The sequence below is a fragment of the Mytilus galloprovincialis genome, chromosome 11 (assembly GCF_965363235.1).
Source record: "Mytilus galloprovincialis chromosome 11, xbMytGall1.hap1.1, whole genome shotgun sequence".
NCBI lineage: Eukaryota > Metazoa > Mollusca > Bivalvia > Mytilida > Mytilidae > Mytilus > Mytilus galloprovincialis.
This window is the reverse complement of record NC_134848.1, coordinates 85970289-86042377: the sequence shown is the minus strand read 5'-3', so window position 1 is coordinate 86042377 and position 72089 is coordinate 85970289. Positions and strand designations below refer to the sequence as shown.

Here is a 72089-nt window from a genome sequence, read left to right as displayed (position 1 = left end):
TCAATGATGAGACTTATGTAGACGAAACCTGCGTCAGGTAAACTAAATTATAATCCAAGTACCTGATAACTATTTAAAGCACTGGGTCGATGCCACTGCTGGTAGACGTTTCGTCCCCGAGGGTTTCACCAGCCCAGTAATCAACATTTCGGTGTTGACATGAATATCAATAAAGTGGGCATTTTTATAAGTTTTCTGCTTACAAAACTTTTAATTTTTCGAAAAATTAAGGATTTTTTATCCCAGGCATAGATTACCGAAGCCGTATTTGGCACAACTTTTTGGAGTTTTTGAATCCTAAACATGCTAAATGCTCTTCAATTTTGTACCTGTTTTGCTTGATAAATAATTTGATATGAGTGTCAATGATGAGTTTTTGCTTTTCAAAATGTATGAGATAAGTTCAGTACGATTAATAGTATCTAACTAAAGATGATTATTCAACCGATTCTTACAAAATTTACAAAACTAAATAAGACCTTTTGTATATATAATGATGTTGATAATTGATCTAACTTTTTCTTTAAAAAAAACAACGTTAAAGGCGGTGGATCATTTGTCCTGATGATTGTATGCGTTTTATGCACTGTTCTCACAAACAGCTTTACCTTTAGTTCAATATTGTAAGTGATAAGTCTCGACACTCTTATTGATAAAGTTAGAGACAACAACCCGACCAAAGACCAGAGAACAACCAAAGGTCACCAATTGTCTTCAATACAGGGAGAAAATCCAGCGCTAGGACGCGTGCTTTAGCTGGACCCTAAACATAATGTGTACTAGTTCAGTGATATTGGACGTCATACTTAAAAACTCCGACATATGTAACAGAAACTGACGTTAAAAATCATACAAGTTTAATGAAGGCCAGAAGCTCCTTATTGTGACAGGCGCAAAAGCGCGGCGGGATTTAATTGTTGTTTTGAGATTTCTACCCTCCCCTATACCTGTAGCCAATGCATTAAAAAAAAGAACACGCACAGTTAAACTAAGTTTAAAAGATGATGTCAGAAAAAATAACAAAAGTAACTCCACAAAATGGCACTGGTTCATAAATTGACAAAAGACAAAGAACTACTAGCAGTTAATGGTATGCTAAATCTTAACCTCAATTAAACTGATTGAAAGATTATATCTTTATTATATGAAAAATCAAGCATACTCCCACCCGTTAGAGTTTAGTATTATACCATCATGAAATGTATCAGAATAAAATAACCCGTATAATGTCATCAACCGATTTTAGAATATGAACATTCATTTGATTTATTATTTTTTTATTAATCCAGCGGATATAAGAATAATTGATCACTTTAAAGGAAAAAAATCCTAAATAAGTGGCAGCAATCAAATAAATATATTGACCACTTAGAAACTTTGCACATGGTTAGTTATGATGCTAATGAACACTTAGAACCTGAAGCCATTCTCATCCTTTATGGTCGGCATTTTGAAATAGCCGCCCAGCAGTCAAGTGTCTCATTCAAATACATTGGTAGAAATGATCCCTTTAAAGTAAAGGAATGACACTTTCTACAGAATAGATCATGTGAATAATGAACATTGTGTGGTCTTGTTTAAGAAGTTTCTGTACCCAAGTGAATGCTTTCTTTGGAAAAGCTGTTTGGTTAGGCTGATTCAGTTTGCACCTAAATTCAGGATGGTTTATATTCTTAGTCATAATGTTGGCAGCCGTTTTAAATTTGGTAGCCATTTTAGACTTTTTAAAGATAGGTCTATTTCTAAATGTGTTAATAATTTTCACTAGTAGTCTTTCTTATTAGAGGGTTTCACCATCAAAGATGTATTAATAATTGATGCTTTTCAACTTTTGTATTTATTTGAAATGTTTTAACTTTTTAGCTTACCTGGCCCAAAAGCCAAATGAACATATCTCATAACTTGGCGTCCGGCGTCAGTCGTCCTCACTTTTAAAAAATATCTTCCGCTGTAATCACTAAGCGCAATGTTACTAAGCTTTGCCATAAATTTTCTTTTATGGTGTCTTATTTTAAGAAGAATATGTCTGATGGCTCCGACTGCCTTTAGATATATAATGGCTAACATAGGTAAAAATAGAACAATAGTATATAATACAAGTTTTGCCTAATAGTTTGAAAACCATTATTAATTGAAGCAACCATGTTGCGATTGTTGAGCTCTCACTATTGTTTATTTAAGTAAACACTATCAGACAAAATCTTATAGCAGTTACTGTCCTTTAATGATGATTTTCAATATTTTTTCCTATCATATTGAAAACTGTAACAGATAGATGTATAGAAATTTTCATTCGACTCGTTATTAGAGTTGTTGCCCCTTTAAGGATATGTTTCACATTATTTTTGCATTTTCGTGTTTACTTTTCATAAAAACTTTAATGAAAACTTTAGTCAGGAAAATGTATCAGTAGGAAATGATCAACAAATATGTTAACACGAAAGAAATTGTTAGTTTACTCTTAAGGTGTCATACCACCTTATCATGGTAAATCACGTCATAGCCGTTTGTATACGAAAACAGGTCGAACAAAAATTCCCTTTAAATTGACAGTTGCAGGTTATTAAATAATCCTATATTTCATTGCAGTAAAACATTTTTAGGGTATAAACATATGTCTTGGGTATTTCAAATCAGAATTATGCTTATATTTGTGGTTTCTATAGAACATTTTCGAAACTTGAAGTTACATTGTTACTAACGCTTATACACGGGTTAAATAAGAGGGAAATTTGATTGGTTTGCTTCCAGTGATGGTCATTGTCTCATATGCAATGAAAAGTCATTTGACGTTTTTTCTATGGTACTGGACAGGATTAAGCTTTCCTCATGCCAAGTATTTCATTACTCGAAACAAAGATAAACTCAGTTTTTTTGTGATATTACTTTAGTCTGCCAAAAAATTTTAAAAGTGCAAATTTAACAATGACTAGTACAGGAAAAGCAATGGCGGTATTACACATTTAAAAGAGTTGTTACGATTTAAGGATAATGTTTAACAAAAACTAAGTGGCCATTGTTGAAGATGAAGGTGAGAAACACAGGCTTATAAGAGCCTTTAGTTTCATTTGAGCGACTCTAATGATACTGTTTTAGACGAAACATGCTGTTACACAAAATTGAAATTCTGGTTAAAAAAAATGAATAATTTTTTTTATCATAATTTTTTCATTCAAATGGGTTTACTTTCGCTGTCATAGTTTTTTTTTATTCTGTTTTTTTTTTCTAAAGCTATCAGTGCTGTGTAAATTCTGTCGGGTTACAACATTAGTCTTGATAATTTGTACTTTCATCAAAGTTTTCTTTTTTATCAGCAACGAATAGCATTACCATCATTGTTTTTGTAAATTAAAGTTGTAAAAGAATTGAAATTTCCTAACTACCAAATGTAGATTACTTATTGACTTGAATTACGTTGAACTATCTATTTGAATATAAAATAGCTCTAGAGCTATTTTATATTCAAATAGACAGTTCAACGAAATTCTATACTGATTTGTGTCAGGAATTACTAGCACTTTTGATTACTTCACCATATTTATAATACTATCATAAAATATATTTCTTCAGTTAATTTTCTTACTTTTCCTCTACATTCTAAATTCGCTCCTTTTTTAATGTATCGTTTCACATCAATTAATTGTCCATCCTCAGCAGCTGCAAGTAGTTTCTGTAAGTAGAGTTTAGCATTTTCATTACTGTATTGAACACGACACTGCATGATAAATGTAGTAAACTAAATATAAAATTTACAGCAGTTGAACATTTTATACAGTTTTTGAACTTTAGTTGACTAATAGTTATCAAAGGTACCAGGATTATAATTTTCTACGCCAGACGCGCGTTTCGTCTACATAAGACTCATCAGTGACGCTAAGATCAAGATGATTGTAAAACTAAACAAAGTTAAGGAGCATTAAGGACCTAAAATTCCAAAAAAATGCCAAATACTAAGAGATGATTAAAATGAATTCGTTTTATGTTTTCAATCTATTAAAAGCAACTTGAGAACAATGCTATTAGCCCTCAACACTAATATAGCGATAATCATTTTACAATGATTTTTTGTACATTAAAGAAACAGGTTATGAAAAAAGTAAATTCACAAAAATACTGAACTTAGTGGAAAATCAATTCGGAAAGTCCGTAATCACATGGCAAAATCTAATAACAAAACCTATCAAAAACGAATGGACAAGAACTGTCATATGACTTGGTACATGTACAGGCATTTTCAAATGTATAAATGGTGGATTAAACCTGGTTCCATATCGCTAAACCCTCACTTTAATGACAGTCTCGTCAAATTCCGTTATATTTACATTGATGCATAAAATAATTAGACACAATAAATAAAATAGTAAAAATATGAGTACATCAGTCATCATCGTATAATACCGAATGAAATTTCAAATATTCTAATTAACTTGATTTCTTTTCTTGCCACCTTCAGAAAATAACCTAAATATGTTTCGTTCTGTGCAGGAATCGACAACAAAACAGTCACATAACAACTGAATTTTTAAGGAGTAAAATCTTACCTTGTTCCATTTTTTTTTCTGTAAACAGAAAAGAAAAAAACTTTTACAAACACAAATTCATGTTTATTTACGTTCCCATTAATTTAATCTTACATTTACAGATTCGAATGTTGAAATGTGGCTAAGTGTTTTTTGTTGTAATGGTAAATATATTGTACGAGGGGAGTGGTCGTTTCAATTATTTCCGTTATTTATTTAATTGTGTCTTTATTTTTTAGATTTCCATTTTTGGCAGGATGTTGGGTTTTTTTAAGGGTTATTTCTCTTTGGTATCTTTATAATTAGAAAATTGCCCCTAGACTTTATTTTGCTAATTACTTCCAATATTGTAAAATAAATACAAAACAAACAAAAAAAACCTTCAAAATGCAAATATCAGAGAGAAGATGTGGTATGATTGCCAATGAGACAACTATCCATAAAAGATCAAAATAACACAGACATTAACAACCTTATGTTACCTTACGGCCTTCAACAATAAGCAAAGTCCATACCGCATAGTCAGCTATAAAAGGCCCCGATAAGACAATGTAAAACAATTCAAACGAGAAAACTAAATTATTTGTAACACATAAACAAACGACAACCACTGAATTACAGGCTACTGACTTCGACATTTATTGAAAATCATTTACAAATTAAAGCACTTCGACATTTATTGAAAACCATTTACAAATTAAAGCACTTCGACATTTATTGAACCATTCGAAATGTGTTTTTCAATTGACTACATCATGTACACGAAACTTCAAAAGTTGTTTATAAACTAATACAAATTCTATCTAATAAAAGGAAATTATTATGTCCTTTTAACATTTGTGCCCCTTTAATAGCAGACTTGTTTTTGTACTGTTACGAATCACAGTTTATGACTAAACTCAGTAAAGATCCGTACTCCAAAGAAATTACTTTAAATAAATCAAGTGTATTCGGTAAAAACTGCTCTTCCCTGGATTTAGATATTTCGGTTATAAACAGGAATCTACACCCTAAAATGTACGACAAAAGAGACGATTTTTCGTTCACTATTGTTAATTTTCCATTTTTAGATGGTGATGTTCCTTTGGCACCATCTTACGGTGTTTATATTTCACAACTTGTGAGGGCCCTCATGGGGTTTTTGATTATGTGATTACTTGGCCGTTTTTTTAATGATTATTTGATTATTAAGCCAAATATTTCATGATTATTTGATTACCTAGGACTGTATTTTTAGTTTATGATTATTTGATTACTAAAGATAAGCAAATATTTAATGATTATGTGATTATATTGGCAAAAAATGGTGATTATGTGATTACTAGGACCCCCCAATTAGGGGCCTCACTTGTTCGCTATGCCCGTGTCTGTTGTGACATTTTTGATTTTAACGAACGCAACCTATGTATTACTGGTAAATTATTAAACCAAGTAAAAAATGAAAAAAAAAATGAGTGTGATGTAATAAATGATTACATACATTCAGGGATGAATATTCATGAAACTAGAAAATATGAAATAGTTAAATGTAACACAAGATACAAAAAGAATGAATTTGTATATAAATCGCCTCACATTGAGTCATGTATGAATAATAACAGCAATTATAATACAGAATATTTATTTGATATAATTCAAGATATTAGAATTCAGAAATGTAAATATAAATACAAGTCCAAAACAGTATATTCATATCTATTATTTATTGTCATATTCATCAGACTTAAAGTTCTGATATCACACATTTTGTACAATCTATTTATAGAACATTACATGTTCAAATGCTTGATTACACATAGGACATTCTCTTTATATTGTTTAATTAAAGATGTCCATTTGTCAATAACTATGTCTCACTTATCAGCTACGCAAAGGGATTTTCTGTTGATAACTAATTTGTTGAAAATACATTCCAATTCTAAAAATAGAATAATCTCGACGATTGCTAAGTACATTCCAGGTGATATTATTATCTTTCACTATTCACATAATACATCCAGTTTCTTTCAAATTAAATCCACGTATGTCATATTCTATAAACACAGCTACAAGCAGTTCGATTCCACGATATTCGATCACTGTTTTTATTCATGCCAAGCCTTTATCAGTGTCAAGGTCGTTAGGCAGCTGAAAAAAGAAAACAAGACGTGCTATTTATTGAACCAAGAAAATATGTTTCCAAAAAATGTATTATTAAAATGCATCACTAATCAAAAGAATGAAATGAATATATCATACCTAAAGGAATATAAGCAGACAATTTTATATTGCTTAATATTACTTGTCAAATTTAGTACATGTTTACACAAAAGATACTGCTCATTTTATATAGAAGATATTAATTCATGTTCTAAAATACATGTATGTATAGAACAAATACTTTATATAGATTTGAGTTTATTTGATATATATATATGCATCTGTATTGTCATACAGGAATTTATTAGCTTGAATATGTTAACATGCCAGTATTTTAAACACATACCAATTTTAATAAGAAAATTATGACAAAAAAAATACATATTTGCTCCTTAAATTGTCAGGGTCTTGGTGCAAAAGAGAAAAGACAAAGATTATATATGTGGATAAAGTATCAAAAATGTAACATATTATTTGTACAGGAAAGTCATTTTACAGACAAATTGAAAGTAAATTTAGAATATGAATTTAAAGGTCAACAATATCACAGCTTTGGAACCTCACAATCAAAAGGAGTCTCAATCTTCATAAATAATGAGATAGATTGTAAATTTATAGATAAATTTCAAGATGAAGAAGGCAGGTTAATCCTTTTAAATATTGAAATTGAAGACAGTATATATACCTTGGTAAATATTTATGCACCAAACATACCCAAAAAAAGAAATGTCTTCTTTAAAAAAGTTAAAGATGTTATAACTAAAAATAGCTTAGGAATGGTCATTATAGGAGGAGACATGAATGACACCTTAACTAATATAGACAACAAGCATAATATGTCAAAAAAGTCCTTTAAAGAAAAAAAAGCTGTACCCAGCTTAAAATCTTTAATAAAATCGCATAAGTTAAGTGATATATGGCGAGAAATACATGGTAAAAAAATACAATTTACTTGGAGAAGGAAAAATAACATCAATGAAGCATCAAGAATTGATTTCTTTTTAACCTGTCCTGAAATACGAACTCAAAAAGAACCAACAGACATAAGACCAGCCATTATAACCCATACAGATCATCAAGCAATATCTCTTATGATAAACTGTAGATCACAACAAAAAGGAAAAGGATATTTTAAAATAAATAATAGTGTTTTAGAAAATAATGAGTATCAAAACATAATTAAAAAACTTATAAAACAGTATGAATGTAAAGTATTACTTACCAACGACGTTGGGCTTCAATGGGATCTCTTTAAAACAGAGGTGCGAGACTATACTATAGCATTCTGTAAAAGGAAAGCACAAAACAATGTAAAAGAAATAAACATTTTAGAAAATAAACTTAAAAAATTAAATGAATGTATAAATTTGAAGTGCCAAGAAGATGTTATTGCCTATTTCAATGATGAAATCAATAAATTAGAAAACAAACTTAGTAATTTATATGAAGCGAAAACTAAAGGGGCACAAATTAGATCTAGAATTAAGTGGGTGGAAGAAGGGGAAAAAAATACAAAATTCTTTTTAGGATTAGAAAAATCTAGGCAAACAAAAAAAACAATAACAGCCCTTAAAGATAAAGATGGGGAGATACACAGAGATCCTACAAAAATATTGCAACTTGAAAGAGAATTTTATCAAGATATATACAAAAGTTCAAACCCTAACATAACTTATATTAAAGATTACATTATGAATACAGAAATTGATCATAAATTAACCAATAAAGAAAGTGAAAGTATGGAAGGTCTATTAAGTATCCAGGAATGCACAGAATCTCTATTTAAAATGAAACTCAATAAAGCCCCAGGCATTGATGGTTTAAGTGTAGAGTTTTACAAGATATTTTGGGAAGATCTGAAAGAATTTGCTGTTAATACATTCAATTTTTCATATGAAAAAGGGGAGTTAACTAATTTACAAAAAATAGGAGTTATTTCCCTTCTACATAAAAAAAAAATGACCCACTATCTTTAGATAACTATAGGCCAATAACATTATTAAATGTAGATACAAAGATTGTAGCTCAGTCATTAGCACAAAGAATTAGTAAAATATTACCACAAATTATTCATGGGGATCAAAATGGGTATGTAAAAAATAGATATATTGGATATAACATTAGACAAATTCAAGATATCATTGATTTTGCAGAAAAATTCAACATAGAGGGAGCTCTTCTTTTCTTAGATTTCTCTAAAGCTTTTGATTCTTTAGAGTGGGATTTCATGTTTTTAGCTTTAAAAAAATTTGGATTTAAAAGTTCAATGTTGAAATGGATTAAAGTTCTATATACTGATATTAAAAGCTCAGTTATAAACAATGGTTGGATTTCAAAACCTATAAGCATTTTTCGTGGGATTAGGCAAGGGTGCCCATGCAGTGCGATAATTTTTGTAATTGCTGTTGAAATTTTAGCATGTAGGATCAGACAAGATCATGACCTCAAAGGCTTTGAAATTAAACTTGATGGCAAAACTCACACATTAAAAATTAGTCAACTAGCAGATGATACCACTCTTTTTCTTAGAACAAAACAAGACATTTCAAAAGCACTTAATATGATTGAAACATTTGGAACATTGTCAGGTTTGAAATTAAACAGAGCTAAAACTGAGGGTGTTTGGCTTGGGAAGCAAAAAAACTGCAAAGATAAACATGAAAATATTAACTGGACAAATATACCTGTAAAAAGCCTAGGTATATATTTTGGTCATAATAAAAAAGAGTGTCAAAGATTAAATGCAGAAAAACTTTTAGAAAAATCAGCAAAAATTATTCTTAATTGGAAAAAGAGAAACTTAACCATGATAGGAAGGATAACAGTTACTAAATCATTAATTATTCCTAATATTACATTTTTAGCATCTGTCTCAACCATAGATAAAGAGTATTTAAACCAGTTTAAAAAAATGATATATGAATTTTTATGGAATAACAAAACAGAAAAAGTTAAACGCTCCGTACTAAGTTACGACAAATTAAATGGGGGATTAAAAATGATTAATTTAGAGAAATACATAGAAACAATAAAAATAGGTTGGATTAAAAGATTAAATGCAGAGCAATTCTTAAACTGGACGGTAATACCAAAATTTTATTTAAACAAATTTGGAAATAATCTTCTTATATTGCAAATGAATCTGGATAGTATAAATTCAATACCAGATATAAAAAAGATACCAGAGTTTTATCTTGATATAATCAAAGTTTGGATCAAGAACAAAAATAATAATAATAAATACCCAAAAATCTACAGACTAATCCGCCAACAAGTTATTTGGGGAAATCAGTGGATAAAATTTCAAGAAAAAACATTATTATTCCAAAACTGGATAGATAGCAACATAATATACATAAATGATATCATAGATGAATCTGGAAATATAACAGAAAGATTTATTAGACAAAAGCTTAATAAAAAGACAAACTGGATTACTGAATTTTTAAAATTAAAAAAAGCTATACCAAAAGAATGGGTTAAAATATTAGCTGAAAAATGTTCAAGAACAACTAATGTACTAACAGATAATGTTGTGTATATTTATGACAAAGATAACTTTAAACAAAATATAAATAAATTAGAAACAAGTAAAATTTACAAAATACTATTAGAACAAGATAAAGAAATACCAGTTGGCTTTTACAAATGGAAGAGACTACTAAATTTTGAAAACATAGAAAATAAAGCTCAAAACATACTTAAATTTGTTCATAATTATTTGAAAGAAAATAAATTAAAAATGTTCAGATGGAAACTATTACATTTTATTCTTCCAAACAAAGTTTTATTAAAACAATGGAAAATATGCCAAAACTCAAACTGTAATCACTGTAATATTACAGAAGATTATGAACACTTTTTTATTACATGCCATTTTCTTGATAAATTTTGGAAAGACATATTTAATCTGTTAGAAAAAGTTAAACTTGGAAAACACATTTTAACACTAAAAAATTTGATTTGGGGTTACAAAATAAATGATATAGAATATTATGATATTAATTTTTTTCTTACAGTTATTATATTTTCAATTCACAAAATACACTATTTGTCAGAGTTTAGAACAAAGAAGATAAATGTATTTTCTGTTTTTAAAACTGAGTTTAGAAATAGGCTCGTTCTACAAAACAATTTTTTTAACCATGAAAGAAAAGGAATATTAGGAAAATTATTTAAGTGTATTTGAATTGTTTGAACTGATAACATGGTTGGTAAAGTTATCATTGTGTATTAATTAATTTATTATCTAATTTTGTATTTATTTATGATGCTTGATAGACATTAATTACAATATTTATATTATAATCTGGTACGAGGCATTATACATTACAAAAAAAAAACCAAAAAACAGCATAGTTGTTCTTTGATTACCGTACGACTATTATTCTTTCAAATTATAGCTGTCTTACCTGATATGATAATGATGTAGATCAAAGATAATTACAATCTTTTTCGATATTGATTGAAAAACCCGTTATCCGGAAACACATGGAAACTGATAGAAGTCATCCCAAACTCGGATGAACTATGAAAATTTTCCGAAAATAAGACTATATAATATAAATACTTTAATATAATTAGAATAGCATTATTTATCTATATTGATGTAATATTTATAATATTTTGTAAACGACTAACAATATGCAGTTTATCTACCTGAAGAATCCCTGAACTTCTGGTACTAATGAAACAGGGACCTTCACTGAGATAGCTGTGTCAGTGGAGTAATTGTTAACAGCGAGCAATACTGTTGTTGAATAAAAAAAAAAAAAAAATTATTAAACCAGGGATATCGTTACCATAAATTACTTAAAACCTTTACTAAATTTTTCCATAGATATAAAGATTTGGTTTTGAAGTTTGGTTGTACCTGCAGAAAACTTATTTGAGACGGGATAGCACATCCTCATTTTTACGGAAATGTTGTTAACCGTGCACGAAAATTTAGAAATGTTCCATGTAAACTTGTTACTTCTTTAAATAAACTTATACTAAAAGGTTAAATTTTCAAAACTGTTATAAGATCATTGAATATTGTTTTTATTGGTATAAATATTGATTTTGTTATCAGTAGATTAAATTGATTGATTGATTGTTGGTTGCTTTACGCCGCATTAGTACAAAAACTAAATATTACTAGTATGTTAAATACATATATATTTTCATGGATCTACAATCTTTCGATACCTGTAATATGGCATTGCACAAGGTCATGTTTTTTTTTCTCTGGCTGCTTATGACGTCTTTACACTTAATCCATTGTATGTAGGATGTGTACTTATTGATTGCTTAGTCTAAGAGGCATGATTTTTTTTTATTAATTGTTAGTGGCTTTGAACTAGCTGTCAGATAACTGCGAGTACTATCAGATCTGTTCATTGTGTCTTTTTGTGTCGGGATGAATAAGTACCCGGCCACGTCCACTTGTATTTGTGTCTATCTGATTAGTTAAGCCTTTTTCAAATGTGCCTGTCCTAAATCAGGAGCCTGTATTTCAGTGGTTGTCGTTTGTTTATGTGTTACATATTTGTTTTTCGTTAATTTTTTTACATAAATAAGGTCGTTATTTTTCTCGTTTGAATAGATTTTTATTGTCTTATCGGGGCCTTTTATAGCTGACTATGCGGTATAAGCTTTGCTCATTGTTGAAGGCCGGTCGGTGACCTATAGTTGTTAATGTTTGACGGAAAGACATCGACCTTATGCAACTCGACCTCAAACCGATACAAGTTTGCATACAAGTAGTTTGTTGCATTATAAAAGCAGATAACATGTCGCTCTCTATCAAAACTACGTTTTCTTCAAAAAAAATATTGCGGGGACATTTCTGGTCTGATTTTAATGTACTAGATACAAATAGAAGCAGAATTGTTTTTTATATTTATTTATTTGGGTAGATTTTTGTTGTAAAGCCTTTTCAATTTTTGGTAATATAACCAGTATTGTTTTTGTTCAGAAATTTCTTATGTATTTCAACGAAACACTATTATACATGTTCATATCATAAGAAAAAAAAGTAATGGACGACAAAACTATGACAAATTAAACTAGTATACTTTAGACGATTCTGCGTCTTTTAACTCCGTAATCGTAAAAATCCAAAATAATATGCCTTCGCAATTTTTTTTAGTGGGGTTTTGTATGAAATTTGTAACAAACAATATACGGGGAAACCATACAATGTTAATCTGATTAAATCGGGCCTTTAGCTAACGTATTCCAAACATATAGGACAAAACCAGTATATTATTTCTGATAAATTTAGTAAAAAATGCTGATAACCACTTTATCCGGTCCGACATAAACATTTCCAAATTATCTGGGAACCGTCACCTGCGTGTCGCGTGTCGTATGCTTTGATAGAAAATGTTCCTGAATTCTGTCCTTTTCTAAATAACACATTTCTCAGCCTTAGTATCAGTTTTGGATAACAGGAATACATTGTTTTGTATTTCCTAATAAGTTCTATATATTGAAATGTTTTTACGTTCACGATCTATTTTTACATTTTATACAAAGTGAAAGAACTATCTATTTTATTCAAGTAAAATTTATTTTCATTTCGTTCAGTGGCATAACACTTGTCTTAAAAAATAATTGTATACAATTCTTAAGCTTATCTAAAGTTTAACTTTAAGTTTAAACTACTAAAAGTATAAGCTGAAAAACTATTTCTGGTAGTCTTAAACGAAATTTGTGCTGAATTGCAAAACATTGCTACACACAGTGACACGAGCAAAAACAAAAATAAGTCATATGTTATTCATATCATTGTACCGGAGCGTTTTTGAAAATCTGAAATAAAACAACAGCACAAATATACAATATTGAACAAAGACCAAGACGTGCTCTAGTTGGATTTTTTGTACTATTTGCGTGCAATTTATCTGTTCTTATCTATTCAAAAATTTAGAAATGTTTTGCGTGTAATTTATGTTCAATAACATTTCTTTTTAGAAATTGAAAGAAAGAGGAAAACATTTGCATAAAACATGTGAACATGTATTTCGAAAACGAATAACTTTCAAATGAAAACCTTTTAAACCTCCTTTTTCATATCCCGACAATTTTAAAGTTAGTATTCGGTCAATTAAATTCCCGATCTATGTATCCCTGGGTCTTACAATTTTGAGTCCGTCCGTTCGTCTGCGTGATAAAGGTAACAATTTTGAAAGATGTAAACTGTGATGTCATATTAATAATTGATAAACCAAAATTTCATCTAAAAAAACGTTTATTTTGAAACGTTAACTACTATAATTTAAATAGATAGTATTTGAGGTTTTGATCTAACTCTCACAAATCACTAGTGATCTCTAATGGTGCAAAGCGCGACAACCAGTCATATAGAAAAATTCTCCTTGTTCAATTTGCCTTTAGTTTCATATCTTTTTAATGTTGTAGTAAATTTTTGGATATGGACTGGTTCAAAACCATAGGATGCGAAGAACTAGAAAAAGAAGCAGTTGCCTATTTTGAACAATACATAGGGTCAATACCAGAGGTTTTGACATCAAGCAATAATGAACTGAATCTGTCTTACAACAGCGATTCCGATATTGAAAATGCCGAATTTGATATTGAAAATGCATGTGACACAATTCAAGCTTGGGCCCGGGAATTTTATTCCACTTCCGTCATTCAAGATCAATCGGAAAATACATGTTCTAATAATCAAAATGATGAATTAGAGGATCCTTCCCGACTTCGAATAAATGCTCTATATGCTACCGAGTGTAATTGTACAAAAAAATGTTTTTCAAAGCTTTCCACATTCAGAGAAAAGGCCTATGATGTATCGTTATTTGTTTATAAATTTACAAAAGCATAGCGTGACATATACTTGCTTTAAAAATTAGAAAACTTAGAAATAACAGGCTGGGTTTTCAGAGGAGAAAGGGAGAACGGAAACGATTAATACCGATATTCTTTTCTTTTCAAGGAGTTGAGATATGCGATTTCACATCGAGAAATATTTATAACATTGGGAGGAGTGAATTTAAAAGTTTAAAACATTACTTAAATGCAAATGCCGTAACCCCTCGATCACATGGTCTTCGTGGAAGAAATTTAACAAGGACATTCATTTGAAGTGATTGAAAATACGATAACATTTATCAAGCGGTATGCTGATGAATTTGGTCTCCCTCTACCGGCTGCGCCACGGGCAACCGACAATATCCCTCATATTCACGACGGGTGCCGCATGTGGAGCAGGATCTGCTTACCCTTCCGGAGCACCTGAAATCACCCCTAGTTTTTTGTGGGCTTCCTGTTGTTTATTCTTTAGTTTTCTATGTTGTGTCATGTGTACTATCTGTCTTTTTGTCTTTTTCATTTTTAGCCATGCCGTTGTCATTTTTTTTAGATTTATGAGTTTGATTGGTATCTATCGTCCCTCTTTTACATATACTAGTCAAAGGTGGATTGAAAACTTGAGAATCATGTATTGCTTCATTGTAACAATCTTTTAAATTAAATTAAATATTGTATACAAATGTATGTTGTCATGTCTCTCTTTATTACGATAAAAGGGCCGATCCAAATTTGAATTAATGCACGATATCGTTTATTTCACGACGTTGTCGTGAGATCTAATATTAAATATATGTATCTGTCAAAACCTTGAAAGGCGAAACTTTAAAAAAAAAAAAAAAAAAAAGTTAGAGTACAACGGTTTTTGTACTCAAATTGTATGACTATCAGCAAAATAATTATGAACAAAACTCAAATTGAGATTTTTTGGCATAAGGTCGATTTCTATCAGACATGGCTCAAATTATGTTCAAATAGGAACAATGTAATAATGACTTGAAGACAGTAATTTGCTTAATCTGTCAGAATGAGAACAATTCTCATCTAAACCTTCTGGTTTGTATTAAATACATCAAACATCCAAATGAATTCCATGTGACCTATAAAAAGGTAATTTTAAAGCGAGACGGAGACCATGTTGATATTTAGTTCAATTTGATCAAATTAGTAGTTTACATGTACATCTGGAAAGTCCCCAAACGCGTCTTTGAAGATGTTTGAAATGTGTCATGTTGAATTGATGTTATTCGTGATATAGAAACAGGAAGACTGTTCACATTATACGTGTGCATAATCGAACTTACAAATACATATTGTTTAAAAGCTTATGACAAGACGATATCAACCTTTTGTTGGTTGGTAGAGAAATGTTAGAAACTCGTAAGTCCGTTAAATAAAGAAGAAATTAAGTCAATGATTGTTTCCGTATAAATTAAAAATTTGTCATGTAGAAAAACCGCAAGGTTACTGAAACATTAAGACTTTTGATTTTATTTTAACTTATTCAGTATGTGCAAAATATGGGATATTTTCTTGAAATAAGGATTGCTTCTTTCTGCCAAATAACGAGACAAAACTTATATGAAACTTACTTGGTATGCAAATCTAAAATAAAAATGATAGAATTTTTTGGTTTATACTCTGCCATAGCGTAGTATCTTTCGATATAAATTAAAAAAAATATCATAAAAATGAAAGGTCACCGCGCAATTTCTCAAGCTAAACTAAGGTTGTGACAAAATGACACATTTTGTATGGATTATACAGGAAAAACACCATTTTGAGATTAGAAACTTGTTATGATATTGTAATTATTATGTTTATTTATGTTGGCCTAATTTGTGTTGTATGGCCTGATAGTTGTTTACCAAATAATTTTATAACTGTGCAGTTTATGAATGATTGGAACTTTCTAGAATGATCCTGATAAAAGATGCGTAACTTAAACTTCTACGTTATTCCAGAAACTTCCGTTGTAACTTTCCAGGATTTTCCACAATGTTCCATTATAGAGTGTTCTAGAATTTTCCATGACAATACTATATATACAGACACTAAAGTTAAAACTCTCATAATTAAACTTGGACATAGACATTGATAGACATTAGTATTCACAGCATTTGGATTGACACTTTTATTCTACAAACAACATCATACTGGATTGTGACATTAGTAGTGAACGTAATATTCAAATTGGATTCCGAAAGATTTCCGGATACAGATAAAGATAACAGATTGGACTCATATTTTGACAGTTAAGTTAACAGTAATATTTGTGTAATACCTTTTGTAAACTTTTGTATATTAAATATTGTTAAATTTTACTATTGATTTGTGTCTTTTGTTGGCTACAATTTAAAGGCGATTTCTGGCCGTAACAGAAATTGGGGGCTCGTCCTGGGATCTTAAAAATATTTTATTCAAAATTTGTTTAGTATTTGTATTATAACTAGCCAACAAAATTCTACAAAATGGCATTTGATGCTGGTAAATTTTTGAAAACGCCAGACCTGGAGAGTTTTGATAATTTAAAGAAAGAGGAATTAGTGTTGCTTGCTAAACAACTGAAATTAGTTTTTAAAGTATCTATGAGAAAACAAGTTATAAAAAATTTGGTTATAGACAAATTAGTTGAATCAGAAATTTTAGGTGAAGAGGCTCTTGATCTTAAGGTCGAAAACGTTGACGCCTTTAAATTAAAGCAGCTTGAATTAGAACATAAACTTAAATTAAAAGAACTGGAAATGAAGGAGACAGAGAAAATAAAAGAACTTGAAATGAAGGAAAGGTTGGAAATGGATAAAAAAGAAAAAGAAGATGAATTTAAATTAAAAGAACTTGAATTAAAATTAAAAGAACTTGAAATGAGGGAAAGGCTAGAGATGGAAAAAATGAAAATTGAAATTGGCAAAGAGGAAAATAACACTAACGTCCAGTCGAAATCAGATTATTTTGATGCAGCAAAAAATATACGTTTGGTTCCGAAATTTTGTGAAAAAACAGTTGATAAATATTTTCCACAGTTTGAGAAAATTGCAAATAATTTGAAATGGCCGAAACCATATTGGACTACGATGCTGCAAAGTGTTTTTGAGGGTAAGGCCGCTGAAATTTATTCCGCACTTCCATCAGAAAAAAGTTCTGATTATGACACGGTAAAACAGGAAGTTTTGAAAGCTTATGAGCTAGTACCAGAAGCATATAGACAGAAATTTAGATCTTATAAAAAGTTTGATTCACAAACATATGTGGAATTTGCTCGGGAAAAAGAAGATCTATTTGATAAATGGCTTACGTCAAAGAAAACAGATAACAATTTTGATAACCTAAGACAATTGATGTTATTAGAAGAGTTCAAACAATGTGTTCATTTAGACTTAAAAACACATTTAGACGACAAAACTGTTGAGTCAATACATGATGTAGCTGTTATTTCAGATAATTATACTCTTTCACATAAAAGAAGTTTCAAGGGTCAAAATGTTAATACTTCCAGTGGAAATTACAAAAATCAAAGCACTGAGCATACTGATAGTAAGCCTGTTTCACAGAATAAGAGTCAGTCCAGTTATAATATGTCTAGTCCAAAATTTGATACTTTTGAGAAGAAGTCACTGACTTGTGCTTATTGTAAGAAGATTGGTCACCTGATGGCTGATTGTTTTAGACTCCAGAAGAAGAATGAACGAGATAATAAGCCAAAGACCAGTGCTTGTACGACACCTTATATTACCAGTACATTGGAATGTCCTGCGAGTCAGGCTTTTAAGTCCAGTTTTTGTGATTACATGGAGGAATATAAACCCTTTATGTCTGATGGGTTTATTTCTATTGTTGATGATACCACTCTTCAGCCTATTAAGATTTTACGGGACACTGGAGCTTCTCAGTCTTTATTGTTAGAAGGTGTGTTGCCTTTGTCCGAGAAGACTTCTGTTGGTGCCTCCGTTTTGTTACAAGGTGTAGAGTTGGGTTGTATAGATGTTCCTCTCCATCGTATTTATCTGAAGTCAGATTTGATAACTGGACCAGTTATTGTAGGTGTTCGTCCTAATCTCCCTGTAGAGGGTGTTACATTATTGCTAGGAAATGATCTAGCTAGGAACAAAGTGGTTGCTGAACCAATTGTTACCAGTGAACCAGTGGTGGATGTTAAATCACCTGAAGATGATGCTGAATTGTATCCAGCTTGTGTTGTTACTAGGGCGATGGCTAGAAAACAACAAGATGAGAATTTGCAAGAAGACCAGTTTGATTACATGGACCTTTCTGACACTTTTATAGCTGATATTGAAGATCCTGGTAACTCAGAAAAGGCTATTATAAAACCACCTAGTGTTAACAAAAATGTTATTATGCCATGGCCAGATGTAAACAGCCATTCATTAGACCGAAATAATTTACTCGAAGAACAACATAAAGACCCTGAGGTTCTTCAGCTCAGCCAGAGGGCTCAACCACAGGAGGAAGCAGACAAAGTGGCCGAATGCTATTACCATCAGGACAGTATTTTAATGAGGAAGTGGAGGCCTCCTGATGCTACCCCAGAGGAGGAATGGAGAGTGGTATACCAAGTGGTGGTGCCTAAAGTTTATAGGCAAGAAATTATTGGTCTTGCCCACGACACCCCCTTGGCTGGACACTTAGGTATAAGGAAGACTTGCCTTAAGATATTGCAGCATTTCTACTGGCCCAGACTTCGAAATGATGTCGCAGAATACTGCAAATCATGCCATATATGCCAGGTTGTTGGTAAACCTAACCAGAAAATACCACCAGCACCACTTCTGCCTATTCCAGCCTTTGACGAACCTTTCAGCAGAGTTCTAATTGACTGCGTTGGACCTTTACCAAAGACCAAAACTGGAAATGCGTATTTATTGACAATCATGTGTACATCCACTCGTTTTCCAGAAGCTATTCCGCTCAGAAATATTAAGACACCTACTATCGTCAAAGCTTTGATCAAATTTTTCACATTAGTAGGACTTCCTAAGTCTATACAGTCCGACCAGGGATCAAATTTCATGTCAGGTTTATTTCAGCAAGTCGTATACCAGTTAGGGATTGCTCAGTACAGATCAAGTGCTTATCATCCAGAATCTCAAGGTGCCTTAGAACGTTTTCATCAAACATTGAAGAACATGATTAGAACTTTTTGTCTTCAATTTGACAGAGACTGGGATGATGGAGTTCACTTTCTACTTTTTGCAGTCCGAGAGGCTGTTCAAGAATCCCTTGGATTTAGTCCCTTTGAGTTGGTATTTGGCCATACTGTAAGGGGACCGTTAAAATTGATTAAGGAAAAGTGGCTTACTGAACATACTGACTTGAATCTTTTAGACTATGTATCTAGATTTAAAGAAAAATTGTATACTGCTTGTCAAATTGCTCAGAAAAACTTAAAAAATGTACAGAACAAGATGAAAATTTGGTATGATAAAGATGCCAGGGATAGAGTTTTTGAGCCTGGTGATAAGGTACTTGTATTTTTGCCAGTCCCTGGACATCCTTTACAGGCTAAATATTGTGGTCCTTATACAATAGAGAGTAAAATTAATGATTTGAATTATATTGTAAAAACTCCAGGTCGGCGCAAACAAAATAGAGTGTGTCATATTAATATGTTAAAACCATATTTTGAGCGTACTAATGTTCTATGTGATAGTAAACCAGTTGCCACTTTAGGCATGGTTAAATTTGAGAACAATCATGACAAACCAGATGTAATTGAACCACCTTTTAGTTCTAAAACTATGGAAGAGACAGTTAGATTGAAAAATTCAGAAATTTTGTCAAATTTAGATTCAAAACTTGCACATCTGTCTTTTGATCGTAGAGAAGAAATAAAAGCTTTGGTATTTTCTTTAAAAATCTTTTTCCAGATGTGCCAAACAAAACTACTGCTGTTTGTCATGATGTTGATGTAGGAGATGCTTCTCCAATTAAGCAACATCCTTACAGGCTCAATCCACTCAAACTTGAAGTTATGAGAAAAGAAATTAAATATATGCTTGACAATGATATTATTGAGCCGAGTAACAGTGAATGGAGCTCTCCTTGTCTCCTGGTGCCAAAACCAGATAAAACTTTTCGTTTCGTGACTGATTTCAGAAAAGTAAATTCAGTCTCAAAATCTGATTCCTATCCGATTCCAAGGATAGACGATTGTATTGACAATATTGGTCAAGCAAAATTTGTGAGCAAATTTGATTTATTGAAAGGTTATTGGCAAGTTCCATTGACACAGAGAGCTCGTGAAATATCAGCTTTTGTTACACCAGATGGCTTATTTCAATATACTGTAATGCCATTTGGCATGAAAAGTGCTCCAGCTACATTTCAAAGAATGATCAATAATGTTATAAAAGATTTAGACTGTTGTTATGCTTATATTGATGATCTTATTGTATGTAGTGATAGCTGGGAACAGCATTTAACACATTTGTATGATACTTTTGATAGATTGTCATATTCAAATTTGACTGTTAATCTTGGTAAAAGTGAATTTTGTCAGGCCACTGTTGATTATTTAGGTCATACAGTTGGCCAAGGTCAAGTAAAACCTATTATGGCTAAAGTGGAAGCTATTTCCAAATTTCCACCTCCTACAAATAGAAAACAACTTATGAGATATTTAGGCATGATAGGATTTTACAGGAAATTCTGTTCAAATTTTGCTACTGTTGTTCAACCATTGACTCATCTTTTACGAAAAGATTCTAAATTTATCTGGAGTGAAAATTGTCAAAAAGCTTTTGAAAATAGCAAATCACTTTTAATTAATAGTCCAGTTCTGATTACTCCAGACTTTGAAAAACAATTTAAACTTGCCGTTGATGCAAGCGATGTAGGAATAGGAGCTGTTTTATATCAAGAGACGGATGATAATGTTGAAAAACCTATATCATATTTTTCTAAGAAATTAGATAAACATCAGAAAAATTATTCAACTATTGAAAAAGAGTGTTTTGCAATGTTGTCAGCACTTCAACATTTTGATGTATATTTGAATCCCACTGTATATCCTATTCTTGTTTATACTGATCATAATCCTCTCACCTTCATGCATAAAATGAGAAACAAGAATCAGAGGTTGACTAGGTGGAGTTTATTGTTACAGGAATATGATGTAATTGTAAAACATATTAAGGGTAAAGATAATGTAATAGCTGATGCTTTATCTAGAGCTTATTAAATCACTTTGTATATATTATGTATTTTTGTTCATATTGTTCATGATAAGTTTTTGTTACACTAAAACTTCTTTTAAGGGGGGAGGTGTTATGATATTGTAATTATTATGTTTATTTATGTTGGCCTAATTTGTGTTGTATGGCCTGATAGTTGTTTACCAAATAATTTTATAACTGTGCAGTTTATGAATGATTGGAACTTTCTAGAATGATCCTGATAAAAGATGCGTAACTTAAACTTCTACGTTATTCCAGAAACTTCCGTTGTAACTTTCCAGGATTTTCCACAATGTTCCATTATAGAGTGTTCTAGAATTTTCCATGACAATACTATATATACAGACACTAAAGTTAAAACTCTCATAATTAAACTTGGACATAGACATTGATAGACATTAGTATTCACAGCATTTGGATTGACACTTTTATTCTACAAACAACATCATACTGGATTGTGACATTAGTAGTGAACGTAATATTCAAATTGGATTCCGAAAGATTTCCGGATACAGATAAAGATAACAGATTGGACTCATATTTTGACAGTTAAGTTAACAGTAATATTTGTGTAATACCTTTTGTAAACTTTTGTATATTAAATATTGTTAAATTTTACTATTGATTTGTGTCTTTTGTTGGCTACAATTTAAAGGCGATTTCTGGCCGTAACAAACTAAACTTAATGATAGAATTGTGAAATAAATTACAAAAAAGATAGCTTTCAGACAATGCTTTGAGAATATCAAAAGAAAAGATAGGGGATGTTTTTATCCGACTAAAATACAAAATAAAAAATATGCAAATTCCATGTAGATTCCTTCAGAAAATGCATTGTTTTAGAGTTATCTCCCTTTTAAAAAACGCCAATTTGAAACATTTAAAACAACCAAAAATAGGAAACTTGTAAACATTTTAATATTGATCAGTTATATTCTGATGGATTGGTTTTTTTAAATGAAAATTCACATCAATTATCTGCATTCATGCATCAAAATTTGCTAACTTAATAGAAAATCTGGTTCTCTGTTTTTTACAATTTAAGAAGGCGAAATTGGTCTAGTTATCTGCCAAAATCAGCAAATTTGGAAACAGATTTGCAATTTAGTGGTTAGACTGTTTATTTGTAAAAAGAAAACTTGGTAATTCATTGTATTATTCAAAAAAAATTTAACAAATATCAACCTTTTTGGTTTTTAAATTATTTTTTTTTCAAATGAGCCACTAAAAAGGTGATAACTTTTAGTAAAAATAAAATCATACTGGGCTAAGAGGGATTTTTTTTAATTTTTACTTGTGGCTAGAAAACAAGTTCGGTGACACCATGTTTTCTTTTATTTTCTTAAAACATATTATGAAAGCTATCTTCTCACAATTTGTTTTATGCACTCTTATCACCGTGAAAGGAATAAAAATATTAAAGCATGGCAAGTAAGATTTATATATATAAAGATGAGGGGAGGGGAAAATATGTAAACGTTCTATTTCACAAAAACAGTATTTGCCTCCGGTGATTAGATTCTTTAATGTATTTATGTATAAGAGATAATAATAATAAAACGACAAACATAGAAATATTTCAATCTTGATTTTTACTTCAATAGGACGATACATGTACCTTGAAGAAAGCCATCACTCTTTCTTCTTTCTTTTCTTGTCAGATCATGAAGAGACTGGCCCTGAAATACAATCAAACAATTTTAATAGTTTATCTCACCAAGTAAGAAAATGTGATATTACTGTATAAACATTAATTTTCGTGTGTTTGAAATTTCGTGGTTTTTAAGTTCACAAAACAATTTTGTAAATGTCACTTTATTATTGACAATATTCAATGAAACTGATCTGAACAGTCGCTGTTTGGGAAAAATCAATAATTGCATTTCATAGTAACAGTGAGCACCATTCATGTGTTGTAACCTGCTAATTGACTTTTCCACACCTTTGATGGTTTATCCAAATACTATGATTGTGTAATAAATGTATTACCACTTTTTGCATTGCAGACGCATTCGACTGTTAAATGACATTGATTGACAGCTAGCTAGTTCTTGATCATTATTTATTACTGTACAAACAAAAGATCAGGATTACCATCTGACTTAACGGAAACCTTAGATTATCGATGTCTAATCAATTAAGTATATACTTCACTGAATGCATCTATGTTCAGAAATTATATAATATCAATGAGATTTTTTCTTATCCACGAAATAAACGTTCTTATATCCATCACGAAAACTTCTGCTTCTACATTACAATAACTTCTTTTTTATTTTTTCAAGAAATTTTACATTTTTCTTTGGCTTTTTAAAACAGAGCCTTTATTTATCAAATCTTCATTGTTTTCTTAGTTCATATAGGGAAATCTAACAAACTGACTATAATTATCTTCTATAAATGAGAAAAATGCAATATGAATAAAACAACCGATTATCAATGTTCCCACAACTTCTAATTGTTTGAACTGGTTTCATCTTTAGCGTTGACTATTTATCTTTGGAAAGCAATGACATAACTTTTATCAAAATAAGATAACAATTAATTTTAAGATTTATACAAGATACTTTACAACACGAATCAATTTTCGAACAGACGAACGAACAGCATTTATATATCCGACGATGTGATGCTGAGGGAGACCACATATGTCAACAATTCACCTCAGTCTGATCGGAAATATATATGTAGGACTCTAAAGTGCGATGGTACTCTAAAGTGCGATAGTCACGCTAAAATGCAATGGTATACGCCAAAGTACGATGGTGTATCACGCTAAAGTGCGATGGTTGTTTGTTCTCTAAAGTATGTTGGTGTATTACGCTAAAGTGCGATGGTTCAAAGGGTAAGATTCGAGAGGTAAAAATATCGAGGTTATAAAAAGTTTTGCAAAAGCTAGTATGCTAAGGTATAACATATGTGATAGGCTTTATAATTTTCCGGTAGGCTTAAATGATTGTTTCTAATTAAACAAGTTCGACCAAGTTATAAAAAAATGCTATGAAGGTACTAATTCATGTGTCGCAAAAAATGTTCGCCTAGCTTTCTCCTTTTTTCTTAGCGAGAACAAAAACATGTTTTATTTTCCTACTATGTACAGTAAAAACAAATGTTTAAGCAGAAAATTTATAATTCACACATAAAAACAAGTATGTCTATTTTGGACGTATCTTTTATCAAAATCGACAGCATTTTAACGAGGATCACAAAGTAAACTGCCACATAAGGATGCTTCAAATGTATCAGTTTGCTTTTAATAGAAGCAGGTTACTGTTTTGGATGTATTTAGTATATTTGTTGACTACATAATACAAGTCCTTCCAGCACTCGAAAAAAATAAACATTGCGCTACAGCCGACAAAGAACGGTTAATTTTACTTGTATTAAAGTAATGAACATTTACTGTATAATTTAATAAAAAAATTATCTTCCGGCATATTCATTTTTTGTTTGTATAAACGACTGTAAACGTCATAATCTAATACATTTCTTACGTCTATATTTTCGCAGACCATCGCACTTTAGCGTATACCATCGCAGTTTAGCGTAACCATCGCACTTAGGCGTTCTCATCGCACCTTAGAGTCCTACATATATATGATTTTAGGTAGGAATATGAACATATTTAATAAAATTGAGAATGGAAATGGGGAATGTGTCAAAGAGACAACAACCCAACCATAGAAAAAACACAACAGCCCAACCAGCAGAAGGTTACCATTAGGTCTTCAATGTAGCGAGAAATTTCCGCACCCGGAGGCGTCCTTCAGCTGGCTCCTTAACAAATATATACTAGTTCAGTGATAATCAACGCCATATTAATTTCCAAATTTTACACAAGAAACTAAAATTGCAATAATACAAGACTAACAAAGGCCAGAGGCTCCTGACTTGGGACAGGCGCAAAAATGCGGCGGGGTTAAACATGTTTGTGAAATTTCAATCCTCCCTCTTTACCTCTGGCCAATATATAAAAGTAAATGCATAACAATACGCACATTAAAACTCAGTTCAAGAGAAGTCCGAGTCTGATGTCAGAAGATGTAAACAAAGAAAAAAAATGACAATAATACATAAACAACAACAGACTACTAGCAGTTAACTGACATGCCAGCTCCAGACTTCAATTAAACTGACTGAAATATTATTGATATATCATATGAACATCAGGCACACTCCTTCCCGTTAGGGGTATACTATCATATCATCATAGCATATATGAGAACAACAACTAGTTTTGAATAAATGAGTTTAGTTCCGATGCAAAGACCCTATAAAAGAGGTACGAAAGATACCAATGGGAAGTCAAACTCATAAATCTAAAACAAACTGACAGCGCCATGGCTAAAAATGAAAAAAAAACAGAAAAACAAAGTACACATGACACAACATAGAAAACTAAAGAATAAACAACACGAACCCAACCAAAAACTAGAGGTGATCTCAGGTGCTCCGGAAGGGTAAACATATCCTGCTCCACATGCGGCATCCATCGTGTTGCTTATGTAATTACAAATCTTGTGAATAGTCTAGTCTAATTCGTTAGGTCACATTAATGAAAGGGAAAGGGATTGTAGTTACGACGTAAGGAACATATCCGATATCATTTGTGAAACGGTTATTCCATAACGGTCAACCAACTCGTGATGGTGTCCGTAAAATTTACGAAGGAATGATTTCAAATTCACCGTCAATATCTTTTGACTCTACTTTCCGCTATATACTAGTAGATGATGTTCTTTCACTAAACAATTCAAAATTTGGTGACTATGTAGAACGCATCTATCCCATCGAACTAGAGATAAAGAATACTACAGATACAGTCGGTTTCATATCTTGACTTACATCTAGAAATTGACAATGAGGATCGGTTGAAAACAAAACTTTACGACAAAAGAGATGATTTCAGCTTTCCAATTGTGGACTTTCCATTTCTAAGTAGCAACATTTCAGAAGCATCTGCATACCGGGTATATATCTCCCAATTGATACGATATTCCCGTGCTTGTATTTCCTATCATGATTTTCTTGATAGAGGGTTGCTGCTTACAGGGAAGCTATTAAACCAAGAGTTCCAAACGGCGAAGTTGAAATCATCCCTTCATAAATATTTCATGAATGTGACCTACCGAATTAGACTACATGTATTTATCGGACTTGTTATCACATAAGCAACACGACGGGTGCCACATATAAACCAGGATCTGCTTGCCCTTTCGGAGCACCGGAGATCATCCCTAGTTTTAGTTTTATATGTTGTGTCATGTGTACTATTGTTTGTCTGTTTATCTTTTTCATTTTTAGCCATGGCGTTGTCAAAATATTTTCGATTTATGAGTTTGAATGTCCTTTTGGTACCTTTTGTTCCTCTTCTAGGAGTATCCGGCCTTTAATATTCTTGTGTAATTTTTAATTAAAGTTTCTTTTATATATTTTAGAAGCAAGTATGGCGTCCATTATCACTGAACTAGAACTAAAAAAATAGGGGTCAGCCGACACCTGCCTCCGGGTGAGGAATTTTATTGCTACCGTAGGTTTACTAGTCTACAACTTAGTAGTGAACTATGGGTTATTTAATAGAGGTATTTGGTCGAGTCTTTTTTTGTCCCTTTGACACATTTCCTATTTACTTTCTCAATTTTGATAGTGTGTTCTCTCCTAAACTGTAATAAATATGAGATATTTATAAAAACAACTGATACATTAGAGAAAACTTCCTAACATCTGAGTTATAAATTAGACAATTTAACCTGTCAAAGCTATGATTTGAATATTATACATTTTTTTTCTTGTAATAAAGACAGTAGCTGTGCTTACAAGTTTTAAGCAGTCAGTTCTATCAATCTTTTAGTGAATTTATATATCAGACTGGAAACTTCATACATACAACTTTTGCAAATATGGTTTTGTTTAAATACGTTTAGTTCATATAGGGCAATATGCGTAATTGTTTCTCCATAGCCGGTAATGGTAACGCTTTCTTCTGTTGCTCAGCCCATATCGTAAACTTGAATATGTATGATGGCTTGGTTCTAAGCTGAGATATTTATATATATGTGGTTAAATTTTCGGGGTACGAAGTGTGTTTCGTTTTTCCGTAAATTAGCAAACCCCGAGTATACAAAACAAAGTTGTATCATCAGCTAATTGTGATATTTTAATGCTATGTGCTTTATTATCTATAGTAACACGAAAACCTTTAATGTCTGAGGTTTGCCTCAATCGCTCGGCCATAATTTCGACTGATAAAACAAAAAGTAAAGCCGATAAAAGACACCCTTGACGAATTCCTCTAGAGTTTTCAAAAATTTCGGATACCCATCCATTATTTATAACACACGTCTGTATTCCCTTATATAATGTTGCCACCCATGCTATGAATGATTCATTAAAACCAAAATGCTTTAGAACACTTAACATAAATTCCCATTCCAAAGAATCAAAAGCTTTTGTAAAATCAACAAATATTATAGCCTCATCTATTCCGTTTGATTCTGCATAGTCCATTATATCTTGGATTTGCCGTAATTAAATCCAATAAAACGATTTTTTACATATCAGGTTTGATCTTCATTAATTAATTTAGGAAGAAGTTCTTTTAGACTCTGTACTAAAACATGAGATAGTATTTTTAAATCTACATTTAATAATGATATTGGACGATAATTGTCTAAAGATAATGGATCATTTTTCTTGAATAATAAAGAAAGAACACCTGTTCGTTGTGTATATGAAAAAAGTTTTTCCTCATGTCCCTTATTTAGAAATTTTACCAACATTGTTTTTAATTTTTTTCCAGAATGTCTTATAAAATTCTAATGTTAAACCATCTAGACCAGGTGATTCATTTAGATTCATCGTGTTAATAGCTTTAGTACATCTATAGTAACCTCCTCATCACAAATTTTAAAGTCATTTACATTTATCTCCCTTTCCATAATAGTATCACCTACATATGTATGCAGTAGATCTTTATCTGGAGCCGTGGTTGAATATAATATTTTATGATAGTTTTTAATCATTTCTAAAATTTGTTCTTGATTTGTTGTTACCTCGTTATTTTCATTTCTGAGTTTGTTAATAAATTTTTTGACTTGTCGCAATGTTTCTAATCCCAGAAAATCAAAAAAAATATTCTTTTCCCCTAGTTCTATCCATTTCTCCCTTGATCTAATTTGAGCCCCCTTTGCTTTATATTCATAAATTGTGTCTAATTGTAATTCTAATTGTTTTATATTATTTGTTAGTGTTTCATCTTCTTTTAATTGCTTATCCCTGGTTGTCATTAAGTGTTCTAATTCGCTTTCTAATTTTCTTGTTGTCTCCCTTGATAACTTCGATTTTCTTTTACAGTATAGAATAGATTTGTCTCTAATTTCAATTTTTAGATTGTCCCATAAAAAACGGATATCGCTACTGTCATTATTGATTATACGATTTTCGAACTGATTTATTACTCTGTTGATTGTGTTTTTATATTCAAAAAGATAGAATTATCTAGTTTCCAGTATCCATTCCCTCTTTCTGAATCCCCTGTCTTAAAGTTTAAAACTATCCCTTGATGGTCAGTCACTTTAATCAGTGCCGGTTTAATTTTACAATGTTCAACGAGAGACTGAAATTCTTTTGCAATAAAAATTAAATCTATCCTACTAGCTTGTGTCTTATCCTTTCTTCTCCATGTAAACTGTTGTGTGCTTTTGTGTAAAATACGCCAAATATCTATAAAATTATGATTTTTCAAAAGACCTTTTAAACTATTAACAGACTCTGAAAATTTCGTATTTTTATTTAAGCTTTTCCTATCTAAAGTCATCAATGCTTCATTGAAATCACCGGCAACGAGAGTAATGCCTATAGCATTTTCTTTTATAAAATTGTTTACTTTTTTAAAGAAAGAATTTCTATCGGTTCTATAATTTGGCGCGTAAAGACAAACTAAAGACAATATTACATTGTCCATTTTCATATTTAATAAAATAAGTCTTCCGTCATTATCGCAGAATTTATTAATAACCTCAATGTCTGCATGCTTGTTTATACCTATTGCTACCCCCTACTTGCCGTAGTTCCATGACTGCAGTGAACATTAAAATCCGTTTCTTTGTCAATTCATTCATGATAGGTTTTAGTTTATATTACATAACAAAGATAACAGGTAACACCTGTATTGCTTAGATACTTTGAAAAAGCATATCTGCTATTTCAGAAGCTACGTAACATCCCTTTGCATAATGCAGTTATATAAAATTCCAGCCTTTTTTTAAGTTCTAAGTGATCTCTTATTTAAATGATAATGAAACTTACAAAAGTTTTAAATCTAGCTTTTTTAAACTAGATGATACTCAAAGTCTCCACAAAAATAGATTTAATAGTATGAATGGACAAGAATCAGCTTGCACAGACAATTTAGTGTGTAATTGATGTGAACAGGTTAATAACATATTCTGAACAATATTTTTATAGACTGGGTACTACTTAGTTGACTGCAAGAGATTTGTCTGCACATTACGGCAGTTACCGAGCAGGTTAGCTTTTAATATCATATTAACGAACCCAAAAAACGTGTCATGAGTTAACTATGACCAACTAAGTTAACTTGCAGAACAGGCCATCACCAAACCCATTTGTGCAAATAATATCTGTAGAATATACGACACAATTTAAATCATCAAATTGAAATCTACACCACTTTATGAACTAAAAATTTTGAAAACAACACGTTTTATAACTTCTTGCGCTTTTCTGGATTTACATTCATCAATAGCGTTCAAAGCCAAAGATTTGAAATCCGAGGATGTATACGTACATGTACTATTACCATTGAAAAGCTATATGTCAAAAACACCGTAATTAATAAACCAAATTCATCTACAGCCAACTTTGCCTAAGGTGGTTGAAACATTAGTTTCTTAATAATTTCAAACTTAATGAACGGACAATTTCAGTACAGTTTGTTTAATCATGTCAGTATCGAAATACTGACTACTGAGCTGCTTAAACCCTCGGGGACTGATGGTCCATCAGCAGAGATCGACTAAGTGATATAAAAAACAACACGTTTAATAATTGCTTGCGTCCGAAGCACTTTTCTGGATTTATCTTCATAGAATATACGACACAATTTAAAGGTACAGGCATCAATTTGAAATCTATACCACGTGATGACCTGAAAACTTTAGTTACCATTTAAATATGAAGAATTGTGTGTTTAAAAAACAAAATGACATAACCAGTACTCTACTAACAAACAGGATTCAGGCTGACGTTTCATATTTGCTAAATAAAAACATATTCAGTTTAATCTATGATACTAGGATACGTAAAACAAAAATAATCTACCAACCTATGTCGCCATTCCGATAATAATAATTATAAAACATAATAGACAATCGCTACCTTTACTGTTTCACCATTAACTATAACCACATCTTGAAATGATCGGCCATTTTGTCACAAAGTTGTCTTCAGGAAACACTTACACCTAAACAAAGGAAATGTTTTTATACATAATTATAAGTTGTTTTAAACAAATAGTTCGTATAGTTATTGTTTACATCAGTTTTGTTTTATTTATAATATTTTGAGCTGACATGTAACCATTTTTCCTCTTTGAGTAATCTATCATAAATGTCCATATTGATATCAATGTTCGTTAAAACTTTAATGATAATAAGGTGTATATCTTACTTAAAACATTGTTTAGCACGTCAAAAAATGTGATAAAATGCAAGCAAATACAAGATTTATATTCAACAAGTGTAAAAATTGTTTTGTAAATAAACTCTCTTCACATTACTATTTATCCTCTATGTTGGCAGGTACGTATTGTTTATTCTTTAGTTTTCTATGTTGTGTCATGTGTACTATTGTTTCTCTTTTTTTTCTTTTTCATTTTTAGTCATGGCGTTGTCAGTTTGATTTATATTTATGAGTTTGACTGTCCCTTTGGTATCTTTCGTCCCACTTTGTCCCCTTTGAACAATCAAAACCAAGGAGTAAGCAAAGACTTACACAACCAAAGGACATTTACATCAACATTTATAAATAACACAAATTCCACTAAAAACCGGGAATGTATATTCTTAATTAAAACAACTAAGAAAGTGAAATCGTTAAAAGTGATTATGTTGTTTCAAACTTTGGATTAAAATCAAATGTTTATTCAGATAAATTCGATTTAAGTGTGGATTACAAAGATTACAAAGAATTATTAGCATTAGCAGGAAATTTAAATAATGGCAAGTTTTATATACATTGTATATTGTATTGCAAAATGTAGCACTTTTTTAAATATTTGTTTCATGTTGGTTTTTATTTCTTACTAGGTGAATGAAAAAAAAAAGGAAAACAGGAGATTACAGGTTCACATTGAACAATTTCGAGCGTACTGCATTCGATTTTATTTCAAAAATATAATTAATATGAAGAAATGAAGAGATACCAACGTGCACTAATTTTGAAGTATTTTGTTCCTCGGAAATTTCAAGGGACTGTTGTTTCACAACATGGTACCTCTTATTTTGTTTATTTATGTTTTGATGTCACTTGTACTGGTTTTGTTTCGATGTTACAGAAGCATAATTTTGTCACTCGATTTCGTTTTGCTAAAAATAAAAACTCTTTCATGTTTTCTAGTATAACTTAAAACGATCACGAACAAAATGCCAATCGGCGACACGTTTGATTTCTTTAACAGATAACATGCGGCGACGTCTTTCTTCATTCTGCTCCCATATTCATCGTCGGTCGTATGCAACGTGTTGCATCATAATCATACTCAAGTAATTTTATCAGAATCAAAATATACCACCTTATAAAATAAACGCCGAAACATTTGTTTTTTAGTAAAATCACAAAAATACTGATCTCCAAGGAAAGTTAACGAACAATCCCATATCAAACGGCAAAATCAAAAGCCCAAACACATCAAACAATTGGGTAACAAAGGTAACATTTCTTGAAACAAAAAATAGTAGAAGGAATTACAATAGCGACTAATTTTGCACCACTTATTGCGGACCTTCTTCTGTGTTGTAACGAGTTACAAAATTAATTATGATAAAAATCAGCAAAGACCCGTACAATCATCATCTGATACAAAAATGAAATAACACCTTTAGATATTTAGATGATATATTGGCTTTCAATAAAAACGACTTCAATATTTACACTAAAGAGGTTCTCCCGGCTGAACTGACTTTAGATAAAACTAATAATGACAATGAACAATGCTCTTTCCTGGATCTTGATATCTATATTCTATACGGGAAGCTTAATACAAACATGTTCCATGTATCTCAATTGTTCGAATCGCTCGTGTATATAACAACGTATTTAATTTGAACGAAAGGAATAGCTGTTTTACAGAAAAAAATACACCAGTGTTTTCTTTATCATAAACTTGTCAAAACATAACTTAATTTTATCATCGGTGCAAGGGCATTGTTGGAAAATAGAAATAAATTTGTAAACATTTTATACTTTCAGCTTTCCTGGATCTGACTCAGTGATTGAATTCATTAAAAAAAACACCATTCAATATGGAAATGAATTTATTGTGAAATTTAGGAAACACAGAAAATGATTAGATAAAAATTCCAAAAAATACTCCTGACAAAATTCTATAGTTATAGAACAAAACTTTTTGAAAATGAATTAAATCTTACAGGACAAAAAAAACCAAACAATCTCTTACACTAGAAAAGAATATATTGTTTAAAAGTAACGCTTTTCACATGGCAAACATCTGCTGGGACCTCTGGCTTCTAATAATAAAATACTTTTTATAATAAAATCCTTGGTACTTTTGTATACATTTGTACCTAAACTAGTCTTATCCACATCACCATCTGTCATACTTCAATATTATAAATTGTTAAGCATTATACTATTTTCATTGGGTATTTCGATCTTTTATTTCAAATTATATTCAACGTATTCGTAGCATTATTTCAATTTTACGTATATTGCCGCTTTGTGTCTATTCATATGTATATTGGTGGTCAATAAAAAAATAATCTTGCTTAATTTATATTTATGACGTCATGATGTCGAACATAACAACCACAGAGGAGGTTTGTCACTAGATATTTCAAGAATTTGCAGATGCTAAATAAACAAAAAAAAGTCATGAAACAAGCATTGAAGTTGTTAAAAAGAATAAATATTTTCATTAACATGTTATAATTCTGGCAAAATACAATTAAAAAATATACAGAAAGGACATTAAACGCCATTTTCCTATATCATTTTAAAAATTATTTACATATATTGAATATATGTATTAAGAACTTAGTTCTCGGTCAAATAATCTGTACAGGTCCATAAAATACTTAATGACTCGTCAAAAAAACATAATTGATAAATATTGATTTTTTAAGTATACAAATAATGAGATGTGTTATGATTGCCAATTAGACAACTATCCAACAAAGTTCAAATGAAGCGGATGTCAACAATTTTAGGTAGCCGTACGGCCTTCAAAATTGAGAAAAACCCATACCGTATAGTCGGCAATAAAAGGCCCGACATATAAAATACGAAACAACTCAATTGAGAAAATTAACAGCCTGAATTATTACAAAACGACCACACAACAAAAAGACAATAAGTGCAAATATATGAGTTCTCGCAGTTAATAAAAGCTTATTTAAAGAAAATACCAACTAATCAAAAATAATTATGTATCTAAGACTAGAATACTTACACGATTTAACAAATGTTATTAAATTTGTCCGTATAAAAATAATGAAATTATTTAGAAACTAAGGTTTCAACTCCCTCAGACAAATTTGGCTTTAGATTAATTTGGCTATTTATTTTATGTGTTTTTGACATATAGCGCTACAACGGTTTCGGTACTTATACATCTCCGGATTTCAAATGTTTTGCTTAAGGCTTTCCTGATGCAGGTAGACCGAGGAAAGCGTTTCGGACGCAAGGAATTAATAAACGTGTTGTTTTTATTTATTTACATCACTGGTTTGATACCTCAGCTGGTGGTCTATCAGTCCCCGAGGGTATAATCAGCTCAGTTGCCAGTATTTCGGTACTGACATGATTTTGCAAACTTTACTAAATTTCTTCCGTATATAAATAATGAAATTATTAAGATACTAAGGTCTCAACTCCCTCAGGCAATTTTGGCTATAGATTAAATTTGGTATTCATTTGAGGTATGTTTGACATATAGCTCTTCAACGATTGAACGACACATTTGTGTGACGTATAAACATTTCTGACGACAGACATTCAAATCAATCAATGTATTAGTAGATAGTAGATGTGTTTGTGTTCTGTTAAATTGTTCCTTTTAAAATTGTTAAACGATAATGACTGATGTACCCATATTTAGACTATTTTATTTATTGTGTCTGTTTAATTAACGCATCAATGTAAATATAACGGAATTTGATGAGACTGTTATTAAAGTGAGAGGGTAAGCGCTATAGAACCAGGTTTAAAACACCATTTTCTACATTTAAAATGCCTGTACCAAGTAAGGAATATGACAGTTCCTGTCCATTCGTTTTTTATGCGTTTTGTTATTTGATTTTGCCATGTGATTATGGACTTTCCGAATTGATTTTCCTCTAAGTTCAGTATTTTTGTGATTTTACTGTTTTCGGTACTTATCCATCTTCGGATTTCAATATTTGGCTTTGAGCGTTCCTGATGAAGATAACTCTAGAAAAGCGCTTCAGACGAAAGAAATTATTAAACGTGTTGTTTTCAATTTTTTATATCAATCAGTACACATCCAACTTAAAATTGATTTAGTGTAAAGACATGGCCATCTGCAAACGAACTAAAAGTATCGACATAATCAAACGCAAATGTTAAGCGGGTATTCATGTGTAGCGTAAGGTAGGTATGTGTTTAGGGAGGTTTGTCTTTGTTTATTGAAATAGGTTTATGTTAAAGAAGAAGAAAAAGGCCTGTGTTGAAGCGGTTCTGACTGTGTGAAGAGGGGTAGACCTGTGTTTAGGAGATACTCATTTATCAAAAGAGATTTGTCTTGTGTTAATACATTCATGGGAAAGTCACCATCTTAAATTTGAAATTAAAAATCACGATATAATGGATAGCGTATTTGAATAGTTTTGGAAACAAAAGGAGTCAGTTCACCGGCATGAAAACAGTTCAGCAAAACCTTAGAGCAAATATATTTTTAAGACAATTCATAAGATAATTGAATACTTAAAAAAAAAAAAGATAATTGAATACTTTTATATTGAAACTAGTTGTGCTTATTTCATAAATATAGTAACACAGCTATATTTTGTGCAATTTCAATTTCATCTTTGAACACATTCGGGGTCCATGAAGAGATGAAAATAAGTCTGAAATGTGTGTTCCAATTGGAATAGTTATCATATATTAATTTTAGTTGCAGAATGAAAACAACATTTGGTCAACATCATAAAATATATCAACTTTTTTATATGCGGCAAAAAACAATGGAAGGGCTTGTCATTACCACGCCCTTTCCAAGTTTCTCAGCCTCATAAGGCAAAGTGTATATTTTTGTTACATTGACCGAATATTGTATATATCTAATCGAAAATGACTCTTCCTTGAAAGAAATTTTTCCATCACCTCCTGTTATTGCCTATCGCAGACCCAAAAGTCTCAAAGACATACTTGTGACATCAAAAGTAAAGAAACAAGAAACTTCTAAATTTGGGTGTTACAAACAATGTGGAAGAAGCAACTGTAAGTGCTTTAAAACCGCCAACACTGACCACTCTTTCAGCAGCACAGTAACAAAGCAGCGATACAACATCTATGTAACATCTAATTGCAAAACGGAAAATAGTATTTATATTCTTACTTGTGGAACTTGCCAGCTGCAGTATGTTGGTGAAACAGAAAATAAATTCAATATCAGACTTAACAATCACCGGTCGTTTTATACAAAAGAAAGAAACTGTCCAATTACGAGACACCTCTTAAGAACAGGACATACTTTTGATAATATCACCTTTCAAATAACTGAAGTGAAACAAAATTGGGACTCCGAAATGAGAAAAGTTATATAATTCAATTTAGTAACTGCATCAGTTTATTTACAAATTGATCCACACCTAGATAGATTGAATGTGGATTGTTGCTATTTTTAGACACTTAAAACTATTTTCACAGGCAACACGCATTACACATCTTATTTTGTGTAATCTGTTCATATCTATTTCCTTGCACGATCATGGAAAACAAAACATATTTCAATAAATAAAGAAGTTTAACGAAAAAGAAAATACAGCTTGAACATCATGCTTCTAATCTTAAATCGTACATAGATAACAACACAATACCAAAAGGTTTAAATCAAATTGACGCCTCAGTCACAGACAGCAGATTTATGAAACGTTGGGACGATATTTTATTCAATTGTTCATTCCGACTTCTTCAACTCTTACTCTCCTTTTCTATCTACGGCTACAACCAAATTAATTCGGAGATAAATGAAACTTATATAAAAACAAATCTGTCTGTTACTTCAGAAGACATGAGCACAATTCAAAGAAGACTACTCGACATTCAAAGAATAGAAAAACAAAATTAACAAAATCAAAGCTAAACAGAATGAAAAATTCAAACGAGACCGTTTAAACCAACAAAGTTCCGTTTTTGAAGAAGATCCAATTTTAAACTTGTTAGAAGAGAGTAAATCAAAACGACCGAGGAAAAGACGTTTTAAAAAACAGAAACACGCAGTTCAAGATAAGGTAGTTGTAAATCTGTCATCAATAGAACTAACTACCTCTGAAGAAAAACTATTGAATAAAGGCCTTAATTTCTGTCCAGCTCCAGCAACCGTCAACAAATTACAACTTGAGACAGATGTAAAAGTATTTGCCATGCGTCTTCGGTTGAAAGAACATTTCAATAGACAACAGAATTTTTTTTTAAAAGAAGCCGGAATGAATGAATCTGATTATGAGAGTGATGAAGGAGACATATGAATCCCAAAATTTAAAAAGAAAATTACATGGAATCCCCCTAAAAGCAAAAACGACAATTTGGAATCATTTATTACATCAATCAAAGCTGAAGTCAGATCTTCAATCAGTGGTTAACAAGTCAGAAATATTTCAATGTCAGAAAGTCAAGCCATGATAAACTTAAAAGACCGTGACGAAATTGTTATCAAACAACATGACACAGGAAGTGCCGTTGTGGTGATTAACAAGGCAAACTACATCGAAGAAGGAAATCATCAACTCTCAAACGCTAAATTTTATAAAGAACTAACATGTGATCCAACCAAAGAAATCAGCAAAATTAGTAATGACGTCCTCTCAGAAATGAATAAAGATAAACAAATTGATGACGATACGTACGATTATCTACGCCCAGACGAAACGTGCACAGCCAGTCGATTTTACTTACTTCCTAAACTCCACAAAGAAGGGATTCCAGGGAGACCTATAGTATCAGCTAATGGCCATCCCACCGAAAAAAAATCAGAATTTGTTGACTACCACTTCAGACCACATGTTAAACAACTACCATCTCATATTCAAAACACCAGTTCCTTTCTCCAAAAAGCTGTCACCCGAAACACTGCTCCAGGAATATACCTTACAGTCAAGCCATCAGACTAAAGCGAATTTGCTTCTCGGAATCCAAACTTAACTATCGATTGGGACAACTTAAAACACAGCTGAAATTATGAGGATATAAAACCATAACATCACAGAAGCTTTTGATAAAGCCAAAGATCGAGCTAGCCTCATGGAATACAAAGATAAGACGACCCGTGCAGATAGAATTCCGTTTGTTGTAACCTTCCATCCCGATTTGAAAAATATTTCATCTTCTATCCGAAAGCACTGGCGTCTAATCGAAAATGACTCTTCCTTGAAAGAAATTTTTCCATTACCTCCTGTTATTGCCTATTGCAGACCCAAAATATCAAAGACATACTTGTTTGTTTATTCTTTGGTTTTCTATGTTGTGTCGTGTGTACTTATGTTTTTCTGTTTTTCTTTTAATTTTTAGCCTTGGCGTTGTCAGTTTGTTTTAGATTTATGAGTTTGACTGTCCCTTTAGTATCTTTTGTCCCTCTTTTCTGACATCGAAAGTAAAGAAACAAGAAACTTCTAAATTTAGGTGTTACAAACAATGTGGTAGAAGCAACTGTAAGTGCTGTAAAGCCGCCAACACTGACCACTCTTTCAGCAGCACAGCAACAAAGCAGCGATACAACATCTATGTAACATCTAATTGCAAAACGGAAAATAGTATTTATATTCTTACTTGTGGAACTTGCAAGCTGCAGTATGTTGGTGAAATAGAAAATAAATTCAATATCAGACTTAACAATCACCGGTCGTTTTATACAAAAGAAAGAAATTGTCCAATTACGAGACACCTCTTAAGAACAGGACATACTTTTGATAATATCACCTTTCAAATAACTGAGGTAAACCAAAATTGGGACTCCGAAATGAGAAAGCAGAGAGAAAGGTTCTGGATGCATCAGCTACGTACTCTTGAACCTGATGGACTTAATGAGAGGGATGAAAAACAGTTCTACCCGAAACCAAGGGAATAAATCATGAATTCTAATTCTGTTTAACTAAAACAACTTTTTGTTTTAATTTTGATAAAAATGTTTATGTACAATAAACGGCAAATATTTGTTTTAGACAGATCATCAATCAATAAAGCTACAAAGATAGTTTTGACATGCATCCGATTTCACCTAGATAGATGCACACGCCCGATGAAGCTCATTTGTTTAGCGAAATATTGCGTGAATAATATATAAAATATAAAACCCAATTTTATAACACTCATTAGTGTGTTTAAGTTACATTCTTAGATACTTATATATATACATATATGAGAGACACAATTCCTTTGTACATCGAAATGTTCTATTTTATAATCAATTTGAAACAGATTTTTTAATATGAGAGTCAAACATGTTCCTATTATATTCCTTAACAATCTGGACAGGTTAATAAGTTCTTCGAAAATACATAATTGTTTAACAACTAAAGTTAACAGACAAAAGAAATTAAACCACATTCTAATATGCTTGGTCATAACCCTTATTCGAAAAAGGGGATGTTGATACTCTTTCCAAATGGTCATTGATACAAACAATAATCAAACAACTAAATGAATCTTTTGACATTCATGATACATCTATAATCACAGACCCTATTTTTGTTAAAACCCTGTTCTTCATCATTTATCAATATGGTATTGTCACCGCAGAAATAGAACAGAACAGCTTAGTTAAAATGTGTGTAAATGAACGAAAACAAATATGTAACACATAAACAAACAACAACCACTGAATTACAGGCTCCTGACTTGTGACAGACACATACATAAATAATGTGGCGGGGTTAAACATGTTAGCGGGATCCCAACCCTCCCCTAACCTGGGACAGTGGTATACCAGTACAACATAAGAACGAACTATAAAAATTAGTTGAATAAGGCTTAACTCATCAGATAGACAAAAAATACAGGTGGACGTGGCCGGGTACTTATACATCCCGACACAAAATGACACAATGAACAGAGAGTACTCGTAGTTATCTGACAGCTAGTTCAAAGCCACTAACAACTAATAAAAAAATAATGCCTCTAAGACAACACTTAATCCGTACACATCCAACATACAATGGATTTAGTGTAAAGACGTCATAAACAGCCAGAGAAGAACATGACCTTGTGCAATGCCAAGTTACAGGTATCGACAGATTGTAGATTCATGAAAATGTATATGTATATAACATACTAGAAATATTTAGTTAGCTTTTAATCTACTGATAACAAAATCAATGTTTATACCAATAAAAAAAATATTCAATGATCTTATAACAGTGTTGAATAGGTAACCTTTTAGAATAAGTTTATTTAAAGGAGTAACAAGTTTACATGGATCATTTCTAAATTTCCGGGCACGGTTAACAACATTTCCGTAAAAATGAGGATGTGCTATCCGGTTTGAAATAAGTTTTCTACAGGGACAACCAAACTTCAAAACCAAATCTTTATATCTATGGAAAAATTTAGTAAAGGTTTTAAGTAATTTATGGTAACGATATCCCTGGTTTAATAATTTACCAGTAATACATAGGTTGCGTTCGTTATATTTAAAAACGTCACAATAGACACGGGCATATCGAACAAGTTGTGAAATATAAACACCGTAGGATGGTGCCAAAGGACCATCACCATCTAAAAATGGAAAATTAACAATAGGGAACGAAAAATCGTCTCTTTTGTAGTAAATTTTAGTGTGTAGTTTCCCGTTTAAAACCGAAATATCTAAATCCAGGAAAGGACAGTTATTACCGAATACATTTGATTTATTTAAAGTAAGTTCCTTGGGATATATTTGAGCAGTGTATTGAGAAAATTCTTGATTATTTAACGAAAAAATATCATGAAGATAACGGTAAGTGTTGTTGAATTGATCAATTAAATGCAATTTCGACGGGTCTTTACTAAGTTAAGTCATAAACTGTGACTCGTAACAGTACAAAAACAAGTCTGCTATTAAAGAAGCACAATTAGTGCTACATGTATTTAGTCAGACGTCAGTCGCTACTCTATATACCCTATCTTTTGTGTTTTTTTGGGTGTATCTTTAGCCGTATATATCTATAATTTTTACTTAATTGAATTTATTGTATGCTTATTAATATTCTAAACGCAAGTTTTTGCTCCTTTCTAATATAATCCACCATCCAAAAAACTAAACCCATAACGGGAGAGATTATGCCGGATATTCATGTTATGCGCACATAATCTTTCAATTAGTGCAATTGAAGTCTGGAGCTGGCATTTCAGTTTACTGCTAGTAGTCTGTTGTCCTTTATATATTATTGAAATTTTGTTTATTTTCTTTTGGTACATCATCTTTTAAAATCAGACTCGGACTTCTCTTAAAGTGAATTTTATTGGTAATATTGTTATGCGTTTACTTATCTGAATTTGCTAGAGGTAAAAGGGGAGGGTTGAGATCTCGCAAACTTGATTAAACCGCCGCATTTTTGCCCCTGACCCAAATCAGGAGCCTCTGGCCTTTGTTTGTCTTGTATTTTTTTTTAATTCATCACTTTACTCATGTAGAGCAGAATCTGTTTACCGATATGGAGCACCTGATATCACCCCTAGTTTTTGGCGGATTTCGTGTTGCTTATTCTTTAGTTTTCTATGTTGTGTCAAGTGTGCTATTCAGGTATTTCATATCCAATTTTTTATGGTAATATTCTTTACAAATCACAAAAATGGGTTGGGTGGTCGTTTTTGTCGAGCGTGTATGTTTTTATCATGTTTATGGATTTCCCTTTTTCAATTTACCTTAAGGTTTGATACTTTTGTTCTACTTTTTATAAAACATTAAGAATGTTTAAAAAAGCTAAACAACATTTGTTTCACAATAAGAATGGCCAACGCAGATTTTTTTTGTTTGGGAAGGGGTATCTTTGATGTTTCTTATAATCTAGTATGACAGTAGTTAAAATATCATAACTCAATTAGAAAGAGACAAAAATAGGTGACAAAACTAAAACTAAGGGAATCATATGATATACAGGGTAAACTTATCCTCGACAAGTACGAATTAATCTGCCGCCATGATAATTATCACACTCATTCATAATTCTACAATTCAGAATAGAAAAGTTTAGACGACCATGCTGGTATGCTATACGACCTTGACTTGGCATCCATACATCGTATTGGTCAACCAATTCATTATGTGGTCGTTTTAACTATGTAGTGTCGGTTTGGTCTGCTGGAGTGCGGTAATGAATTCAAACCATACAAATGACAAAAAGTGAAGTAGCAAAAATACCGAACTCCAAGGAAAATTCATGACGGAAAGTCCCTTATCGAATGGCAAAAGCTGAAACACATCAAACTAATGGAAAACAACTGTCATACCCTGACTTGGTTCAGGCATTTCCTTATGAAGAAAATGGTGGATTAATCCCAGATTTGTTCTCTCTTAAATGACTCATGACTTTTGAACAGCGGTATACTACGATTGCCTTTAGTCATATCCAAATGTGTTTGACTCCAATATAAATTTGTCATCCCAAAGGTCGGTGTTGCTTTATGACACTGGCCCCTACAAATAGCCCATAGTGCTGCAAGTGGCGTTTAATTTGAATTGTTCGAAAAACTAGGGATTATCTTATCCCAGGCATAGATTGCCTTAGCCTTATTTAGCACAGCTTTTGACACTTTTTATTTTAACATACGAAATTATCTCAAACTTGCCTATCCAAGTGTTAAAATAATGTCACCTTATCAAATGGGCCCATGTGTGTAATCTATTTCAGGTAAGCAGTAATAGTAGTTTTCATATCGTTAACTTGATATATTTGATTGTTCGTTTGAGGCTAAGCCTTTCGGAGCAACTGATCAACTGGTTTGTAGTGTTCAATGTTGTTTTCTTGTGTACAGTTGTTTGCCTTTTTGTCTTTTTATTTTTTGTCGTGGACTACTATCGACTTTTGAGTTCGGATGTCCCTTTGGTTTCTGTTGTCTCTTTCTCAAGAGACTTTCACATAATAAAGTGGTTAAATATTTGGTATACGGTATAAGGCTTATATTTTTCGTAATTTAAATTCAAAATCACAAAATTGGAAAATATCGATTAAGTATTAAAATCGTTAGCCATGTTTTATAATGAGTTATCATGGATTTAATTCGTCATAAATCTTAAATGATTTGCATATTAGGAAGAACGTTGATATAATTGGTCGAGGGAACTTCTGATAATTGACCATCGTTGATTTTGACGTTGGTAATTTGTCGATGGACGACGTTGACCAAACTTCTCTTCTAAACCAATGTTATAAAAAATGACGGCGATCTTAACACCGACGTTACCAAATTTATTCTCACTGCACGCTTATCGTTGAATAAAATAATACACAAAAACATTCGATTGAATAATAAAAAGAGTTTTTGCAATTTATTTTGTATCAGATAGCAGATTTTATTGATTAAATATTGTTGCGTTAACCAACAAATATATCCACTCGCCAGACCTAATCAATTACATAAATATACCAGTACAATTTACGTGTGTTACGTGTGATAAAAGTAACGAGTGTGAAAAAAATATTCTTTATCTTCAATTCTAAACGCCTTTGTAAAGGAATTATTGGTGTATAAACTGGACCAAGTCACTCACAAACATATCATAAAAGTCCTTCTTTTTTGTTTGTCAGAAATTTGTCGAGTTTATAAACCAATAAAAAAAGGCGTTCAATCCTTTATTAACTAATCTGTAGCATAATTAATCACACCGTGTTGTAATTCGTGAGCGTTGAATAAAAAGACTGTAATTTTAAGCAGGACCAAAATTGACTCGAGATTTCAAATATTAGCTAGCATCTATCTTTTAACCATTGAAATAAAAATAAATGTCAACTGCATGAAAGTAAAGCTTTGATAGTACAACCTGAACGTATAAATAATTCCAGCTACTTGTGTGATCGTACACATTTGATTTCTTTATGACGGTTTGTGAGATGGAATGTTGACTTTGTACATTTTTATTTTATTGGTAATGCTTATCATTCGTCAGTTTTAGATGCATCGTCGGCCATAAACAAAACCTTTACACCACGATTGACGTTCCTGGTACATAATAGTACATTCTCTCTAGTGTTTATATAAAACATTCTAGCTATACACATAGTACAGATAAGTTAGGATTACGCGAAATGAGGGGTGATACTTCTGCGGAGTATCTCAAATTCTGGTTCCTTTTGTCTCGAATGACTTGTTTTAAGACATGCTTGATAATGATAGAGTTTCAACTTTTTTAATCGTAAATGTATCTGATTTCTCTTACGGGTTAGAATTTTACAATTTCCCAACATCTTTTATTCTCATTTCCATAGTTATTAAAATCTCACATGCACTGGTTTTAAGTTAATGTGTCACCTTCATTTACCGAAAAGATGTAAAAGTTTCAAATCTTGGTCAGGTACAAATGATACTTGTACGTTACCATGGTTTCCTCCAAATAAAGAGTACCATGGAGACAGTGGAGGATGTACTGGTTCCCTAGTAACAGTTAGTGTCGGTGTACGACTCCAATTCTGGATTTCTGAGGTCTTCGTTGTAGGAAATGGATTTCGTGTGTTTTGTTTTTGTAGATTGTACGAATTGTCTAATCCGATGTAATTACTTTCTACGACATTTTCAATGTCACTACTGTCATCGCTAATGTCACTGTCTTGTACATATTTTTGTAGAATATTTGATTTTTGAATTTGATGTCTTCCAATATTTACATTGTTCAAAATTCTGTTCTTCGATAATTGGTCAGTTTTTTGGTCAGTTCTTCCAAAATTCGAAACAGATGATAATTTTGAAATGCTTGATGTCCGCGGCTTCTGGTTAATATTTCCTTTATTTACTGATTGTAGAAATAATGACGAGATCTCGTTCTTTGGTGATGTAATCTCGTCCTTTTGTGATGTAATCGAGTGTTTGTTACTATACAAATCAAAGGGAGAGAAGAAGTGATTAAGTATAGTTATACCAGCTTGTTTGAACGTGCCATGGCCTTGTTTGTCTGAATCGTCGTCACTGCTGTCATCAGAATGAAGGAATGTCTTAGAAATATCTTTATAACGGGTGTTGTATCCAATTTGTATGTCGGCACAATTCCAGAATTCCTCCTGGTTACCACATCCTATACAACCATGGCCGTTGCTATTAGTTCCCCAACTGTTACCTACAACAACAACACAATGTCAAGGTCATAAAAAAACAATATTTTTGTTTGCCCTAACCCTACCTACCCAAAAAAATAGCTGCCTACTCAAAATCTTACATTGTCCTGATGTGATTTTGTTCTAATCAGAAAGGCATGGAGACTTAAAACATTTGACGTTAAAGTTTCTCTTTGTCGAAAAAAATGCCTACCTACCTACTCACTGTTTCAACCTTTGGTAGGGTTTTGACAATCCAAAATATTTTTAAGTGTAGCAGAAAGGATAGCAGGGGATAATTTATATCGTATTGATCTATATAATACAAATAACATATTTTGAATCAAACATATTGGGAATACTTTCAAGGATGTTTGCTACCCTTGTTCTACAGTATTTCACAAAATACTTAAATATTTATCTTTAAAAAATCATCTAATTTATATGAAGAACGATCTTTGTTTGTCTTATTAAAACGCATCATTCAGGATTGTTAAAAGTGATAGAAGATGTTTCCACATGAGTAAACACAAAGATCATATTTAATTCGAACGGATCATTTCAAATTCATTGCTGAGAAATCTTATTTTAATAGCTGCCTCGCGAGCAATAATTGTATGGAAAGTTTAAGTAAGCTATGTTACCATGTATGTATCGTTTTAACCTATCAGACACTGTTTGCATGTTTCTACATAGTAATCGATATTTTGGACCTTTCGATAACACGTGTCGTAGAGAAGTGTTATTAACAATGTTAAGGTCTCCGGTAATAACGTGGCCAGCAGGATTATATGTGAATTGGGAACTAGCACAAGTGCAATCAGGAGGTTTAGACTTGAAGTCGTCAATATTATAAAGTTTACAGCGCCAGAACAAATAGGGAGCCACTAAAATTAGAGATAAACTATTCTTTATAAAAGTTAACAAATAAGAAATGTATTCAATGTGATGTAGAAAAATATATTATAAAAGTTATAAATTAACATCGACAAAATAATTATGACGTCCCTTATATTACATGTATTAGAGGTAAAAAAAAACACATTGTCAAAGTTAACTTCGCCAACTTCATTAATTTTCTTAAACTAGAGGTAAAAAACATTTTAAGTTGACATTTCCAGTAAAAATAATGAAGAGTCATAAATAAGAGGTAAGAAAAAACATTATTAATGCACATCTCCACAAAGAGTTCCAATATTTCTGGGTTTAAAAGTCAACAAAGACGCCTCTGGGTACGGGAATTTCTTGCTACATTAAAGACCTGTTGGTGACCTTCTGCTGTTGTATTTTCTATGGTCGGGTGGGTGTCTCATTGACACATTCCCTATTTCAATTCTCAATTTTATAAATATAAATACTGAATATGATTCATCATTAAAAAAATATATTTGTCAATTTGATGACTTCAATTAATAATAATTATGTGTCATTCTGAATATTTTTACTGACTGAAGATTTCCTTCATACGACACAAAAAGTGATTATAACATTACCTGTTCGATACCTCCACTGCAGAACACACTGTGTACATTTCATATCACGTGGTAGTAGTAAAGTCATGTGATGAACTCCACTGTCACGTGGGTAATACCGTGTTCTGTATCGTCTGCTCCCTTCCACAATTCTCAGGGGATGCCGATCAAGACATCGTTGTGATACAGCTGAATTTGGATTGTTATGGGGACATATTTTGAATTCGTAATAACCTTTGTGATAAGCTGTAAGAACTATCTTAACCGGAAGCTTCCGTTTATAAGATGGGTATTTCCGGGTTATAATCCCTCGTGCATACTTTCCCCCTGCTTCATTCTCACGTGGTCCTTGGTACGGATCTCCACACGTGCCACATTTTCCTCCGTGTAAACGCATATTCTGCAATGAAATATAGTTTAACGTTAAAAGATATATCTATGTATGATAATGTCGGTTGGACGTTTTTCCACCAAGGGTATCATTAGCCTAGGAGTCATGACTTTAGAAATAACATCCAATATTAATTAACTACACTGTTATTGGACTTAATATGATAAAAACTGCTGATGCAATATAAGGTGTAAACTCGGCCAATACAGAATAACTCGGCTAACATGGATTTTTCTGTATTGGCCGGGTTGACACAAATACAGGATTTCGGAACGTCTCTAGTTTTTATATCGAAAGTCAGGATAAACACAAACTGAAAGTAAACAGTTGTTTGGAAGACGCAGTTTTCGGTTAGTCATCATAAACATGCTGTAAAGTTCAGTTTGGCATATATTTCAGGCTAAAGACGGTCACATTAATTTAAAAAGCATTTTGAAAGCAAACGAATTATTTCAGGTTTGTGGAACGAGTAGATTATCCCAAAGTTTATCTCTTGACGACCTCGGACCTGTTTACTTTTGCTTTTTTTTTTTGTAAACTGTCATTTTTTTAAACCCGAACCAGGCATATGCAATTGCATTCCGTGCAAATCTTCGTTCTTTGGTCATTTAGCTTATGGATAGTTTTATCATTTTCAACTCCTACATTTGTTTGCATAATACATGCAATGGCAGTATCTTTCCAATAACTATTTATGTGTTGTGTCGAAATTAAAATTGTAAAATTTATAGTGACTGGAAAGGGTAGAAAAATCATCAGATGAGAAAATGATGAAGACAACTGGAAACAGCACTAGATAATTACTGTATCGTATTACTACACGGTCCTCAAGTGGTTTAAAATCAAAAACAAATGCAAAATATGTGTTTTTGTGTCTTTTAAACACAAATGATATACAGAATCAATTGCAGGATAAAGACAATAACTGTTTAGTATCTTTTAATATCAGCTCTATATTACTCGGCTCGAAACAGGTGTAATAGCTCGCTAAAAGCTCGCATACACCTTGTTTCCTAGCCTCGTACAAATACAGATGATATTTAAAGAGACTAAACAGTTATTGTCTATATATCTGTCTGAAACGACCAATATTTAAACAGAGTGTCTGTCCGATGTCAGGAGCCTCTGGCCTTTGTTAGTCATGTATGTTTTTTACTTTAAGTTTCTTGTGTATAATTCGGAGTTAAGTATGACGTCCGTTATCACTGAACTAGTCTACATATTTTTAGAGGCCAGCTGAAGGACACTTACGGGTGCGAGGATTCTCGCTACATTGAAGACCTATTGGCGGCCTTCGGCTGTTGTCTGCTCTATGGTCGTTGTCGTTTGACACATTCCCCATTTCCCTTCTCAATTTTATAATGCATGTACTAAGATTACAGCGCCAATGATGATCTTTTTGAAGACGAAAAGTATTTCTGGCTTAAAAAAATACAAGACAAAAAAATACAGAATGGAAATGGGGAGATGTGTCAAAGAGACAAAACAAATTGACCAAAATGCAGAAAACAGCCCAAAGCTACCACTGGTTCTTCAATGCCGCACTTAAATTCCACACCCGGAGACATGTTTCGACTGACCCCAAAACACACATCTGTAATAGTTCAGTGATAATAGATGTCATACTAAACTTCGGAATATATAAACTAAAATTAAAAATCATACAAAACTAACAGAGGTCAGAGGCTCCTGACATCGGACAGGAACAAACATCATTGTATCATTGTATCATTAATGAGCACTAACAGAGGTCAGAGGCTCCTGACATCGGACAGGAACAAACATCAGTGTATCATTGTATCATTAATGAGCACTAACAGAGGTCAGAGGCTCCTGACATCGGACAGGAACAAACATCATTGTATCATTGTATCATTAATGAGTACTAACAGAGGTCAGAGGCTCCTGACATCGGACAGGAACAAACATCATTGTATCATTGTATCATTAATGAGCACTAACAGAGATCAGAGGCTCCTGACATCGGACCGGAACAAACATCATTGTATCATTGTATCATTAATGAGCACTAACAGAGGTCAGAGGCTCCTGACATCGGACAGGAACAAACATCATTGTATCATTGTATCATTAATGAGCACTAAAAGAGGTCAGAGGCTCCTGACATCGGACAGGAACAAACATCATTGTATCATTGTATCATTAATGAGTACTAACAGAGGTCAGAGGCTCCTGACATCGGACAGGAACAACCATCATTATATCATTGTATCATTAATGAGCACTAACAGAGGTCAGAGTCTCCTGACATCGGACAGGAACAAACATCATTGTGTCATTGTATCATTAATGAGCACTAACAGAGGTCAGAGGCTCCTGACATCGGACAGGAACAAACATCATTATATCATTGTATCATTAATGAGCACTAACAGAGGCCAGAGGCTCCTGACATCGGACAGGAACAAACATCATTGAATCACTGTATCATTAATGAGCACTAACAGAGGCCAGAGGCTCCTGACATCGGACAGGAACAAACATAATTATATCATTGTATTATAAATGAGCACTAACAGAGGTCAGAAGCTCCTGACATCGGACAGGAACAATCATCATTATATCATTGTATCACGAATGAGCACTAACAGAGGTCAGAGGCTCCTGACATCGGACAGGAACAAACATCATTGTATCATTGTATCATTAATGAGCACTAACAGAGATCAGAGGCTCCTGACATCGGACAGGAACAAACATCATTATATCATTGTATCACGAATGAGCACTAACAGAGGTCAGAGGCTCCTGACATCAAACAGGAAAAAACATCATTGAATCACTGTATCATTAATGAGCACTAACAGAGGCCAGAGGCTCCTGACATCGGACAGGAACAAACATAATTATATCATTGTATCATAAATGAGCACTAACAGAGGTCAGAAGCTCCTGACATCGGACAGGAACAAACATCATTGTGTCATTGTATCATTAATGAGCACTAACAAAAGTCAGAGGCTCCTGACATCGGACAGGAACAAACATCATGTATCATTGTATCATTAATGAGCACTAACAGAGATCAGAGGCTCCTGACATCGGACAGGAACACAACTCATTGTATCATTGTATCATTAATGAGCACTAACAGAGGCCAGAGTCTCCTGACATCGGACAGGAACAAACATCATTGTATCATGGTATCATTAATGAGCACTAACAGAGGTCAGAGGCTCCTAACATCGGACAGGAACAAACATCATTGTATCATTGTATCATTAATGAGCACTAACAGAGGTCAGAGGCTCCTGACATCGGACAGGAACAAACATCATTGTATCATTGTATCATTAATGAGCACTAACAGAGGTCAGAGGCTCCTGACATCGGACAGGAACAAACATCATTGAATCACTGTATCATTAATGAGCACTAACAGAGGCCAGAGGCTCCTGACATCGGACAGGAACAAACATAATTATATCATTGTATTATAAATGAGCACTAACAGAGGTCAGAAGCTCCTGACATCGGACAGGAACAAACATCATTATATCATTGTATCACGAATGAGCACTAACAGAGGTCAGAGGCTCCTGACATCGGACAGGAACAAACATCATTGTATCATTGTATCATTAATGAGCACTAACAGAGATCAGAGGCTCCTGACATCGGACAGGAACAAACATCATTATATCATTGTATCACGAATGAGCACTAACAGAGGTCAGAGGCTCCTGACATCAAACAGGAAAAAACATCATTGAATCACTGTATCATTAATGAGCACTAACAGAGGCCAGAGGCTCCTGACATCGGACAGGAACAAACATAATTATATCATTGTATCATAAATGAGCACTAACAGAGGTCAGAAGCTCCTGACATCGGACAGGAACAAACATCATTGTGTCATTGTATCATTAATGAGCACTAACAAAAGTCAGAGGCTCCTGACATCGGACAGGAACAAACATCATGTATCATTGTATCATTAATGAGCACTAACAGAGATCAGAGGCTCCTGACATCGGACAGGAACACAACTCATTGTATCATTGTATCATTAATGAGCACTAACAGAGGCCAGAGTCTCCTGACATCGGACAGGAACAAACATCATTGTATCATTGTATCATTAATGAGCACTAACAGAGGTCAGAGGCTCCTAACATCGGACAGGAACAAACATCATTGTATCATTGTATCATTAATGAGCACTAACAAAGGTCAGAGGCTCCTGACATCGGACAGGAACAAACATCATTGTATCATTGTATCATTAATAAACTTTTTTAAATGGTTTTTCATGACTAGACATATTTCATTGTAAAACAATGCATTGAATTATTCTCTTTAAGAACTAATATGTGTTGAACCAGGAAATGAAAACATAACCACAAAATATCAATGTATCGATTTAGAAGAATAAATTAATATCAATTGACAACTTTGTACTTTAAACATTAAGTTGTGAAACTGTTGATAAAAATTACCCCAAAAAACAACACCACATTAATTATAGCACGTGCACAGTCTAATGCATGTGTACATACATTAACATGTATACAAGATATGTCTTTGTCATGATATATAAATTCATGAATTTTAACAACTAAATGCTGAAAGATCTATAGATGTAAAGAGTTTGAATAAATGTAAAGTTATGTTCTCAAAGGGTGTCACATTATGATTTAAATTTAGTTGATTATCATTACAAAAGAAGAAGATACTGAAATTCGAAATTAAAAATGGAACTGATTTCGAAAACAATGGCTAAAACTGAGCACCAAAATGACACATTCAAGTCTAAAAAACTACAGAGAAAATTTAACTTTGCAGAACAAAACCTCTCAAAATACCGGAAAAGTGCAAGGTGTTATATATATTATTCAATAAAGACATTATTTGAAATCCTGTTTTAATACCTTTCTAGCTATTACTGTTCGGAGTTGGTCTTATTTAGTACAAAAAGCCGCATGCTGTTTATATCAGACGGACGGCCTTGACACTATATACTTTTGTTTTCTATTTTATCGCATCTTCTTATGTATTTACGATTGTCGAATAAACGCAGAGTAACATAAACAAAAATCGTCACAGATTATTATCTGATATGAAGGAGCTAATAAATGTTACGACATAGTGTGTGTTGCTTTGTTTGTATTGCAGTTAAGGTACCAGGCTTACAATTTCATACACCAGACACGCGTGTCGTCTACATATAGTTGATCAGTGACGCTCAGATCAAAATAATTAGAAAGCCAAATAAGAACAAAGTTGAAGAGCATTGAGTATGTTGAGTACTAAAAATTCTAAAAGAAATGTTAACCGATGAAATTGTACAACTCGATTAAGATCCGACAAATCAGTGTGGCGTGTTAGGTACCACATTAAGGTGAGAGCTATTACCCATTTAGTGCTTATTTAAAGGCTGACAATTTATAAAAATATCTTTTACTTTCGTCTATTAGAAAATGAAGCAAGAGAACTAAAAAGGACATTTTTAAAATTTTCAGTAATAAAAGATAATAATTTTCCATATTATAAGATAAGAATTTTCAATAATAAAAAGATAAGAGTTTTCAATAATTAAGGATAAGAATTTTCATTTATAAAAGATAAAATAAAAAAAAAAGAAGAATTTTCAATATAATAAGATAAGAATTTACAATTATAGTAAAAGACAGGAATTTTCAATAATAAAAGATCAGAATTTTCAATAATGAATAATCAGAATTTTCAATATAACAAGGGACTCTAAAGAACCTGTGTCGCTCACCTTGGTCTATGTCATGTATGTGAATATTAAACAAAGGCAGCAGATGGATTCATGACAAAATTGTGTTTTGGTGATAGTGATGTGTTTTTACATTTTACTTAACTATACATTATTGCTGCTTACAATTATCTCTATCTAAAATAAACTTGGCCCAGTAGTTACAGTGGAAAATGTTAGTAAAAATTTACAAATTTAAGGAAAATTGTTAAAAATTGACTATAAAGGGTAATACAAATGTAACTCCTAAAGGGGTCAATTGACCATTTCGGTCCTCTTGACTTATTTGTAAATCTTACTTTGCTGAACATTATTGCTCTTTACAGTTTATCTCTATCTATAATGATATTCAAGACAATAACCAAAAACAGCAAAATTTCCCTAAAATTACCAATTCAGGGGCAGCAACCCAACAACAGGTTGTCTAATTCATCTGAAAATGTCAGGACAGATAGATCTTGACCTGATAAACAATTTTAACCAGTCAGATTTGCTCTAAATGCTGTGTTTTTTTAGTTATTAGCCAAAAACTGCATTTAACCCCTATGTTCTATTTTTAGCCGTAGCGGCCATCTTGGTTGGTTTGCCCGGTCACAAAACACAATTATTTAAACTAAATAGCCTTATAATGATCCTGGCTATGTTTGGTAAAATTTGGCCCTGTAGTTTCAGAGGAGAAGATTTTTGTAAGAGTTAACTTAGATTTACGAAAAATGGTTAAAAATTGACTATAAAGGGCAATTACTCCTAAAGAGGTCAACTGACCATTTTGGTCCTGTTGACTTATTTGTAAACCTTACTTTGCTGAACATTTTTGCTGTTTACAGTTTATCTCTATACATAATAATATTCAAGATAATATCCAAAAACAGCAAAATTTCCTTAAAATTACCAATTCAAGGGCAGCAACCCAACAACGGGTTGTCCCATTCATCTTAAAATTTCAGGGCAGATAGATCTTGACCAGATAAATAATTTTACCCCATTTCAGATTTGCTCTAAATGCTTTGGTTTTTGAGTAATAACCAAAAACTGCATTTAACCTCCATGTTCTATTTTTAGCCTTGGAGGACATCTTGGTTGGTTGGCCGGGTAAAAAAACACAATTTTTAAACTAGATACATCAATAATGATTGTGGCCAAGTTTGTATTCATTTGGCCCGGTAGTTTCAGAGAAGAAGATTTTTGTTAAAGATCATGGAGATTAACGAAAAATGGTTAAAAATTGCCTATAAAGGGCAATAACTCCTGAGGAGGTCAACTGACCATTTTGGTCATGTTGACTTATTTGTAGATCTTACTTTGCTGAACATTATTGCTGTTTAAAGTTTATCTCCATCTATAATAATATTCAAGATAATAACCAAAAACAGTAAAATTTCCTTAAAACTACCAATTTAGGGGCAGCAACCCCACAATGGGTTGTTTGATTCATCTTAAATTTTCAGGGCAGATATATCTTTACCTGATAAACAATTTTACCCAGTCAGATTTGCTCTAAATGCTTTGAATTTTTGAGTTATAAGCCAAAAACTGCATTTTACCCCTATGTTCTATTTTTAGCCATGGCGGTCATGTTTTTTGATGAAATGGGAATAAAAACACAAAATTTATTCTAGATACCCTAGGAATCAATCAGATGAAGTTTGGTTTGAATTGGTTCAGTAGTTTCAGAGAAGAAGATTTTTGTAAAAGTTAACGACGACGGACGCAGGACGCAAAGTGATGGGAAAAGCTCACTAGGGCCTACGGGCCCAGTGAGCTAATAAAAGATAGAATTTTCAATATAATAAAAGATAGATGGTGCAATAATAAAAGATAAATACCAAGATAAGTATTTTTAATAATTAGAGATTAAGTATTTCGATCTTCAGCAAGACACTAACATCATAACTATAAAACTTCTTTTCTGGATGATTCTGTATATTCATAGCAAATATCTGATCATTTGAAATACACATAGTACAATGATTTCTAGTTTACTTGTCCTTTCCATGATTAAAGGCATTAGTTGTATACCACTGTTTAATAGTCATACATTGATTTAACTGAAACAAATCTGGGTCACAAACTAAAACCGACAGAAACACTTCAACTGCAAAAGGGAAAACAACAGAATAACAGAAACACTGCTACAAAACACAAACGCATTTTCAAATGTAGAAAATGGTGAATTGAACCCGACTTTCCTTTTTGAATTTTCCTCGGAGTTCAGTATATTTGTAATTTGACTTTTTCCACGTATGAGTTCAAATATCCCGTTGATATTTTTCGCCTCTTTTATATATTTTTTTTTTGGTTTTTGTCATATTTGAAATATGATGGTGTATCAATCTTGTTGGTTTATAATAATTCATTAATTAATCATATGCATGTGACAATTAACAAAATATGGAACATAATCATATGACTAAGATTTTCGGCAGGTTTGAGGTTATAAAAATTAGAATGGGTTTGAGTTTTTTCTTTGAAGTGTTTTCACAGAAATCATTGATGATAAAGTCTACAATTAGTTTTACATTTATAAAGATATTTTATTTCAACACCTTAAATTATTGATGATAGAGTCAGTATTTAAATTATGAATGTCAGCTTTATACAATATAAGTTTTACATCTGAGAAGATATCTTATTTCGTGTTGTTTATTCTTAAGTTTTCTATGTTGTGTCATGTGTACCATTGTTTTTCTGTTTGTCTTTTTTTCATTTTTAGCCATGGCGTTTTCAGTTTGTTTTAAATTTATGAGTATGACTATCCCTTTTGGTATCTTTCGTCCCTCTTTTATTTAAACATCTAAATAATAATTTCTTTATAAACCCAAATGGATATCTATTACACGGAACACAACAACGGGGTTTTCGGTGATCCAGTGTCCAAACAATTGTAAAAGTCAAATGATATATGAAATAAATGGGAAATGTGTCAAAGAGACAACAACCCGAACATAGAACCGACAACAGCAGAAGGTCACCAACAGATCTTCAATGCAGTGAGAAATTCCCGCACCCGGAGGCGTCTTTTAGCTGGACCGTAAACAAATATATATACTAGTTCAGTAATAATGAACGCCATACTAAACTCCAAATTGTACACAAGAAACTAAAATAAAAATAATACAAGACTAACAAAGATTATAAGTCTATATAATAAAACCATTCAGTGAAAGTTATTAACTACTTGGAAAATGTAAAATCACAAATATATACTGAGCTCCGAGGAAAATTCTAAATCACAAATCCTTTCAACAAAATTGTAACGTGTTGGGGTGGGGTTTTTTTTTGGTTTTTTTTTTGTATTTTTAACATTGCCAGATAAGCGGGATGTAAGCCATTATACCAGGTTCAACTCACCATAATTTTAAAATGTCCTGTACTAAGGAACATGGAAAATGCTTTGAAGTGGTCCGTTTCTATTTGGTTGGCGTTTGTTCCTAATGCAGTTCAGTGTTTCTGTTGTTTATTAGCTGTCCATTTATAGTAAATGTGTTTCCCACAGATTTAGTTTGCACCCCATTAAGGTTTCGCTAAATTAATTTATGACTACTGAACATTGGTATACTAATATTGCTTTTATTTCACTCTCATGAAAGTTTACATATTATAATAAGATATGGAAATAAAAATAAAAATCATTTAGCTTTTTTTGGATTTACCTCCATCAAGAAAGGTTTGGTAAATAAAGGCAAACAGTAGTATACCGCTGTTCAAAACTCATAAATCCATGGACAAAAAACAAAATCGGGGTAACAAACTAAAACCGAGGGAAACACATTAAATATAAGAGGAGAACAACGACACAACACTGAAATGTAACACACACAGAAACGGACCAAGCATCAGACAAAATCCCACGAGAATAACAAATATAACATCAAAACCAAATACATGAATTTGGGATAGACAAGTACCGTGAAAAAGGTTTCTTAGCAGCGTCTTATTTTTATGCATTTAAGAAACTGTCTATTTTGAAACGCGTCTTCTTTCCCGGAATGTGATCTTTCGTCGAAGAAGAAGAAGAAGAAGAAGAAGAAGAAGAAGAAGAAGAAGAAGAAGAAGAAGAAGAAGAAGAAGAAGAAGAAGAAGAAGAAGAAGAAGAAGAACGTCGAAGTCGAAGAAGAACAAGAACAAGAACAAGAACAAGAACAAGAAGCTGTTTATGTTTGTATTACAATCTTATCTTTATTAAGTGCGGGACATAAACAATTTACACAAACATTTTGGCTCAAAACGATCAATTTAAAAATATTTTGAAAATAAAGATTTTAATTGTTGTCAAATGTCTTTTTAAGTTCTGTTTTCCATCAAAATATATCATATGTTATCCTTGGTTAATCTGTTATCCTTGGTTAATCCTTAGAAAGTCGTAAATTAAGGACAATACCACCTTATACAAACAAACAAAATACAATTATTCTGACATAAACATGACATACATTTACTCATCATAGATACAAGGATTGTGTACGCTAGACGAGTGATTCGTTTACAAAAGATTCATAAGTAACGGTCGAAATAAACCAATTTTAAAGTTGTCTAATAAAGACCATTATAGACCCAAATTTCCAAAAAGATTTGCCAAATTTAGCTAAAGGTAATCTATTCCAGGAGGAATTATATAGTATTTGGAAAACAATCAAAGTTGGTTAACAGCTAATTTAAAATATGACCATATCAATGATAATTAGTGTTTACATTGAATCGCTGACTAATAGCCATGTTTTTTGTGTGTTTAACTCTGTCCAGGCGGCGAAGACAAAGTTCGGAAGACGACAATGAAACATACTTAAACTGACCATACCAACTTCTGTAATTAGAAATTAGAAAATGTGGTATGAGTGCCCATGACACAAATCTTCATCCAAGTCGCAATTTGTAAAATGTAAACATTATAGGTCAAAGTACGGTCTTCAACACGGACCCTTGGCTCACACCGAACAGCAAGATGTAAAGAATCCATATATGACTAGTGTAAAACAATGCAAACAGTAAAATAAACGGTTTGACTTATATAGAATAGATAAAACACTTAGAAATCACATCAATTCACGACAACGACTAAACAAAAGTTTCCGTCTTCCTTTTTTATACGATGGAATTGTAAGTTTATTTTGACTTATGAATTTGAACATCCCTTTAGTATCGTTCGCCTCATTTTGAAAGATGGTACGTTTTTTACATGAAATATGTTGTACATCTATCTTGTTGGATTATATGTCATCTTTTATTCATTAATTTATCATATAACTGTGACAATTAAAAAGATAATGATAAAAAAACAGTCATAACAAGGTTCTGTGGGGTTTTGTAAACTATTATAATTTTAATGGGTTTTTCTTTTTAACAGGAGTCTCACGGAAATTTTTGCTCATTAAGTCAGTATCATAATTATAAATGAATTTTTGCAATAGTACATATTTGAGAAGTATTCAACATTTAAATAGCCATTTCTTGAACTAGAATGGATATAGGAAGATGTGGTTTGAGTGCCAATGAGACAACTCTCCATTCAAATAACAATTTATAAAAGTAAACCATTATAGGACAATTACGGCCTACTACACGGAGCCTTGACTCACACCGAACAACATATATTGTTAGTGATGACTAGATGTTAGGGTTTACACACTCATGGACTTGGTAGGGAATGGAGAGAAAACGACTGGTTGTTTCTGGTTACCCGGTTATTAAGTCCGAGGCAACAGTTTGATTTTCTATGCTCACAAATATAATGCATAGTCCGAACAGTGAATGAGTGATTTGGTCAAGTTCAAAAGTTAGTTAGAGTTAGCAATTTTCTTTAATTTTAATATGACTTGCCCCAATAGTTGTTCAGTGCACTGTGACAATAGTCATTTTAAGATAGATCATGTGTTTATTCTTTTAATTTTTATTCATAAGATAGAAGAAATGTTTTATGAAATATCTGTGTTCCTTGGCCAGTCAATTTTTATTAGGAAAGACATAATAAATACCAAAGAACTTTATGACGTGACGTATAGTTGTTAATGTATTTGTCATCTGGTCTCCTGTTGAGAATTGTTTCATTGGCAATCATACCACATCTTCTTATCTTTATAAAAACTCTAGATTGAATAAAATTTAGAATGGAAATGGGGAATGTGTCAAAGCGACAACAACTCGACCATAGAGGTGACAACAGACGAAATTCAATGTAGCGAGAAACTCCCGCACTCATAGGCGTCCTCCAGCAGGCCTCTACACAAATATGCATACTATATAACAAAGAAGATATGGTATGATTGCCAATGAGACAACTGTTCATAAGAGACCAAAATGACACAGTCATTAACAACTATAGGTCACCGTACGGCCTTCAACATTGAACAAAGCCCATACCGCCTAGTCAGCTTTAAACGGCCCCGATAAGACATTGTAAAACAATTTAAACGAGAAAATTAACGGCCTTATTTATAAAAAAAAAAAATGAACGAAAAACAAATATGTAACACATAAACAAACGACAATTCAGTGTATTATGTCCCGTTTCTTCGGTTAACCACACGTCCTAATATCATGACGATGCATACCACTGTGAGCAATTAGGTTTAAAGACTGCAATTATTTAGAAGCAATTGGCGCATGTGAAATATATAACCAAACGTAAAATACGACATGCAAAAAGTTAATAATAGGATAATAATCGTTCCAATTAAATATATGTGTTTAAATACTTAAATGCATAATATCTATTGGGGGTCTTTTTTTATATGTATACCCATATCTGCCCCATATCTGGATCATTAAAAGTCAAACAGGAATTCTCTACTACACTGTATTGATTATTGTATGTGATTATGAACTTTCCGAATTGATTTTTTTTCTAAGATCAGTATTTTTGTGATTTTACTTTTAGATAATGTTCTCCTTTTGTTTAATCATTAATATATTTGGTTCTTTTATTCATTTTCCTCTGATATCTCATATATTAATACATTGGTTGAAATTAAATAATATTGTCTTCCTTTGTGTAACTAAACAAAATTTTAAAGAACGAATAATATACAGGCTGTTTTACTAATAATATCGTTTGAATCTAGAGATGATTTTCTTCCTTTTCTTGTGATGACTAGTATATTAAATGGGCTTATCATATAAAAGTAAAATCACAAAAATACTGAACTCCGAGGAAAATTAAATCGTTAGGTCCCTAATCAAAATGGCAAAATCAAATGACAAAACACATCAAATGGACACCAATTGTCTTATTCAAAAGTATCCCACTGATGTTATCACTTGAAGAACCATACCAAGTGTCTCTCAAAATTAGATCGATTATTATGAGAGTCTGGATGGGATTTACAGAACATAGAAAAATAAACAAAAAGGTGAAGAATAAAGGGCTCGAAAAAACGAATATTAAAAAAATCGCAAAACAACAAAAATTACAAATAAATTAGGTGTTAATAGAGATATAATAGATAATAACGGTAGAATATATTAAAAAGGGTAATAGAGGCAAGGAGATAGTCTTAAAATCTAGAAACTATCATTAACGCCCCCTCTCCCCTTTCCCAGAGTCTTATTTGTGAGATACTATATATAAAAAGTGTCTAATATTTTTTAAAAGCTCACCTCCCTTCCTCCACAGTACAGCTGATTGTCATTATAATTAACAGGAGCGTCTGGATTCTCCCGCCAAATAGAAGATCTCTGCGGGGGGTCAGCCAGATATCCATGCTGATGGGTCTTGTGAATCCCAATAATTACAATCAAACCATACCAAGTTACTGTCAACATTGTTACCTAAACCAACAATGAGAAAAAACGAAGGAAACCCAATCAATTCTCTTTCATATTATTACAATGTCCTTTAACAACAATGAGAAAAAACGACGAAGACCAATCAATTCTCTTCTATATAATTACAATGTCATCTGTCAAAAAATAAAATAGATGGGTGAAACAACTCAAAATTTAAATTTAAAACAGTTGACATTTATTTACAAAAAAGAGTAGGGAACTATGTAAGAAAAATACTAGAGAATTGAAGAATACAATTAAAAATATGTATGATTAAGAGAAAAGGAACAGTAAATTGTTAAAAAAGAAAAAAAGAAACCTTTTTTTATACTCTCGCATGTCAAACACAGGAAGTCCATACATGATTCATAAATGAAATTTGTTTGATCAAAACTTATATTTTAACTATACTGACTTACTTTTTATTTACGTTCTCATTTTTCAATGAAAGGAACACATTTTTAAATCTTATTTATCTTATCGCATTTAAATCTGTTTTACATTCTGTAAACTTATTATAGTTACTGTTGTCCTGCAAATTTTTGTTGTCTGGAAATTTAAATTAGCAGATAAATTGTTTATTTAAGTTGGTAAAAGTTATGTTATCAAATGTACCAGGATTATAATTTAATACGCCAGAAGCGCGTTTCGTCTACATAAGACTCATCAGTGACGCTCAGTTCAAATAGTTATAGATAGTTATAAAGCCAAACAAGTACAAAGTGGTAATAGTTATCAAAAGTACCAGGATTATAAACTTGTTTCATAGAAAACAAGACATTATGAAATATGCTTTATATAAATTGTTTCATTATGTTAGTAAACATTTTTTATATAGAAAACAAGTCACTATTTGATATGCTTTAACACACATGTCGACATGAAATTGGTACTAGAATTATTTGGACAAAAAAAAATACATAGGAACCCATATTATTCGACAACATTTGTATAATCAATCTGGTAATATTTTGTCGCAATAAAGTACAATACGTATGACAGAAATAATTATAATTTACCTGTTTTGTACGTGCAGTTATCCTTTACATAATTCTAATTTTTATGGAGCTATAACATGTATTATCCGTTCAACATCTCCTTGGAGTTAAATAAGTACAAATAATAGGATTTATCTTTCGATTAATATATTATTGACGTACAACATGGTAAAATTGTGTCGCCATAAAGTGCAATACATGTGAAAGAAATAATAATAATTAAATGTGAAATAAATAATAACAATTAAATGTGAAAGAAATAATAATAATTAAATGTGAAAGAAATAATAATAATTAAATGTGAAAGAAATAATAATATTTTACCTGTTTTATAAGTACAGCTATCCTTTACATAATTCTAATTTTTATGGAGCTAGTATCCGTTCAACATCTCCTTGGAGTTAAAAATAAGTACAAACAATAGGATGTATCTTCCGATTAATATATTATTGACGTACAACATGATAAACAATATATTCCGTGGTGGCGATGTGTGATTATTTTTTATTAGGAAGACAATAAAATAATAATAAAATAGTCGTAATTATGATGTATATCAGGTGCTAATAAATTATGGTATGTGAGGAAATTATTACAAATAACATAAATACATTTGTTATAAAGGTAAATTGTTATACATGATAAACAAAACTGGATAGCATTGTCGCATTCCCTATTGAAAGGTTTAAATGTAAAAAGAAAACGCGATTGTACTTAGTTGTGCTATTCAGGCTATTTTGAATATCGCAGTTTGATTTTGCCATGTGATTAAGGACTTTCCGATTGGATTTTCTTTTGAGTTCAGTATTTTTCTAAGTTTAACTTATGCAAGGATATTGAAAATGTCTATGCGTTCATCATTGAATATAGAATATCAATTTACAAAGATCTTGAAAAATATTGATCAATAAACTTTTAGGAATGTTGGTCCTCCATGCTCTTCAACTTCGTACTTTATTTGGCCTTTTTAATTTTTTTGGAATCGAGCGTCACTGATGAGTCTTTTGTTTACGAAACGCGCGTTTGGTGTAAAAACAAACTTCAATCATGGTATCGATGATGAGTTTATTTATATTCATTTCTATTCAACAAAATATTTAATTTCAGTGTAATGATATGAGGGTTATTTTTTTGGCGTATTTTCCTCTATTCTTTATGTTTTTAAGCCATACCTTCTTCTCTTTTTGACCATTATTCTTTATTCTGTGAATACCATCCATACATTCGATTATGTCATATGAATGTTTAAACCTAACCCACGATGAGGTGAATTGTTTCTAGAAAAAGTTAAAGAATAAGCAATAAACAGAAATGTGAGACAGAACAGAGGATGATGTTTGGGTACCAATCAGACAAATCATCATCCATGTCACAATGTTCAAAAAGTAAACTATTAATGTTCAAGGAACGATCTTTAACACGAAAAAAAATACTAGTGTAAAACAATTCAAACAGAAAAAAACAACGGTATAGTCTTTAAAAAAAGAAAGGAGAAAAGAGGAACACTTAAGAACTAATTAACGTTTACATTTTTTGCACTTTTGTTTACGATTGAGTCCTGCATTTTGTGTTGCAGTATATTTCCATTTCAACTTGATTTATGCAATTTAATTAATTTTCTACTCTCCCCAGGAGATAATATTTATAATCAAATTATTTTCCCCTTTTCTTCGAAAATCAAAATGGTCCACTTAAGAAGAAGAGAACTAAAACTAAAAATGGACATGACATAATTTTAACTGATGTTTCATAGTTTCTTGTTCCTAAGTTTGAATATGTATGTATTCGCCGTAATACATATTTAACTGGAGATACCTAACCAACCATCTAGTCTGAAATTCATGTAATTATCACAGTTTGTTTTTCACCTCGATCGTTATCTTCATAATGGATTTATAAGATTTGAACACCGGGAAAAAGTCAAATAACCAAAATAAATTAACAAAAACTCCAAGGAAAATTCAAATCGGAATGTCAGTAATAAAAAGACAAAATCAAATTTTCACTCTAATCAAAGCGATGGATAACAACTGTAATTTTCCTGTCATTGTACAAGTCTTTCTACACGTAGAAGATGATAGTTTAAACCTGGTTCAATACTTTGACTAGCTAAACCTCTCACTCGTAGAAATGTTGCTTTAAATTCCATTGTATTGATAATAACCTGTGAACAAAAGAAACATAAATAATTTGTTGACAACAACGTTTGTTGATGTGGTACATAATTTTTTTTGGTTTTTTTTTTAGATTATACAGTTGGTTTTCCTGTTCCTAGAACTTAGTTTTGTGTATTCCTTACTACATTTTAATATTGTCATTTGATTAGGGACTTTCCGTATTGAATTTTCCTCCTAGTTCAGTATTTGTGTGATTTTACTTTTTCCTTACCATACAATAACTTATTAATCTTTTAGTCTTTAACATATAGTCTAACATGCGACCATAATAGTTATCAAAGGTAACAGGATTATAATTTAGTACGCCAGACGCGCGTTTCGTCTACATAACTCATCAGTGACGCTCATATCAAAATAGTTATAAACCAAACAAATACAAAGTTGAAGAGCATTGAGGATCCAAAATTTAAAAAAGTTGTGCCAAATACGGCTAAGGTAATCTATGCCTGGGATAAGAAAATACTCAGTTTTTCGAAAAAATTAAAGTTTTGTAAACAGGAAATTTATAAAAATGACCACATAATTGATATTCATGTCAACACCGAAGTGCTGACTACTGAGCTGGTGATACCCTCGAGGACGAAACGTCCACCAGCAGAGGCATCGAACCAGTGGTGTAAATAGTTATCAAAGGTACCAGGATTATAATTTAGTACGCCAGACGACTATAAAAAATAAAGAAAGTTCTGGTCACTTGTGTAAAGATTTCATGTTCATCAGCTCGAATGACCGTCCATTCTACATACTATATAACTGTTTACTTCAAACCCATTTTAGATCTTATTATTTACTTTCTTTTTCAGTATCATTGCATTTTACAGGCACATATCCAAATGAATGGGTGTATGCTTATTAGGATTCCGTTGGCTGGTTTATAAGGGCAGAGAATAATAAGGTCTTACAAGAAATAAACATATGAAACAGATTGGGGTAGTCTTAACTGGGGGGTCACAACGGTTAATGCATTACATTGTCAGGGAGTTCAGAGTATAGGGGAAATTCAGGTTTAGGCGGACATTAGGTAATTGCGGACACTTCATGTCAAAATATTATTGAGTGTAACTGAAAATAATTGTTCCCGGTTTAACTTTTTCTAAACTTAAATAAACTTATGTTCGTATGCCTCTGTATTTTTCTTTGAATGAACATGTTTGTTGAGCACTGTCTGTAATTTTTTAAACTATAAAATGTTGTGCCCAAATGCGCAGAGCACTTTCCAACAATTTTGTGTAGGTCCAGGATGGTTTTTACTTTAAACTCATTTATACGTCTCTTTTTTTTGGCACTAAATACATTTCCTTTAATTTGAACTTAACTAAATCATTCCTTTTACAATTTTGTGAATACTATTGTAAGATCAAATAGAGAGAGGGGACTTGTTTGGTAAATTTACCTCTGAATTCGATTTTATTATTGACACTTTTTTCAATATATACATTTCCTTAAATTTAGATTCAAAACACATCGTTCTTTTTACATACTATCTATTATATACTGCTGTAAAATCGAACAGAGAGAGGACATTTTTAAATGTTACATTGGAATTAGGTTTGACTGTTTGTACTTTATTTGCACTAAATACATATCCTTAAATAAAAATTCAAAATACATCGATCTTTTTACATATCCTCTTTTAAATACTGCGGTAAAATCAAATAGAAAGAGACAGAGAGAGAGAGAGAGAACTTTATATTTTACCTCGAAATTCGGTTTATTTGTTGACACTTTTTATTCACTAAATACATTCCCTAAAATTTTAATTTCGTCTTGAATATGCATGAAATATTTGCCACTTGACGTAAAGCAACCAACGATCAATCAATTAAATTTTAATTTAAAATGCATTGTCTTTTTACATATCATCTTATAAATACTGTGGTAAAATGCATTGTCTTTTTACATATCATCTTATAAATACTGTGGTAAAATGCATTGTCTTTTTACATATCATCTTATAAATACTGTGGTAAAATGCATTGTCTTTTTACATATCATCTTATAAATACTGTGGTAAAATGCATTGTCTTTTTACATATCATCTTATAAATACTGTGGTAAAATCAAACAAACAGAGGAGTTTTTAAATTTTACCTCAAAATTCGGTTTATTGTTGGTACTAATTTTTGGCACTAAAAACATTTCCAAAAATTCAAATGAAGAATACATTGTTGTTTTAATATATCATATTTTAAAGACTCAGCTGGTAAAATCAAATAGGGAGAGGAATGTTGTAAATTACCTCGGAATTCGGTTTTATTGTAAATACTTTTTTGTACTATATACAGTTCCTACAAAATTAAAATACATCGTTCTTATTACTTATCACTGTGGTCAAATCAAACAGATAGAACTTTTTTTGTAAATTCACCTCGAAATTCGGTTTATTGTTAACATTTTTTTTAGCTTTATACATTTCCTTAAATTTAAATTTAGAATGCATCGTTCTTCTAACATATCATCTGTTAAATAATGTAGTAAAATCAAACAGTGATGCCTTTTTTGTAAATTTACCTCGGAATTCGAGTTTATTGTCAATATTTGATTGCACTACATACATTGCCTTAAATTTAGATTTAGAATGCATCGTTTTTCTAACATATCATCTGTTAAATAATGTGGTAAAATCAAACAGTGATGCCTTTTTTGTAAGTTTACCTGGGAATTCGGTTTATTGTCAATATTTGATTGCACTACATACATTGCCTTAAATTTAGATTTAAAAAAACATCGTTCATTATACATATCATCTGTTAGATACTGTGGTTTAATTACATAGAGAGAAGACTATCGTCAGGAGGTACAAACTTGTCAATCACTGATGTATGTCTGAGGTTAACCAGTATGTATGCTAATAACCACAACAAACACTATTTATGTTTCATATCAGTTTTACGGTTTATATTGTAAATTTCACAATTTTTTCTTTTGTAGTTTCTTCGTTACAAAGTCAATGGTTATAAATTAGGAGTGTAGCTTTTTTACCTTGTACATGTTGTACTTGTAATACATTTTGATATGATACAGATTATGACTCTCGTTTGAGATCAGACAGCGCTAGGACACGAAAAGGGACAAAGTCTGATTACTATCCTCATTGATCTGGAATTTCCTAAAATGTTCATACCGAAGTCGTATACGTTCGTAAAAGATTTCTACAGATCTTGAATGGTACGGAGAGGCCCCGACAGTTAGATACGTCCTGTTACATTCGGGATAACTTTGGCGATTTTGTCGATTCAGATTTAAATTGTGACTATGTCGTGATGGATTCTGATGTATCGGACTAAAACAAAGTTCTGTGTTTTCCTCTGGACCGTGCATGATCTGGGGAAATTTATCATTGTTGGTTTTTTTTTTTTTTTTTTGGCCGATTGTGTCCAGGTTCAATGCATCCAGAATCGAAATTCGACAATGAAACCCTCAGCAGAATCCCGACAATTACAAAACAAAATACGACTGAGTGCAGACAAAGCCGTATGCAATGCAGAATGTTATAGGATTGCGTTCGGACAATACCTGATCATCCCGAATATGGCGACAGATTTCTCATAGATTTCTAACGGATATCTTCCGTCAAGCTAGGTTCACACTGACAATCAGACCAACTCGATCAATATCGATCAAGACAAACTACGTGATCGGGAGACTGGTCTAACTAAATCGACAAGAATGTTCGGGGTAGTCTACCTTGGTCGTCATCAATCTGACTTTCTACTCGAGTGAGGATCAAGAAGCCAGTCGCTCGAGAAGAGATCGAGAATTCGTCGAGTAGCGGTCGAATTGATCGGGAAACGATCGTAAAGAGATCGAGTTTGGTCGGAAAACAAATAGTTTACCGATCAGTACTCGATCATTGCGATCTTTGCTCGACTAATATTAGATCATTTCCCGATCAACAACAACCTGTACGATATCTGATCCAGATAAACTCGACCAATGCCAGACCATTTTATGATCACTGTGACTTCTTTATTTTTCCCATCTCAGACCAACTCGATTAATACCCGATCTCTACGTGACCACTCTTCGATCATCTCTACACAGTCATACACGAGAATACATGACTCCTACACGATTCTCTAAAAATATGTGCATCTCCGATTAACTGTCATAACTTTGCTTCTGCAAAAATATAGTGTCACTATTTATTTTTAACTGTACACAAATTCTTCAATGTACAGTACGCGTCTGTACTTTTGCGAGGGGCGTAAAATTTTAAAAGAGAGACCAAAGATACCAAAGTAACAATCAAACCCAAAGGTCGAGAACAAACCCACACAAACCCAGAGGTCGAGAACAAACCCACACAAACCCAAAGGTCGAAAACAAACCCACACAAACCCAAAGGTCGAAAACAAACCCACACAAACCCAAAGGTCGAGAACAAACCCACACAGCCACAGCGAAAAACGAAAGCCGACAAGAAAACAACCAGAAATCTACATAACCCAACAAAGAAAACTAAAACTAAACAACTCGAAATCCAATAAAACTTCGGATGATTTCAGGTGTTTCGGATAGGAAGTAGATCCTGCATTTTGGCCCCAGAGGATTTGACGAATATGACCGTAATTTTGCATCAAAATTCTTTATTAGACAGCTGATGACTAATTTGACCTTCAAAATTAGTTTTTAAGAAAATCCATATCATATTGTACCTGTTTAATGGACTTTTTTGTTTGTCTGTCTGTATTTTCCGTACGTTCAGACATTCTTGTATTATAAAAAAAAAACCAAGAAGATGCGGTATAATTGCGAATGAGACAACTCTCCACAGGACACCAAATGACACAGAAATTAACTAAATATCACCGTACGGTCGAATGTTTACAAACATTTTTTTTTATACGCTTTTTGACACAATTTTATATAAAAGAAAAAAAATGAGACGAAAGACAAATAATTTTTATTTGAATTCGTGATCGATACATGTAAACAGTTTAAAAGGTATTCTCCAGGGGATTGAAATTCTATTTTTACCATTTGGAAAAATATGTGACATCTTGACCCCCTTTTTGCAATATTATTAGTAAAACAAATAGCAGTTTGTTGCCATGGATACACCAAAAAGAAATATCTTGAACCATTCAACTACTAGGTATCAGATCTATGGAAAATACTGATTACATACATATGCACATGTATGACACAAACAGTAGGCTTAATTTGTAAGAAAGCAAGAAAAAGGAGATGACAAAATGTATGTATAATGCTATCTAACATCAGTTCTAATCCAGTGACAACATTCTTTTTGAAGAAAAGAGCAGTAAAACTCCCATAACAAATCAACGTCCTACTTACTTTTAGGAAGTTTTCATTAGGGTCCTCTTGTCCAGCTCCTGGAAGTCTCTAATACTTCAGATTTTGACATTTGATTAGGGACTTTCCGTTTTAAATTTTCATTTGGAGTTCAGATTTTTTGTGATTACAATTTAAACTGCCCACACAGTAGTCGCCGTGTCAGCCACTGTATCACCTAGATTTCTCGGCACCCTTTGCTGTCTATCCCTTTTTGTTCGTCTGCTAATGCTATCTTTAAGCTCTGTCACAGCTATTAAGTTGTCTATCTCAGCTCTTACCACCTTGCCAACTACTTTATTTCCATGTAGGTATTTTAAATTTATAATTTTACTCAAGACCTTCTGTGAACTACTGAATTAAAGCAAATAAACGGGGAATACAGATAATGCCCCAGCTTGCATATAAAGTTATAAAGAGTCATTACCCAAGAACTAAAAAAAATGACGCCACCTAAATTCGCACTTCATCTGTGTTTTAGGGTATTATGTTTCATAAAATTTGGTTGAGACAAAATAAAATTAGAGAACGGAAACAAATTATTGAAACTTACGTATACGTAATTACGGACGGACAAGGGTAAGACTTTAAACACATTAAAATGCCTCTTCCACTGGAGCGGGTGATTTACAAAAAAAAATCAGACGTTTTTGGCCATAATAGATAATACGTTTGTTTGCCCAAACGCTACCTACCCCGAAAAAAGCTGCCTACTCAAATTCTTTTATTGTCCTGATTTGAAGAAGGTTTTTTTTAATCAAATAGGCATGAAGGCTAATAAACATCTGATACTTCAATTTCTTTTTTTGAAGAAAAAAAAAAGAAAATGCCTACCTACCTACCCACTGTCTCAACCTTTGGGTAGGGTTTGGGCAAACCAAAATATTTTTAAGTGTGGCCTTATACTGAAATTGTACATTACCGACCAATGCCCGACTATTCCTACGACCCCTTTACGATAAAGTCGATCTGGTCTTGTCGAGATCAGGCTAAAATCGAGTATATGGTCTAGCTAATCAAGTAAAGATATTGAAGAGATCTTGAAATGGTCGGAATTATCGATTATGTATGCACTAAGACGTCGGGTTGAAATTGTGATGGAGTCATTTATTAGTCGTAAATGGTAAATTACAGTTCGTGTAAAGTCGAAAAGTAGTCGGGTAGAAGTCGTAAACAGGCCCGATCAAGAATTTGGTAACGCTTGTTCGTGGAAATTTGCACAATCGGGATCATCGAGTTGATGGGATCGGCAGGGTAAACCTAGCTTCGGCGTCGTTTGGTTGTAAAAGGTATACGTATTGGATTGAGAATGGGATAATCGGGACAAATTCCGACGGAAACGACTGAATATTCGGACGCTTCCTTAACAATATCTGATTGTTGTCGTGATTCAATGAATATATTTACAAATATTAATTATAAGTTTTTATTTCCCGCCACAATTCACAGAATGATCCTATCAAGGATGGTAGTATAAATCGTGAATGTGTGACCCCCAGCTTAACATGTTAACTTCTTTTTTCGCGTCTGTCTTAGTAAAAAGACAACATAAGCAGTCAGGGAAAAGTCGTCCTTATACAATGCCAAAATATAAGTCTCGACACATAAGTGTATAACATATTGACAGCAATTCAGGTTGCGTTTTTTAAAAATCAAATAAAATCATGATCAATAGCAGGACCATTAAAGGCAACTTTTGCAAATTCCTAACTACAACCTATATCAAAACTTTGTTAAATTTTACCACATATTATTGATAAGATGTACAGGAGAGGATTGGGATATATGACAAAGTATGTTAAACCCCGCCGCATTTTTAGCACCTGTCACAAGTCAGGAACCTCTGGCCTATGTTAGTCTTGTATGTTTTTTTAATGTTCGTTCATTTGTATGTGACGGAGTTTAGTGTGTTGGCTTTTTTTTATTAAAATAAATAATATAAATAAGGGGCCAGCTGATGCCCACTTCCGAGTACGGGAATTTCTCGCTGCATTGAAGACCTGTTGGTGACCTTCTGCTGTTGTCCGTTCTATGGTCGGGTTGTTGTCTCTTCGACATATTCCCCATTTCCATTCTCAATTTTATTAACCCCGCCGCATTTTTAGCACCTGTCACAAGTCAGGAACCTCTGGTCTGTGTTAGTCTTGTATGTTTTTTGTTTTTTTAATGTTCGTTCATTTATATGTGACGGAGTTTAGTGTTGGCCATTTTCGATTAAAATAAATAATATAAATAAGGGGCCAGCTGATGCCCACTTCCGGGTACGGGATGTTCTAAGCTAGTATTAAAATAGTTGTCTACAGATTAATATTGGGGTTGCAATTCCAAAACATACGAAATAGATCTAGGACGAGTTTATGCAAAAAAAACCCATTTTATTATAGGAGGACGTATACTCGCCCTCTACGCTCAACTCTCTATAACCGAATCCGCTATTGTTAGATATCTTTCCAAACGATGTCTACGTAAACAAATGTTTTCAATTCGTTTGACAAAAGTGTTTGAGCCTTTGATTATAGCCATTTGTTGATAAAGGACTTCCCGTTCTTAATTTTCTTTGGAGTTCGGTATCTTTGATAGTTTACTATTGTTATACTACTTTGTTCTCTTAATTAACATCAAACTGATTATTTCTTTGGAGTTCGGTATCTTTGCTATTTTACTATTGTTATACTACTTTGTTCTCTTAACATCAAACTGATTATTTCTTTGGAGTTCGGTATCTTTGCTATTTTATTTTGTTATACTACTTTGTTCTCTTAACATCAAACTGATTATTTCTTTGGAGTTCGGTATCTTTGCTATTTTACTATTGTTATACTACTTTGTTCTCTTAACATCAAACTGATTATTTCTTTG

The 72089-nt window shown here is 32.2% G+C and overlaps 1 protein-coding gene and 1 long non-coding RNA gene across 2 annotated transcripts; both read right to left on the bottom strand.

The window, feature by feature from the left end:
• Positions 1-6124: 6124 nt before the first annotated feature.
• LOC143052963 (uncharacterized) lies at positions 6125-9387 on the bottom strand. Its single transcript, XR_012971312.1, has 2 exons — positions 7882-9387; positions 6125-6647 (listed from the first exon to the last, which is right to left on the bottom strand). It is a non-coding gene; the product is annotated as an uncharacterized LOC143052963 (long non-coding RNA).
• Positions 9388-44478: 35091 nt separating this feature from the next.
• LOC143050944 (uncharacterized) lies at positions 44479-47256 on the bottom strand. The gene is made up of 2 exons (XM_076224044.1): positions 46881-47256; positions 44479-45410 (listed from the first exon to the last, which is right to left on the bottom strand). The coding sequence occupies exons 1-2, from the start codon at positions 47254-47256 to the stop codon at positions 44614-44616; spliced, it is 1173 nt and encodes a 390-aa protein (XP_076080159.1). The 3' UTR covers positions 44479-44613.
• Positions 47257-72089: the final 24833 nt, after the last annotated feature.

Bases quoted from the DNA above. Each gene is read 5' to 3' on its own strand.
- LOC143050944 (XM_076224044.1), bottom strand. From the start codon at position 47,256: ATGCGTTTACACGGAGGAAAATGTGGCACGTGTGGAGATCCGTACCAA. The intron at 45,411-46,880 runs GTAATGTTATAA...TTGTTGTTGTAG, and splicing joins GCAGTGGAGGTATCGAACAG to GTAACAGTTGGGGAACTAAT.